The sequence below is a fragment of the Orbicella franksi genome, chromosome 8, assembly GCF_964199315.1.
Source record: "Orbicella franksi chromosome 8, jaOrbFran1.1, whole genome shotgun sequence".
Classification (NCBI taxonomy): domain Eukaryota; kingdom Metazoa; phylum Cnidaria; class Anthozoa; order Scleractinia; family Merulinidae; genus Orbicella; species Orbicella franksi.
In genome coordinates this window covers 3,403,453-3,464,400 of record NC_138152.1, presented here as the reverse complement: position 1 = coordinate 3,464,400, position 60,948 = coordinate 3,403,453, and the positions used below count along the sequence as shown (strand labels likewise).

General features: G+C 38.9%; 7 protein-coding genes across 11 annotated transcripts in view; 1 reads left to right on the top strand and 6 right to left on the bottom strand.

The window, feature by feature from the left end:
• The first annotated feature begins 3,972 nt into the window (after positions 1-3,972).
• On the top strand, positions 3,973-5,394 carry LOC145496054 (uncharacterized). The gene has a single exon (XM_081475671.1). It carries the CDS (start codon positions 4,700-4,702, stop codon positions 5,324-5,326), a length of 627 nt encoding a protein of 208 aa, XP_081331797.1. The 5' UTR covers positions 3,973-4,699; the 3' UTR covers positions 5,327-5,394.
• Positions 5,395-9,342: 3,948 nt separating this feature from the next.
• LOC145495998 (uncharacterized) lies at positions 9,343-18,073 on the bottom strand. The gene is made up of 10 exons (XM_081475601.1): positions 17,500-18,073; positions 15,968-16,127; positions 15,296-15,492; positions 14,969-15,088; positions 14,241-14,397; positions 13,488-13,569; positions 12,276-12,328; positions 11,348-11,614; positions 10,271-10,345; positions 9,343-9,961 (listed from the first exon to the last, which is right to left on the bottom strand). The coding sequence occupies exons 1-10, from the start codon at positions 17,983-17,985 to the stop codon at positions 9,831-9,833; spliced, it is 1,728 nt and encodes a 575-aa protein (XP_081331727.1). The 5' UTR covers positions 17,986-18,073; the 3' UTR covers positions 9,343-9,830.
• A 465-nt stretch (positions 18,074-18,538) lies between these two features.
• On the bottom strand, positions 18,539-22,444 carry LOC145496058 (uncharacterized). The gene is made up of 4 exons (XM_081475674.1): positions 21,409-22,444; positions 20,485-20,561; positions 19,514-19,679; positions 18,539-18,960 (listed from the first exon to the last, which is right to left on the bottom strand). Exons 1-4 carry the CDS (start codon positions 21,484-21,486, stop codon positions 18,736-18,738), a joined length of 546 nt encoding a protein of 181 aa, XP_081331800.1. The 5' UTR covers positions 21,487-22,444; the 3' UTR covers positions 18,539-18,735.
• A 20-nt stretch (positions 22,445-22,464) lies between these two features.
• LOC145496001 (uncharacterized) lies at positions 22,465-28,530 on the bottom strand. 2 transcript variants are annotated; one of them, XM_081475606.1, is made up of 7 exons: positions 27,331-28,530; positions 26,692-26,802; positions 25,663-25,773; positions 24,360-24,473; positions 23,439-23,549; positions 23,146-23,256; positions 22,465-22,953 (listed from the first exon to the last, which is right to left on the bottom strand). In XM_081475606.1, the coding sequence occupies exons 1-7, from the start codon at positions 28,160-28,162 to the stop codon at positions 22,844-22,846; spliced, it is 1,500 nt and encodes a 499-aa protein (XP_081331732.1). In that variant the 5' UTR covers positions 28,163-28,530; the 3' UTR covers positions 22,465-22,843. The 2 variants fall into 2 exon arrangements, with proteins under 2 accessions (XP_081331732.1, XP_081331731.1); XM_081475605.1 differs by having other exon boundaries at positions 23,146-23,549.
• Positions 28,531-31,959: 3,429 nt separating this feature from the next.
• LOC145496035 (geranylgeranyl pyrophosphate synthase-like) lies at positions 31,960-42,191 on the bottom strand. Of its 2 annotated transcripts, none has more exons than XM_081475651.1 (12): positions 41,878-42,191; positions 40,528-40,596; positions 40,324-40,409; positions 39,784-39,830; positions 37,814-37,930; positions 37,227-37,328; positions 36,402-36,462; positions 35,875-35,953; positions 35,585-35,687; positions 35,227-35,291; positions 33,899-33,948; positions 31,960-32,503 (listed from the first exon to the last, which is right to left on the bottom strand). In XM_081475651.1, exons 1-12 carry the CDS (start codon positions 41,902-41,904, stop codon positions 32,422-32,424), a joined length of 888 nt encoding a protein of 295 aa, XP_081331777.1. In that variant the 5' UTR covers positions 41,905-42,191; the 3' UTR covers positions 31,960-32,421. The 2 variants fall into 2 exon arrangements, with proteins under 2 accessions (XP_081331777.1, XP_081331776.1); XM_081475650.1 differs by having other exon boundaries at positions 41,945-42,191.
• A 2,671-nt stretch (positions 42,192-44,862) lies between these two features.
• Positions 44,863-56,693, bottom strand: LOC145496005 (urethanase-like). The gene is made up of 10 exons (XM_081475611.1): positions 56,505-56,693; positions 55,480-55,590; positions 52,803-52,932; positions 51,390-51,702; positions 50,575-50,775; positions 49,788-49,865; positions 49,207-49,372; positions 48,651-48,713; positions 48,082-48,369; positions 44,863-45,526 (listed from the first exon to the last, which is right to left on the bottom strand). The coding sequence occupies exons 1-10, from the start codon at positions 56,524-56,526 to the stop codon at positions 45,327-45,329; spliced, it is 1,572 nt and encodes a 523-aa protein (XP_081331737.1). The 5' UTR covers positions 56,527-56,693; the 3' UTR covers positions 44,863-45,326.
• Positions 56,694-58,985: 2,292 nt separating this feature from the next.
• The window catches only part of LOC145496007 (cytochrome P450 4V2-like), a 14,360-nt gene continuing 12,397 nt past the window's right edge, over positions 58,986-60,948 (bottom strand). For all 3 annotated transcript variants that reach the window (XM_081475614.1, XM_081475615.1, XM_081475613.1), the window contains one exon: positions 58,986-60,394. In XM_081475614.1, coding sequence (XP_081331740.1) covers positions 60,234-60,394 — 161 coding nt within the window. In that variant the 3' untranslated portion in view covers positions 58,986-60,233. The remainder of the gene's footprint in view (positions 60,395-60,948) is intronic.

Below are 60,948 nucleotides of genomic sequence, written 5' to 3'. Positions count from 1 at the left end.
TTATTAATGCAAGTCTTCAGTTGTTTGGTAACAATTTTACTTTGTACCCCTAAATAAGGTAGAACTAAGATTACATCCTTTTTAGGGACTGTGGTGGTTGGATTCTTCGGTTTGTGTTGCTGCCTGTTCAGAACATCATTAATGTTGTAATTGATAACACCCGCAGGGTATCCATTTTGTAACAACAACTTCCTCAGCTCATTCATACAAGAGCTCAGAAGAGAAGGTGACGAACAGATGCGGAGACAACGAAAAGTGAGAGTTCGGTTGAGGTTTACTTTGTATTTCCTAGGTGCGAAGGAGTCCCATTTTGTGTACAGGCCGGTAAAGGTCTTCTTTCGGAAAATAGATGCTGGGAAAGTATGACCGTGGCGTTTGATGAGAATGTCCAGGAAAGGGATTGTACTGTTATCTTCAAATTTAACGGTGAATTTAATATTTGCGTGACAGTTATTGAAGTAGTGTAGAAACTGAGTTGCTGTGTTTTTACTGTCGAACAAGGTGAAAGTATCGTCAACACCTTCACACCTAGGAAATACAAAGTAAACCTCATCCGAACTCTCACTTTTCGTTGTTTCCACATCTGTTCGTCACCTTCTCTTTTGCGCTCTTGTTTGAATGAACTGAGGAAGTTGTTGTTACAAAATGGATACCCTGTGGGTATTGTTTATATGCAAATTTTTCTCAGCTTTTGTCATTGTAATTGATAATTAGTTACTTATTTTAAATTGAAATTTAGTTGTTACTTCTATTCCTAACGGTCACTTCTAAAGATGTGTGTTGAAACATACGAAAATGAATTTTTTTTTTTAACATGCGTGTTATTGCCATGTTTATCACCGCAGTTTGCGTGTTATTTCTTATCAAGCTACGATGTCCAAAGAAAAAGAGTATTTATGTACAGCTGTATTTAGTTACCGATGTTCTCCCTAAAGCTGTTTGGCCAAGCAGTGCATGCACTTGCGTTGACTTGTGCTCACTTTGGTCTAGATCAAATTTGAACGCAAGTTGATGCAAGTTTTTAAAGTTTGGCCACCCAGTCCAAATCAACAGAAGTTGAATGACGTCCATTTGTTGTGGTAGCAATCAATTAGCGAATGCCGAAATACAGGATATTGGCCGCGCGGGACTAAGCCCGCAGAGGAAACATACTGGGAAACTTGCGTATCCGTTTGGCCGCCCAATGCAAGTCTCTACACAAATTCAACTTTCGTTTATTTACAGCGTCTAGAGCAGGCGTGGATAAGCGCTATATAAATATTTATTGTTATTGTTATTATTATTATTATTATTATTATTATTATTATTATTATTATTATATTATTTACCTATCAATGGAACGCCAGATAACGTTACTGAGCTTTACTGACGTAGCAAGGGCGCTACGTTATGCCAACAAACAAGCTTTGAAACGTTGCTATTGTTTTTGTTATGTTTAGACGTCTTTTCTGCGTTACTAGATTGTACGTATCAGTGGCCAAACGTATTGTTTTTTGTCTTTATCAGCACGGGAATTTCATATGAAAGCAAGCGGAAATGGTAACAAATTCCAACATTAGTCAGGTCTCACTTTTGCATGCGTAAAATGAAGTGTTCAATCGAGAGGCGAATCACTTTAATTTACTCGAGTTTAGACTCATTTACGCAATTTTCCGGATCTCCTATAAATTATGTTGCGCTGCGTTGTCAGAAAAGTAAGACTAAGCCTATTTCTACTCGTAAATTTCACTGCCGATCTGAGGGAATTTAACACTGTTAGAAGAGCCGTTTTCAACTGATTGTCAAAAGAAGGCTGTACTAGTTTATTGCGGATTTTGTTCACTATGTCCTCTGATGGGATAATTGAAAATCACTAAGCACTCATGATGACTGGCCCTAAGGGAAACAGTAAGTTTGGTTTCCTCGAGTGCCTCAATTTTCCTTGAGGCGAAGCCGAGAGGAACTTTAATTTGAGGTCGAGGTTACACCTCACAACCAAGAACTACCGTGTTATGCCTTGTTATACCTCCCAACTCAGAAATTGAAAACAGAGAAAAACTGCAAAAAGAATATTTGCTTGACGCCAGCTGGCGCAACAAATTTGTCGCGGTTTAAAGGCGCAAGACTCGATAAGTGCGACTCAAAAGTTCAAGTCGTTGTTTTTTTTCTCTAGGGAGCGAGTGAGTTTTGTTTACTTTAGGGAGTTACTCGCCACGTGACACGTTCTCCTCTAATAGATGGGAGGTATTACAATCAGATGTAAAGAAACAACAACAACAACAATAGCAATATCGACTTGATTATTTGCGATTCTCCTCGCTTGCCCTTGGTTCCATGTATAATTTTCAAGCTTGTAGTTGTTCATACTGTTTTAAACTTTCTTTTGGTTTGATTCTAATGAAAGGAAAAGGGGTTTTTTTTTAGGTTTTTTTAGGTGGTTTGTTGTTGGTAAAGATTCACATAGACCTGAGTAATCCCATTGGTAATTGTACAAAATCTGACAAAATTCTTTGAAGGGACTTGTGATGTACAGGTGTCCCAACCAGAGGAAGCAACGTTACTCCAAGTCGCTAAGATTTTCGTGAAACGGAGACAGGATTTAAGTCTGACTGGACTGAAGTCGCTAGGTTATACATATAGGTTAAGTATGCATACAAGCCCATCAGGCTGGAGCTTATCCCGGTTTCTGTAATTAAGTCTTACTTACTTACTTTACTTACTGTAGCATGAAGCGATTACGACTATCTCTACCCCCCTCCTGGATGGGATGCTAGTCAATCGCAGGGCTACTCCCAACATTAAGTTCGCCGGTACCCATTTATACACCTGGTTGGAGAAAGGCACTGTGAGAGTGAAGTGTCTCGCACAAGAACACAACACAATGTCCCCGGCCAGGGCTCGAGCCTAGACTGGACCGCTCGATCCTGAGACGAGCGCACTAAACATGAGGCCACCGTGCCTCTAGTATACATATACATATCACTTCTAACTTTTGTCGTAGATACCTGTCAGGAAGTCTTGCAGAGCAATTCGGCTGCTATTGACGGAGCCTACCCACTTACGTCATCTTCAATTTTGGTAAGATCTGTATATTAGTAATGATATAGTAATAATGTGTCAGTACAGACCTTTCTTCGTGGTTAAATGGAAACAGAAAGGAAACAGAACGACAACGGGATATCATGAGTATACGGAACTTGAGCCGCTCCCAAGTTAATGTGGCGTGGCTGTATCTTATGTAATTTCCAGTCGCTTGAATAAAGTATTTCTGACGTTTTACGCTGCATGAATGAACCGATGACGTCGATTTTAGTCCCTGAAAACTGGCAAATAATTTATTTCATTCGCACCATTAACAATTTTCTCAAATCTGATTACGCTCTTGTTATCATTTTTCATACACTCTTTATTTTATTTATTTATTTAATTATTTGTTTATTTATTTATTTTTTATGTAAAAATATACTTTATAAGAACATCGAGGTTAAAATTTGCCAAATTTTGGGAATGTTTTTAGAATAAACCCTCGGCTGAAATAATGAAAAGCATATAATTTTCTGTGTTGAAAATTTGTAAATACAATACAATTATATGTTTTTAACTAAACCGTATAAAATTGTTCCGTTCTCTAAACGGCAAAAAGTAGCCAAAAAGCAAATAAAACAACATTCAGAGCCGTATATTCGGTGCTAAAAACATTTCCCTAAGAAGTTATGTGCGTCACATTAGGCTTTAATTGCTGCAGGCTGGCTCCACAATTACTTTAACACCATCCAGACACCAAATACATTCGAAAACAGAAATGTCATACACTATAATCTAAGAATATTTACAAAAATATTTTCAGCCTAAAATCATCCTCGGCCGGAAAAACAATATTCTTGTAAAAAGTAAAGAGTGTATGAATAGTAATAGGAGCTTATGCAGTTGCATTTGTTCAGAAATATCTACACCGAAGAAAGAAATAATTTTATATTTCCCATTTTTGGGGGGTCGGGGGAGGGGTTTGAAAGCGAAACAGTTTGTGATAGAATGTATGCACTTTCTGTTACATATTGCTCTAGTTCATTTGATGAGGTTACCTCTGCCGGAAAGGGAGTTGAAAGGAGTTCATTTGTTATCGAAGCCATCCAGAAATGTATATGAGCCTGTTTGGTGAAATATCTATATTACAACGATTAGGAAATTGATTATTGCTGTAAAATTTAGACTGTAAACCTTTAGGGTCTACACGAGTGTGGTAAATTCTAAAAAAGCTGGGCGCAGGTTTCCTGATTATGACATACACTGGCATGAAAACCTCATTAACATGGACACATCTTAAGAGTCACGAAAGTATCCGTAACGGTGAACATTCAATATTAATTTCTCCAATTTAAATTTGTAAGTAGAAAAAAAAAGTATGAGATAGTGACCTCTACAACCGACTGTTACCATGAGGCGATCTTCTCGGATGGTTGGACTAAAGAGCCGTATATTGAGAATTTTAAGTTACCTTTTTTTCTTCCCATGAAAAAAAAAAAAAAAATCCAAAATAGTGAAAACCTCACGATAACAGTCAGTATAGGAGTAGAAAATAGCATAAAGAATGAGCATGCACGGATTAAGCCCAAAGACATCCGACATTTCGCTTCTCGAATATATGTCCATAAAAAAATGTGGAGTTCGACTGTCTATTAAACTGGCTTCCTCAATTAATCTTTATTAGGCATATTGCGATATGACGTCAATTGGCCGAAGTTGGACACTGATCGCTCGGTTTTCAAACAATGATGACAAAAATTGGATGAAGGATACTGGACACTGGTGGTATGACAAGAACGACGCTTCTGGGGACACGAGTGATCCGTCGATCAACGCTGACATGATATCGCCAGCATTCTGGGTGGTTGGCGGAAGCAAATTCAAGATCACTCGCAGTGACGACCCACGACATACACCTTTGCTGCGGACCACGGGTAACTGTCTCGGTGGACAGACGTTCCGCTCCAAAGTTACAAGCTATGGCGACTTCAGAAATGGCGTAGTCTGGGCCTCAAACCAGTGCTTGGGGACTTGCACTGTACAATATGGCGGACAATATCGATCAACTGCCGGCTTTCAACAGGCCACATGTAGTGGAAGCATTCAAGGCTCCCATGCAATCGGTTTCTGGTGTGACTGGGGTTGGGACGGTTCACTGCTTATGATTGGCGGAGGTGGAAAAAGACGCTCACGTGCCGACCACGGGATTGGGGTAACTGAAGCTAACGAAGCTTCCTTTGTACATAGTGATGAATTTGATTTCGGTGATCAAGGAGTAGGTACTCCAATTCGAGACTACTCTTTGAACCTGTGGATCCGTTGATTGGCAATGATCGGCAGATCCTCCATCACATCAGTTATATGACATCCACAGAACGATACCTTTTTATAAAGGCTGACTTTAATTTTGGCTATATGCTGTTTAGTTAACATTGCTTTTCAAGATGTAGATATAGTTTACCTTGAGAAGACTTACAAGAACCGAAGAGCGATTTGATTGTCGTGAAGCGTGTAACCAACTTACATGTAGAACAAACACCTCCCAACAGATGTTAACAACTGCCGATGCAGCCATAAATGGCTTCCTCACGACATAAAATGAACTGACGGACGGATCTCAAACAAAAAGATTTAAGACGGAATCCACCAGAAGTTCGAGTAACGAGTGGTAAAAAACCTACTACCAAGATTGTTTACATCGTATTGCAAAATTCTGTACGACTGTTTCAAATATCTTCTCAAAAAAAAAAATTCATTTCTAGCAGCACCAAACGTCAAAAACGAACGTATGAAACATTTGAAAGTACTGATGAAATGAAACTGATGATGAAATTTTGGCTGTGTTTGCACAAGTTCTCTGAACTTTGAAATTATTTCACGCAATTATTTATGCGTTTACCTTTACGAAAATGTAAAATGACTGTAAAATACTGAAATTATTCTTGTATCAGATTTTTGTCCACTAAAACCTTAAATTGCTCGATTTTCCATCGGATTTCGTCTTAATTTACTAATAATAGACGGATAGAGAACAATGACGGTCAACAAAAATTTGCAAGAGTCCTACAACCAATACCATCGCGGCTAAACTAACCAATCAGATTACAGGATAAATGTTATCGGGTTTTAAATTCAATAGGGTAAAATCGATGCTTAAAATAGAGCAGAAACACATTTATTTAACTTGTATTCAGGGGCAGTGAATTGAAACTGCGATCTGGACACATTTAGTAGTTCATCATCGTTAGCAGCATTTCCATGGTGACAAAATTATGGAAATTAGGTTCCTTCTGGGAAATTCATGTAAAATTATTCGCTGCCATACAGTAAGTCTGCCCAAATAGTTTCTTGTATTTTGGAGTAGTTATCGGCAATTTATGCTAAGTAGGTTTTCATCAGGTTCTTAATTTTTGTGAAGGAGATGTAGTTGTTGATTAGCAGAAAGATAAATAAACTTGGGTTTGGTCCTTAAATATGCAGTGTATTCACAACTGTATTATGATAAGCCGAACACAACTATTTACAGAATGTATATGTAGTGTCTCTATAACAAGAGTTTATAATTAACTGTAACTAACATGTAAGAACCAGTTTGATCTTACTTGGCTAAACAGGTTCTTACATTTTGCTGGGGGTTTAAAAATGACAAATTTCTGCCAGCAGGAGCTAGCAGGTTCTTAAGAGCCACCGCCTGTAAATATGGAGAATCCGACGACAGGTCGAAAAATTCGGATTTTCTTTTATTGCGTCAAAAAGACCTTTTTGGTGAAGTATTTTCAGAAATATGCTTTCAAAGTTCCAGCGACTTCACATTTTTGTGAAATCTAGGAACGTTCGAAATACCGTTCAATCAACCAAGATGGCCGATGGAACTTATGCAAAATTGCACATTTTCAACAGGCCAATACAGAAAGAAGGGAACTTGCCTGGATTTCATATTTACACAGTTTATAATTTACACTTTAATCATTCCTCTGAGCTAAAAGTCATCTTGAAGTAAATATGTTTTGTCTACTTCTTGGCCGTATGAAAAATACAACTATCGCAATTTACTTTACATATAAAATTTCAACTGATTTTAGAGGGTCATAACTCTTCTAGTATACAAATCTCTCAACAAATAAAAGGTTCTAAAGGAAGAGCTATGCTAAAGGTATACCATATCTAAATAGCTAGTTTGGCCCGTGAAAATTAAGCGCGCTAGACGAAAAACTATTGAGGGTATTTTGACCAATTGCGCCTTTTTTGGACTAGCGAGCAAGAACTTCGATTTCGCAGTCATCTTTAGGAATGATCAAAGTGTAAATTACAAACTGTGTGAATATGAAATCCAGGTAAGTTCCCTTTCTTTCTGTACTGGCCTGTTGAAAATGTGCAATTTTGCATAAATTCCGTCGACCATCTTGGTTGATTGAACGGTATTTCGAACTTTCCTAGATCTCACAAAAATGTGAAGTCGCTGGAACTTTAAGAGTATATTTCTGAAAATACTTCACCAAAAGGGTCTTTTTGACGCAATAAAAGAAAATCCGAATTTTCCAACTTCAATGTCATCGAAGTCTCCATATTTACAGGCAGTGGCTCTTAAACCACTACGTCCTTGCTCGGGGGTTCTTACTGTATTTGTCGTCCATACAGAGAGAAATGAAACGACAACAACAACAAACGAACGAATGCACAAACAAAAACCCACAGCAAGGGATGCAAAGCACTTTAGGCTTCACGAAAGAAGCCATGTCAGTGCAATATTCCAAAGTTTGAATTATCGTTATAAGTTTCGATAAAAAATCCTATGAATTTTCGTGTTTTAGTAGTTGTGCGAGAATCTAGTGGTGGATTAGAAAGACCATAGTAATTTTAAGTAATAACCAACACGGCAATGACAACGAGAACGTCACTAAACAAAGGGCTTTACAACCAGTTAGAGTTCTCCACGTGCGATGTAAATCTTGGTTTATTTCTTTTCCGTTTTTCTTTTTTGTCTGAAAAACAACGACTTGAAATCACCAAACTATGCATAGCCCTGGAGAACGTAAACAACGAAGGATAATTTTCTCAATCTGCCAAAGATTTAACCCTGTCTGACATATCTATATTTCATATGGTGCTGTCAGCAACAGCCAAATGAATGACTCTGATTCGTTGTTTAAACATAAGTAAATTTTTCAGTCGACGGTTTAGTCGACGTCGCCGCCAAGGTTGCTTAGACTTCTAAATAAAACGTGCCTCTGGTCCATCAGCTGAAGTAATATTTCGCTCAGCGTCTTTAGGATATCCCTCGTGATTCCAAATGCTGCGTTTTCCTCGGCATGACACGTAGGTTTTGTATCTATATCTGTCACTTGTTATAGGGAGCGATAAGGAACATAAAATAGGCACTGTTTTCGAAGTTTCCTGTGATTTCCTTTTTTTGTTCTGTCGATGTCTATTACTCGCTTTCTCTTTGTGCAGACTTGCAACCTAAAGTATAGCTGAAAGATATGAATAACAAATGAACGCAATGAAAATGACTACAAATAAACACCTTTAACACTGAAATGCATTTTTGTACAAAGACAGTAGAAACAATGATGGATGGGAACGAAGTCTGTATTATCACTTTGGCTCGGAAGGTTGTGATGATGGCTAGCTTACTATCGCTTAGAGGCGACTCGCCATGTTTTTGCTCAGTGGCCCGCCCTTCGGAGGATATAAAATATACCAACCTTCAAGATATATTAGGAATCCTTGTTCAGTATAACTAAAGTCAGAGGTGAACTCAAGGAAAAGGTGCTCTGCAGAGCTTTCGACCATGTGTCCTGGCAGATAGCCATCGAATGTTCCTAGAGGTGTTGAAGAGGTCGAGCTTCCTTCATAGACATACAAAAAATCCCAGCCTTTCTCCAGTGAGAAAGTTGTGAAAATGAGTTTGACTCGGTGCGATGAACTTACAAGCCAAGTGCACAGATTGTAGTTATCGTAGTAGTTAGGATAATTCGGGGTGTTTAGTGTTCCTTGTTCCATGTCCGCGGTTCCATTGCAGGTAAAATTGATGGCTTGAATACGAGGGCGTTCAGCTAAGAGATAGATAAAATAACAATATTATTTAAAAGAAGCAAACATTATGCATGCAGTCATTTCATGATTTTAACCAAATTATTTCAAGTTTTCGTAATTTTCACTGGGGTATTTTTATAGGTAATCACATGATCTTAGAGGAGCTCAGTCACGGTGGTTTGAGTTGTTTTGGCCACGTACAAAATCTCCTTTAAATGGAAGGAAGTCTGAAAATATTAGTTTACTAAGATGGAACCATCAAGTAACAAGGATTGTCAAGGATGGCGAAGATTGACACGGATTGCAAACGACGAATTTGAAAAATTTAGACTACACTTTTCAAGAGGTGCAAACCGTGACTGTGCTCCTTTAAGTGCAATCTGGAAAAAAAATCTGCATGAGTAAAAGTTTCAGACTAACAAGATTGTACAAGTCCGTAGGGCAAATTTTATTGGTGGTTTTTAAAAAATCCCTCAGCCTGCCAATTTCAAAGTTGCTTCCATGTATAACCTTGGTACATGCCGTTGTTTCCATGAAGACTGTAGTCGGAATAAACAAGTAATATAAATTTATGGCATTTGTGAATAATTTTGCTGCTGCAAGGTTAACAGTAACCTTTCATCAAAGCGAGGCCTAGTCATATACCATTTGCTGCTGCCCCGACTACCAGCCAGGGACGGAATGGCAAACCATACAACTGGATGTCATCTTGATCAAAACAACAACAAAAAAACAAAAACAAAGACAATAAAAAATAAAATAAAATAAAAACAAACAAACACAACTAAAAACTAACCGGGGGTATAAATAATCTCGCAGTGTTTTCCTTCCCAGCCTTTTGGACAAATGCAGGTGTAGTTTTCGTGATTCCCAACACAAGAGGCACCGTTCTCACATGGTCCGCTGTGACACTTGCTGAGATCTGAAGAAAAAAAAAAAGAAACAATAAAGAGAAAAGAACTAGGAAAAAAAATCAAATGTGACAATGTGTCCTCAGCATTCACTTGAAACAATGCGTCCTCAGCATTCATTTGAAATATTGTTCCTACTACCAATGTGCCTGCATAATCATAACGCTATTAATTGTTTTCTCTCATTTCATTTGCCTTCTCCATCCCTCCCGACGATACCTTCCTTTTTTCGTCAAAATCTTTTGTTTAAAAACGGGTTTAGCTATTTTCCATCCGAAGAGGTAGCATTAGAAAACAAATAAACATAGAAATACTCTTACTCTTGTCTCGCCATTTAGCCTGTAATTTCCATGTCTGTGCTTCCACACGGTAAAGGTGAACACCCACAGCTGAAGCTAAGAGTCATTAAAATAACGACATTGAATAAGGCAAAAAATGCTCAAAGCTTCTTCACTTGAGAACAAAAATCAGTTGTGGCTGTTTTGCTAACGATTTAGGGCATGCATCAAAGAATTCTTGAAGACTCTAACGCATTCTAGAGGCTGCATTTGATGTCAAAAGCTTCTAACAGGAGTGACAGCAGCAAACAGAGGGCATTTATTTTAGATGACCCCTTACCCTCGATGTAATTTACTGCATTGCCTTTTGAGCCTCGGATAAACCCTATTCAGAGAGAGCCCTTCTGATCTTCAGGAAATGCGAATACTGAGCTTCTCACCGTGTAGGTCTTGCTGTATTAATAGCGTGTCGAAAATATTTCCTTTTAGGTCTACAAGGCCCGTAGGTTCATTTAGTAATAACATTATTATTACCCAACAGCGTCACCCTTAGTTCTGCCATTTAGGATGCCTAAATTTTACAAAAACGTTAAGAGAACAGAAAAACTGGGTACAACTAATCATAACTGAAAACAAAGTTTAAAAAGAAAAAAAAAATTAGAAGCAAGGGAAAAAATGCCTGTAAAACAAATACAGTTCCCACGGGAACGTCCATTTCCTTTAGAAAAAGATCATAACCTGTCATCCCAAGTTGCTCCAAGTTAAATTCTAGTTTACGTCGATAGATGTGGAGCTCACTTCATCAACGCGTTTATTAAAAACACCTCGCCAACCCCACCCCTGCTTGCCTGTGAACAGGCTCTCTAGCTGAAGATGGGGCGAAGAGAAAGCGGAAAGAAAGAGAACTTCACTCTCAGACAGTTCCGTCTCGGCCCTTCCAGCCGCGGTCAGACCCTTCTATCCGTAGCCTGTTCGCAGCCTACACCCCTGCCAATCTGAATAGCCTTGAAGGCATAGTGTCTATAGATGGTCGCATAGTGTTTATGGATAGAAGGATTCCATAAGGTTAGCATGTTTAGATGAAAATCGATTAACCCGAAACTACTAAATTCCATATACCTCCCCACATGTTTCCATCGTTATCAGTCAAGTGATACACAGAAATGGGGGCATCTGTGAAATCATGACCTGTCTCAGGAACAAAGGCAATCTCCGTGGCTAAGGTTGTGGTTTGCAAATCCCTTATTGCTAGCCAAGACTCCTTCCCAATGGACACGCATTTCGTAATGTTGCAGCGTACGTAGGCTATTCTAGTTCTTGCCACGCCATAAATCACGTCCCTTGTCCCGTCATAACCAAGAATGCTGACGATGCGCTTGTCCATGGCTGTTATAATAACAACAATAATAATAATAATAATAATAATAATAATAATGACTTTATTACCGTGTCAATTACATCTAGCACTGGAGGATCCCCACTGCTAATAGGGAAAACCTAACTAGAACTATCTAAAAATAATGTACAGTAAAGTTCTGTAAGAAAAATTAAATCATGATTTGCAAAGATGGCAGCAACTGCTTGAGATTTATCGCCGATCTTTCTTTATTTGTTAGTTTGCTCCATAGTCTTGGGCCTAGATATCGAATTGAATGTTTTCCATACGTAACAGTGTTAGAAAAAAAAGTGAAACGTGGAAGATATGTATAATGAGCGCTTGCGTGAAATTTCAAATTCAGCTTGAAGGAACGTTCAATGAGTACTGAAGTGACGATGCCAGAGCCGTAGCTAGTAACAGGCAAACCGAGGCACTTGCTTCAGTCATTTATTTTTTGGTTTTTGTCGTCTATAGTCATCATAAACACCCGAAATACTTAGGAAGAGGATTTAACCATGGACATTGCTTTAGTCATAGTTTTTTCATGAACATTGCTTAAGTCAAAGAACTTTTAACCGGACGAATCTTGTGTTCCTCCCAGGGTTGGTATCGGTTGCTTAATTTTTCGTGTTTTTTATGTTGCTTCTGGCGCTTAAATATTTTGCTTACCTATCCACATTTCATCTTCTACGTATTTTCTAATGTAGCAAGCTGGATTGCTTCTGTAAGGCACAAAATAATCATACAAATAAGAGAAATATATAAAAAAATAACTAAATAAAATAATAATTCGAACACTTCGATGCAGTATACATCATCTTTGGATCATTGACTTTACAACGATTTTTGAATTGAATTATTTATTATATATTTGTATTTAACAATTTTTCAAAACACCTCTATGAATTAAAATTGTTAAAGAGTCAATAATTGCATCATGTATTCATGTTCAAGCACGCGATTCTATGATAGCTCAGTAGGCGGGACGTAGTATTGCAATGCTTTTCTATTGTCTAGGGGATTGAACTAAAATCTATCAAAAACCAAGACAGGGTTATGAGACAGGGTACATCTTGTTGACTAGCAATACATCGATGAACTTCATGCATAAGCCGAGATTTCTGACAAGGTAAGTGTGTAGGTTTTAAGTTAATTTCGGCCAGTTAACATGGAACGAAGATGTCAGAAACGGAAATAATTTTCAGTTCAACCGTAGAGATCCAACGTACTGCGAAGCTTCGATCCCTAAAATCAGTTGTTCCACACTGAAATTGGCGGCTTTGCGAATCGAACGGAAAACAGCTGCAGCTGTCACTTGGTCTGCGAAAGATTTAATATGGATATCTTCCGAGATTTCTTTCACGATCGGACGTTAGCGACCGAATGTGTTTGCCGTTCGGCGATCACATGTAAGTGAGCTCCAACAGCCGGGGTCCAACGCCACCTCATTCCATTCCGTTCCGTTTCCATTCGATTCGATTCGTTTTGTTCGCTTTTGATTCCTTACGTTACGTGACGTGACGTTCTGCTTCAAATTTATCCTCCAGAAAGCGACATTTTCGTTTTTGGCATTGATCACCGTAAGAGTGGCTCCGTTGTGTTCACTCAAATTTCACGTTAACGCTCCAAAAATGCACGTCCAGACTTGAAATAAATAAGCAAGGGGAGGGGGAGTTTAGTACCTGAGTGAATATTTCCCCGTTCCTTAGGGCTCAGTTAGTTAAGGAATAACTTGCATATTATTCCTCGCGAACCAAAAAAGTTACCAATCGTGCGCAAAACGATACCAAGTGGTCATGTTAAAGGGATGGGAACATATAAAATGGTGTCGCAGCTATGATGTTAAAATTGCGAAGGTTGGTCGCCAGACAAATCGTTTACCTTACTACATCGCTGTTGCATAAGAAGAGTCTTCGGTTTTCAACGTCTAACAAGATACTTCGCTGATAAACTGCAGGTTTATCTGCAAATATAAACAACAGCGTTCAGGAAGGAACAGTCCATTTATTTCATAACAAGAAGACGGAGACAACGACAAAAGCAGAGAGAGAGAGAGAGAGAGAGAGAGACAAGGCCTGTAATAGTGACAGTGGCACCCCTATCCCTTGGTTAAGTTACTCGTAGGCTCCCAATTGTTAAAGCAAGGGAAGAGGCAAATGGGGCAAGTGGCAGCAAAAGAGTCATATTCAGAATCAGAGACAGATACTGAAGTCGAGGAAGAGGCACTAGGGGTGGACCATTTCATCATTTTGAGGGGAGGGGGAGTGGGGGTAGGTGAGTTTAAAAAAATACCTTGCAGTACCACAAATGTCATGCGCACGACCACTGCCGAAAAGAAATTTCAAGCACGTTCAATGAGCCGACTGAAAAGCATGGCTACATGCAAACACACGCCCCGAGAAAAATGAAAACATTCCTAGTGCATCAAAGGGTTGAAAACAATTATGCCTTTACCAATCAGAAAAAAAGTATCATGCATAACAGAGGGGAAAAAATCCTAGTGCATCAAAGGGTTAAAATAAAGCATGCCTATACCAAATCAACTCCCCCCCCCCCCCCCTTTCCCCTTCCGCCTTCAAAAGTCAGGTTGGGCGTTCAATGGCCACTAAATAATATAAAATCCAATGCATTTACCAGTATTTTCCGCAGCAGATTTTTCTCCATAAAGCTCTACGCGCATGCACACAGAGGACAACATTTCTACAGGTTGAAACTGAACGAGTCGTGCCTTCACTGGAATGGCCAGGTGATGCTTTGTTATAATATCCTCGACTACGTTGCCGAGGAACTCCTAGAGATAAAACAGTCTTTTTCAGCAGTGCCATTTCATTTTAATTTGATTTTAAGTATTTAAAATTGCCTTGAAAAAGCATGACAAACGGGATCACGATATATGTTGTATGTTGTGAACGGACTTCCAGTTGGGGCCAGTGCTAGCTAGCCGAGTGTGGTCCAGGGCAAGCGGTCTGGTGACGAGGGGATTCCAATTTCGCGTTAAACGGTTCGCTTCGCTCGCCGAATTGTTTTTTTTGTTTTTTGTTTTTTTGTTTTGTTTTTTCGCCCTCGCTGGAAGCCTGTTTGTAGGCTAGTATTCAGTTCAGGAGTAATTTGCTGCATGGTATATAATGTAGCAATTTGTTTCGTCACTAGTTTATGTCTTGTACTTCTACATGAATAATTGCATAATTATCATAATTACACAATTTCCATAATTACCTTGTCAGACTCATATATCAGCAACATTTCTTGTTTGTTCGTTTGTTTGTTTGTTTGTTTGTTTGTTTGTTTCCTTGTGTGCAATTCATTCCCTGGATTACTCTAATAAAAGGAATAGGAGATTCACGGTGAAATGAAAATATCACCTTGTTAACTCCATTTTGCTGATAAATGTTCCAACTCGCTCCATCCTCAGAATGACCCAACTTGTACTTCGTCACGCTTTCAAAGATGCCCTCATCCGTGTTGCGTGACTGAGACGCGATCTGTTAAGGTTAATAAAAAGTAATAAATATATCGTGTTGAAACTGAATTATTTAGAAAAAAAACAGAAAAGAAAAAAACAGCGTGACTTTCCAACTTAAAAACAAACAAACAAAATCGAAACTAGCTACAAACAAGTCAACAACAAAAATAATGATCTACGATCAAAAACTATGAAATAAGTCCTTTTCAATTGGCGTCACGCTTACCGCTGTAATGATATGCATCTCATTAAGATCAACCTGAAGAAACAGAGGTTCCTTGTTGAAGGTTGCCGAGCACCAAGCGTTGTTAAAGTTTAGGCGACCATTGCTAGCACTCGCCTTCACTGAATCAGAAGTGGACGAGGCCGACATTTGGGCATCGGAAACGAGTTCTTTTTCCACTCCAAGAGGAGGAAATTCGTCTGAATTAAGAAAGAAATAGGGTTTCACTATATAGAACTTAGGTGTCTAGAGTTTGCAGTTTACATTACTCGCACATGCAGGGAAATGAATCTCTTGACCTTGCTTCTTACTACTTTTCGTACCTACGTGTACTTTGTTGGGATGTTACAAAACTACCAAAAGAGAAGGGGATGTAATCGCCGTTACTATCAGGGTTAAGCTTCTTCACTTTCATGGACGTTTGGCGCCTCTTCGTTTTTAAACGAGTTCAGCATGGTTTTGGCAGCAAAGGGTATATTTTTGGATGTTAATCAAAAATTAAAAACTGACAATCAATTTAAGATGAAAGAAAAAAGACTTTCGTTGAAGTTACTTTCCCGGCATAAATAGAAAATGTTTCTAGGACTTGTTAGACTAAACCAAAAAAAAAAAAACAATTGAAACGAATTATACAGAAACTAGGGGTTAGATTCCAAACAAAACCTAGAACAAGACCTTGGGTCTGTGCTGCTGAAAGAAGACAGCCGTAAACCTCGATTCGAAGGGTACTTTCTTTATACCAAGATCTGGGCTGTATTCGAAGAAAGCGTGTGGCCGTGAGGGATTGGTAGACAGTCGGAACCGCAGAATCTCCACTCTTTACGTTGATAATAGCCTGCAAATAAAGAGATTTAAAAAAAAATAATAATAATAAATTTTAAGTCGTAGACAAGGATTTGTTAGTTTTAGTGGTATGTGACTGGTGGGTCATTCATTTATTCCGTTCTGAATCAGTCATTCAGTTAATCATTCATTCAGTCAGTCAGTCAGTCTGTCTGTCAGTCTGTCGGTCAGCCAGTCAGTCAGTCAATTCATTCATTCATTCATTCATTCATTCATTCATTCATTCATTCATTTAGTCAGTCAGTCAGTCAGTCAGTCAGACAGTCAGACAGTCAGCCAATCCATTCATTCATTCGGTCAGTCAGTCAGTCAGTCGGTCAGTCAGTCAGCCAATCCATTCATTCATTCATTCATTCGTTCGTTCGCTCGTTCGTTCGTTCGTTCATTCAGTCGGTCGGTCGGTTAGTCAGTCAGTTAGTCAGACAGTCAGTCAGTCAATCAGTCAGATAGTAATTCAGTTATTCAGTCAGTCAATTAATCATTCAGAGAGTTAGTCATTTACCAAGTCAGTAAGCAGGTGCGGGTGTTGATGGTAATCGGTGATAGTGGGTTAGGGGTTGGTCAGTAAGGCAAAAAGTCATTCCGCCCGTTTGTCAGCTTGGCAGTTGATCATTTGGTCGATCGGTCGATCAGCTAGTTAGTCGTTCGATTGTTCGTCCGTGCACTCCTTCTTTCATTCGTTCATTGTCGGTTGACGATCCATCGCACTCAGTCGGCAAGTCAGATAGCCAATTAAGCACTCCTAAGTTGGTAGTTTTGATTATAGAACGTAATCAATACTTTTCAGGCGACCTGAATACTCATAAATGCATCTTCAGTTTTAGCTCATTTAAGGTCATTCCCCAGTATTGCATTGCGCATCCCTACACGCGTGATTAGAGCGCGCATTAAAAAAGGGCGGCTTTTTGTTTACAGCTGGACCTCGCCATGGAGGTAAATCGTCATTTTCTCGCAAACGAGTATGGTGACCTATCATTTTTTTCTGTTGTTTTGAATTGAGTAATAAATTTCTCTGTGTAAAATAAATATGGACCAATTCTCAGTGTAGGACAAAAAGCAATCGTCGGAAACGTGAATTTAGCAAGCGATCGTGACTACAATCATGATGCTATTATAAGGATTTATATGGGTATAAACAAGGTGCTGTTGCTCCTAAACGAACATGAGGACCCCTCATTTTTATTTCAAAATTTAAGTTCCTATAATATAAACAATCAATAGGCAAAGTTTCACAAAATCTCAGTGCAGGTTCTATTTCAGTGGAATGACCTTAAATACTCAAAAGTGTGTAACCTCCAGCTTTAAATACTAACATACAAAAAAAAAAGAAACCACTTAATTAATGTAGAATAATCGTTCCAGACCTTTGGAAGCAATGCCTTTTCCTTCCTCCACACATCTCCGTTCGTACTTGTCAACGCATCGAATGTCCTGACATGCTCTGTGGAGTTTGGTTTTCCTTGTACTACGATCTGACATAAAACAAAGCAATAACACATCATTGCATACATTGTCGAAGCTTCATTATATTCTGTCTTCAAAAGAGTAACGAACAAAGTCAGTGTTTTTTGTTCCATTTGAAACGGTGGCTCTTGTTGAAAGGACAGCATGACTATTTGATATTTTCCTTCAAACAATGTTTTTGAACAAACCATTTTCAGCTGCATAGGAGTCTTGAAAGCGATCTGTAGAAACTGCCCACTGTCAATAGATGCAGATCCACCAACTGGAGACCAGTACCCGGCCCCACCAAACCTTGCTTGGTGAGGACTGTGACCGAGTGAGAAATGAGTTTCTTTGTAAAATGAGGATGAAAGAAATTGGCTTTCCTTGATACCACCACTCCTCATTCCCAACGGTTGTACACAAGATGAATCTATTATGCAAGATAAATAAATTAATTTTTGTAAACACCTATATATAGGAATCTCAAGTACACCTTCTTCCTTAAACCATCTTTCTGTGTTTCTCGAAGATTTGATGACATAATGTCGGGTTTGAAATTCTGGGGCCCAGGGGCCCGTTTCTCGAAAGCCCCGGAAACTTTTCGAACCCGGAAAGCCATAGCAAAATCGCGAACCTTACGATGGTTACAGACCTGTTTTATTCACTTTTTCTTAATATGAACAGAGGTTCCCTTCATACAAGAAGTTTCAGACGTATACACTTCTCCGTTTCTAGAAACAGATGAAATAAAAATAGCTTCACGGGCCCGAAAGGTTTCCGGGGCTTTCGAGAAACGGGCCCCTGGATTCTAACAGTCCCAATAAATTTTGATTTAGTTTTGTTGAGTGCGACCTCAAGTGAGCACATGATTACAAATATAATTTGTTTTTATCGTTTACTGCATTTCGTTGTTTTCACACGGGTGTAATTTCGACGAGAGTGTGTATTACATGTCTCTTTGTTGGAGGAAATCTTAAAATACCCTCCAGCTCCTATCTTTACGAGCTCTGGAAATTCGCTGGAAACCGAAAATATTATTTTTAGAAATAAGTCACCCAAGGGTATCTTTGAGCAAAATATGAGCAGTTTGCCGAATGGATCGCTCAACAGCGTTTCTCTATACTAAAAGTTGGCCATTCGTAAATCTGTTTCTCTTACAAACCTAAAACATAGAAATAAAATGACGTATAAATGTCCTCTGTGATTTTCTCGACCCTTTCTCCAGTGTTAGGGTCTGTGTAACTGTCTTGATCTCCGCTGTATGACAATGTTGCTATCACGTGACCAACATGCAGGCGACCAGCCTCGGTGAGTCTATCGGGGTCAATAGACAGATCATATTGACCTGAGAATACATCTTGTAGTCGAAGTCTGTTAAACTGAAAAGCAAAGGCAGAGTTATGCACTTACGACCGTCCACGCATTACTTGGCATCTTATAGCACTTTTTTAAGTGGATAGAAAAGGGATCGAGAAATCGACAAACAAGACCAAGATGAGATTGTTATCGGTCTATTCAGACCGTGCGTCTTTGAACTTCTTGGACTAATGACAATAAACTTTGGGAAATAAATGCTGGGAAATAGATCTTATCAAATAAAGAGCCTCTTCTTTTTCATTTGTGGGTTCTCACCAGCATAAAGAAACAAGGTATAAACAATAAAGAAACAAGGATGGTTAAGGATGGAGAAGATTTTCACGGGTTACAAACGACGAACTTGAAAAATTTAGGCTTAGCTTTTCAAGATGCGCAAACCGTTCATCAATATTTGACACACATAGGTTACCTGGTGGGTAGCCGGGAATGAATGAACGACTTAATTGTCTAGGGGACTTAGCTAAAGCACTATCTAGCGACACCGCATAGATAACAATGCTAACAGTATGACCTTGCACATTTTAAAAATAACAGAGTTTTCCAGAATTGTATTACCTCTATGTTGTTTTCTTGCAGAACGTCTGGGCTTTTTGATTCTGGAGTAGCAATAAACGAACTTAATTCTCCTTTAAATGACACCTCGCTAAGAAGAGTTACTTGAGTTGCATCGGATGACGAACTGCAGTCGTGTGTCAAATTCAAGTGGAGTTTTGTTTTGTTTCTAAGGGAAATGGAGAAAGAATAAAATAAAACAAAATAACGGACTGAACAAGTGATTCTTGAAAGGCGAATGATACAAGAAAAATAAAATTATCTGACAACAACAGTCCTCGTGATAGGTCGAGTATTCGTCATTTTGTTTCTTGCAAATAAAATGTATCCTTTACACTGTTTTTCATACCCATTTTGACACAGCATTTATTTTCTATTTCAATTCTTCACAAGGTTTGAGCAAATAAACTTAAATATTATCATTTTCCATATCTATTTTGCTTCCCGTAAAAAACCTTTTGTTTCTTTATAATTGGTTTCTGCAACATCGCACGCAATAATAAAACCAGGTAGTAATAGATGTCTCCTTATCTCTGAACCCAGGCTCCTGACTAGTCTAAAAGAAAGCGGTGAAGGAACTTGCTCTCGTGATTGTGTACTTTCTTGTTTTAAATACAGCTTCAAGATTTTTTCCCCTTCTTTTCTAAGGATAACTTATTTAGGGTTCTATTTTCGTTTCCGGCACAGTCAGGCTGAACACTTGTTTAGTGGTTTCCATGTGATTGCTACCATCAGTGAAATTTTCTTGCAACGGTCGTAATTTGTTTCGTATTGTATATGGAAACCAGCTTTAACTTTGACTTCAGGTGGAATAATCGATAATGCATCATAACATGATGGATCGATTAAAAAAGAAAAACAAATGCAGCGTAGAAACAAACAAATACTTTAAGCATAACAATAGCTGGAAGAAAATTAGAAGAAAACAAACTTGAGAAGTGCTAAAATAAAAAGGAAGTTATAACTCAACTTACCCTTGGAACAATGGCTCGGTATCATCTACCCTGAGTTGCAATTTTAATTTTGGTCCCCTGTAATCAAAGCCAAAAGCCTGTAAAAAGAAAGAAAATATCGGTTGTAAACAAAAAAGGGTGTTAAACTAAACATCTGGTTACCTTAGGATGACCTCAGACATCAAAGCCATGAATAGTTAATTAACATCTTGTTTCCTGTTTTTGTAAAAAAAAATTCAGCAATTTCTGACGGTTTCTGATGAAATGGACTTATTGCTTTAATACCAGTAAAAAACAAAACCATAACAGACTGACGTTTGAAAGGTAGTTATTTGTAATTCCAAAAATTATCAAAGATCTCTCGTAATGTTAGTTCCACAAATGTTGTATTTGGTCTATTTGAAGCATGTGTATCTTTATCCCTGGTTGACAGTTGCTCTTGTGACTTAGAATATAACCTATAGTATCAAAAAGCAGGGTTTCTAAATGCGGTTTGTCCAAGAAATAGCTGAGAACTGTTCAAATGTTTAACTGCCAGCCGAGAACTAACGTTTTTTCTTTTTCTTTTTTTTTTTTAACTGAAAGGCAAGATCTGAGATCTGCAAAATGTACCCGGATAACTACGAAATCACCGAAAACTCCACTGATAACTGAGAAACCAGCACCTCAATCGAGACCCTCGTAAAAAAGGAGAAAAAAAGAAGCAGTACATCGACTTCATTGGCTGAAATTATTAACTCTATATACGCACCAAAACGAATGTTTAAGAATTGTTATCGATAATGAGATACACGAGACAAATATAAAATCCTTATTCATATTTCGTACTTCCTAAATTACACCTAAGGAATAATAAGAACTACTATGTTCGATAGACATTCACTAAAAGAAATGCAGCATTACACATTTTAATGTTTATTTACTTAAAAAAGGGTTCATACTCACCTTTAAAAACCCTAGACTCAAAATTACAATCTGCATTAGAGGGACACGTCTTTCCATGATGCTAGACACGCACTGCATTCCAAGAGTGTTTCAAAATTTATCCTTCGAAGAGAACACTGAACAAAATACAACAGGAAGTTTTGCCATGCAGGATGTTTTGTTACGCAATATGCTATGCGGTGTTGTTTTCCCTTAATCTTTATTTTGATCTAACAGAGATTCCAGTCGACAATCACACCACCTTGAGGCCGTTTCATGAATGTGCATGGTAGCGGGGGGTTATAAATTTAATTTTATTTAATGTCAACAATTTATTGAACAAAGAACGCTCTAGAAACATGTCCATCTGCCAATAATAACAACCAATAACATTATGGTGAGGAAGTCTGAAGTTAAGTTTAAAGGTCTAGACGAAGGTGATTAGGAAAGCAAATCTAATTCTTAGCATTAAGCATTTGACCTCAGCCGATATTGCTTTGCCTTAAATCACAAAGTAGCTAAGGATTAATTTAGACGCTATGACGCTTTCGAACGATATCCTCACCAAACGTTAACTTTATTGTCCCTTCGTTTCCATTTCTTTGAAAAAAAAAACAACAAAAAAACAAAAACAATGAAATATTTATCATTACTTAAGAATCATGTGCGGTCGCTTTTATATTGGTAAACAGATGATAATCGGTCTTGGATTCGCAATGGCACCCAGCAAAACGAGTTACTACAAAAATGTTTCGCTATTACATAATTTTATAAATGGTAACAATGACTTTTCCCCACTAGAGAAAGTTAACGTTAATTAACGTGCATAATCTTTTAAAATGTTTTCAGTTCTACTCCTTACGGCAATAACAAGTTGACAAGGCAAATTTATTATTATTATTATTTTTTTTTTTTTTTTTGGCTGTACGGTATGTACAACAAACTAAGGGCATTCACAGACTACAAAGTCAGTTGTCAAAACATTTAAAAAATATAAAGTTATCGTGAGCAAATAGTTTTCCTTTTTCTAAAGGAAATCGACTTGAGTTTTCGATAACAAACGTCTCTCGACAAGATTGTTTTTTTTTTTTCATGTTCGTTGACGACTGCCGAAAATTAGCTACATCGTATGCAATTTTTTTTTTGCCAGCGGTATCAGCGCCTAATTAAATCATGGCCTCTGACATAATTGGCGAACGAAATCTACCAAAATCTCGCAAAAGAAAAATAAATAAATAAATAAATATAGTCATTGATTTTTTTGACTTGAAGTCTGAGGAAAATTTTCAAAAAGCCACCAACTCTGTTCTCTGCCGTGGCATTTAGCATGTCATGTCCTGATAAGGGAGAACAGCTTTACTCATCTGGCGGGTGTGTGTGATCTTACAGTGAAGACAAAGGGCACACAAATTTTCACACTTCCAGAGTCTGGCGCGACAAAACGCAAACCACGCATTTAACATTTGTTGCAGCTTTTTGCACAGTTTTCGTTCATAAAATCTGGATTTTTTGTACACTCTCCGTCTTTGGCCCAACTTTCACAGTGTTTTTTCTTATCCTTGCAACCTGTGAGAAAGATCAAGTATAGAAATGTACTATAACGGTTAGCGACAAAGAAGCTGCAAGAAAAACAAATACACAAACAAACAAACAAATAAACAAACAATTACTATGATAAAAAAAAAACAAACGACCAAACAAACAAACAAACAAACAAACAAACAAACGAACATAATGAGGTATGCAGGCAATACGTACACTTCGAGCAACTTTTCCAGCAATTTTCTTCCATAAATGTTTTATTCTTCTTGCATTCACCATATTTCGCCCAAAGTGGGCATTTGTTTGGATGTTTATCGACGCATGGAGCTGCATATGAGCAGAAAAGAGAAAAAAAAAAGGAATTTCAATCAAAGTGTACTGTAACTGTTGGCCTACTGCCATAAGAAGAAAATAGAGGAGATGAAGTAGCAGAAGCAGGAGCAGGAGCAGAAGCAGAAACAATAGCAAGAGCAGGAGTAGGTCGATATGGAAATATATTTCCAGCTTACCACAAAATGAACAGCTTTTCCAGCAGTTCATCAACATAAAGGGATGGGTCCTAAAACACTGACCATTAGCTGCCCATTCCACGCAACCTGAATGCTTGTTTTCACATTTTGCTGAAATGAAAGTTAAAGAAACGTGAGCATGAATTATCTCCTGGATGCGATGCTAGTTCCAAGCAGGTTAACGCCAATGATTTTCACCGATTTTCCAAACCAATCGCCAGAACCCATTTATATTACCAGATGGAGAGAGGCACAGTTAGGGTTGCTATTGGTGTCTTACCAGAATGCAAGAAGCAATGACGCCTCTCTCTCTTTAGTCAATGAAACTACGTAAAATTTTCTTCGCAATCGGACGACCGTATCGCTTTCAATATCAGAGAGGCAACTCATATCTTTTAGTATGAATTGCTAACACAGCACGTGGACTAGCTCTAGTAACATCGTGCATTGTTAATCAGCTAATCTATAACTATAATATATCTTTGTTTTTTTCTCGTAAGAGATTGGACATGATCAATCTAAGTTAACAGTTGACTGTGAATGATCGAAACTGCGTCGTACATGCACGACTGAGCTCGAAGTTAGAACTCACACGGAAACGGTAAAGAGAGGAGAAGCTATGCATTCTAAAAAAACACTCATTCAAAAAGTTCAAAGTTCAGATGTAAGGTAATTCGAATCGAAGAAACAAAAATCAAAAAGCACAATCAGTCTGCTTATCTCTCCTTCCTTTAAGACACTAATAGACTGAAGACAGACAGACAGATAGACAGTCAGTCAGACAGTCAGTCGGTTGTTGAGACAGTCAGTAAGTCAGTCAGTGAGTCAGTCAGCCACTAGGTCAATCGTGGACACAATCAGTCAGTTCGTCAGTAATCGGTATCAGTTTATCGGTCGGTCGGTTGGTCAAAACTCTCTCACCACAACTCGAACAGCTCTTCCAGCACTGCTTCTCCATAAAATTTCTGTTTGAAGAACACTGGCCATCCTTTGCCCACCTGATGCATTTTTCAGGAAATTTGTTTTGGCAAGGAGCTTTCGATAAAAAAAAAAAAAAACACAATAAAATTAATCAAACGTTCCTTTTAAGAATTTGAGAAATGCAAATACTAGGTAATTTAAATCGTAAGCTTATACAATTTACAGCGGAATCCAGATTATCCGACCGGCAAAGCGGTAACTAAACTCTTATTAAATTTTCAAATTCGCTTAAGCGAATTGTTAACGTAGTATGAAGCGACATGTAGTATTTCTTCCCCGCCCCACCTCCCGCTTGATGGGATACTACTCTGTCACAGTGTAATCACCCCCTTCTCCCACCCACAACGGAATCCACCGTAGGAAAAAAGATGGCGGCTGCACATTTTGCCACAATGCCTTGCGAACCTAACACAGCCTAAAAGGCACAAAGAAAGCCAAATTTTTACAGCATTTGACCCTGTTCCAAGGACATTAAGTAGCCTAGGTTTGGAGATTTTGTAACGTTTCTGTACGATTTTATGAATGTTGCTAAAGTTTTAGTGCACTAAGAACTATGGGTAAATATACCAGCCGCCATCTTTTTTTCCTACGGAGGATTACATTCGCCGGTAGCCACTTATATATCAGGGGAGAAGGCCGCTCTGTGAGAATAAAATGATCTGCGTAACACGAAGAAAGGAACTCAGCACGAGGACCAATTAGTTTCAAGGGAATCGGTTGATCCAAGTAAGTGCATTTTACTTGTTCTAGACTGCAACACGCACAACACTGTCTGCTCCACACCATATTCTCGGACTTAAGGTGGCTGAACACAGTTTTCGCGCGCGCTTGTGCATAAAACAAGCATGCCGTCAATAGATCATTTTTTTTACTCAACACCATCACTATCTGCTTTCTCTCCTTAGTACTCTCTTGGTTTTGCAAGTGTTTATTAAAATTCGATATCTTTGTATAAAGTTTTAGTCTGAAAATGCTATACCATAATATCTAAATGTAACAGCAGAAAGTTTCTTGTATTATGTCCTCTTCATGCATAAGAATTAACCCTAACCCATAAGAATCATGCAATTGCTCGGATTAATCCTTCTTCTTTATGTACTGACATTATCAGTGGATAATGATTTCAAACAACTTTTCCTTCTTTTATAATGTACCACTATGTACTACTGAAATCAAAGATTAGAGGTAAAAATATGAGGTGATTAATTATTAACCGTTCATTTATCTCTATGACTAGACTAACCGCATCTCGAGCAGCTTCTCCAGCATTTCTGTTCCATAAATTGCCAGTTTTTTCTACACTCGCCATGTTTGGCCCATTCTGCGCACTGGGTTTCTTCATTTTCACACTTTGCTGCACAAAACATCAAAACATATCAAAAGAAACAAAATGTTAACAGGGCAGGGCAAGGCAATCAAGGCAAAACATCGAAGTAAAGAACACAGAATTGAACTAAATTGTTTGCCTCGAATCAATGGAAAATTGCAAGGCGCAACGCGTGTGCGTTTTTTTTTTTTTTTTTTTTGCGTCCTTTAAACTCGGGTGATGTAGCAGCTCTCGTAAGCTCTCACATGAATGGCTTGGTACCCTTTGAGAAGACAATGGAAGAAACAACAGAAACAATGTCTCTCACCCCAAAACAATATCAGTTGCTAATAATAAAGAGAATTACAAGCTCACGAGAGCTGATACACTTTAAAATACACTGTAAAACTCGAGTCCTTCCACAACGGGTGTCTCAGGAATAAATCTGATGTATCTAACCACACAAGATCTCGAATTGTTGCTATGGAAATCAAACGAAGCCAAATCCGAAGCCTAGGCCACGTACCTAGCACGAATCAGGGTTCCGTTTCTCGAAGGTCCCGAAAAGTTCTCACACCCGGAAAGCCATAGCGAAATCTCAAACCCTATGATTACAGAGCTGTTTTATTCACATGTTCTTAACATCAACAGAGGTTCCCTTCATACAAGAAGTTTTAGGCATAAAGAAGTTTCGGTTTTTAGATAATGCCTTTGTGAACCCGAAAAGTATCCGGGGCTTTCGAGAAACGGGCCCCGGGCTCGTATACACTACTGGGAAAAGGGAAACCTCCTTGTCGGTCTAAAACTACCTGGTGCCGAACTGTCATGGCTGAGCTCAGAGAGATAAAACCCAGACGAGGCACAACATATTGCCCAAAATAGGGATAAATGGAGACGGATTGTGGATACCTTGTCTCACAGAGGACGAAGAGGATTAAGGTAAGGTAAGTTTAGTTGCGTTCCTACCACAGTTGGTGCAGCTCCGACGACAGTTGGCAGTCATAAAGGGCTTGTTCTTCGAGCATTCTCCTTTACTGGCCCAATCTATACAGTGCTTGAATCTATTAATGCAAGGACCTAAAATGTACGAAAATAGAGGGTTAAAAAAATATATCAGAATTTTATAGGATATAGAACGCGATATAATCGTAACTACATGTAACTGTCTCGTGTGGTAAAATGCTGGCCATTGCTGTTTACTGGTCAACTTAAATAATTGAATATACAAACCATCAACCCCATTTTCAAAGTTGTAAGAATTGTGAAGTAACCTTTTCAAACGAAAGAAATTGAAGATATTCTTCATATCAACCATTGTAAGGGTTATTTTAAGTGTTTGCCCTTTTGCCTTGCTGAAACACAACATGTAGCCGCCGCGGGCTGTTATTGCAACCCCTTCATACTCAATGATGGCTAAATGATCAGATCAAGGGGGTCAGATTTTCTTTGTTCCACGCTCGTACAGTGATGAACATTCCATCTTTTTTTTTAATCCGATAAATTATTTGCAATTAATAGTTAAACTATGACCCAAAATTCTGTAGCTAGGTTGCAATTAATAGTTTATCATCACTGAAAGGGGAAGTTATTTTGAAATAGGCTTACCTTGCTGCCCTGCGGCAACGTGACCGCTCATTACTGTTCCACTCGACACAGGAATGATTCCGGGTAGTTGCGCGGCACCCAAGGAAATCCCAGGGATAGGCTTAGCACCGGAGGTTTGACTACCTCCTATCAATAGCGGAAACGCCGGATTTAAAATGATCTGCCCATTGGGAGTTAGAACAATGCCAGGGGCAATAGTGATGTTATATCGACCGGGCTTCACCGGAGGTTTTGAGGTGGTACAGGGTCCCAAAGTGGGATTACATGAGACATTGGTCGAAGACGTCACAGCGATTGTAGGGGTAGGGTTCGGGGAAGTCGTGACGGTGGTACCTGAAGATGTCGTCGCCTCACTTGCAGGCATACCTGTGGTTGATTCTCCGCTTGTTGAACTTGCGCTAGGTGATGTTGTAGCTGAAGGAGGCACAGAAGTAATGGGCGCTGGAGTTGTCTTGGAAGCATCGACGCCATTAGATACAGGTTTCTTGGCTGGAGATGCCACTGCCTTTGCTTGAGCTTGAGTGGGAGAATTCAATTCTACAACTTTTCGTTTTGCGTTGTCCACTCTAGACAAGAGATTCTTCAAAACTTCAGCAAAGGTGCTATCTCTCTTGAAACCTGTCTGCTCATCAGATTGATGCTTGGTAGCATTCAGATGAATTTTGCTTTGAGCTCTCTCGTGTCGTTCTTTGGTCAGCAAATGTCTTGTAGAAGAGTTTTTCCTAGATGAGCAATTACTGCCGACATTGCATTTATTGTAATTGTTTCCAGCTACCAGGTGAAGCGTTGTTGCCAAAACAAATATGACTATTTTTGGATAGCCTCTGGGCATTTTTCAAGAAAATGACCGACCTTTCTGTATTTGTTGCTTTAATAGAAGAAGAAGTATCTTTCTCAACCGATAATTTCTACCTTAACACCTCACATTTCACACAGTCCAAAACGATCTACACTAGCGATTGTTACTAATTGATGATCCATAAGCAGTTTACAAACCGTGGCTTCCGCTGCCAATATGATGCGTCCGTTAAAGTTGAGCTGGTACAGCGAAGGATCTGAAACGTGTGAAATAAGTCCAAAAACAAATAAAAATGTTCCACACCACTGTTTTGCTAAGCAAGAAGATCAACAAGAAACTAAAAATAGTCAAGCAGGTTGATTTTTCTCATAAATGTTAATCGAGTGAGCGTGTGAAACATAGGACTGGCCACCCGCTGGTAGGTTGCACCAGACTTCTCAAAAAGTCCTTAATATATCACATGAGAAACAGGTCAATAATTGTCTTTCCGTCGCAGTGAATGGTCAACTTAACAATCAATAACCCTGCTATATTCACTGGTTTAAAAAGTGTGGCAGATATAGTCAGCTCTCTCCTAGCCAGCCACCAGGGCAAAAGTCTTTCATATATCACATAAAATAAGGTCAATAGCTGCCTATCAGGCGATGCGAATGGTTGACTTAAACAATGAATAACCCCAAAGTATATCACTGGTTTGAAATTGAACCAGCTGAAATTATCTTTTTCTCAGCCAGTTATAAACACCGGGAGTCATCAACAATTACAACATTATCCTCGAGATTACTGGAGAAAAATGCTCATAATACACCAATTAATCTAACAAAATAAACAGCAATTTTCGAAGAGTTAAAATGATTACTGATAAAAATAACAGTGTGAGCCACTGAGGAAACGAAACTTTTAAAGGGTGGATCTGATTTTCGTAATGACTAAATTTTAGTATCAATCCCTTCGATCCCTTAATAGAAACACCAGAAAAGGCCGCTAACATGTCTATCAAAAACATCGCGTACATTAATATTTGACGCTTTCCTGCCATTTTATTTTGTTATTTTCTGTCTGTTTTACGCAAGCCTCGTATCGTCCATTCTCCGGTTAATTTTGCATTCAAAAGAGCGTGCTTGTTCTAACTTTTTTTTGCAAATAGGGATACATTTCACTGGAATTGTCACACGTACGATTTGTCAATTTTGACCTGCTGTTTTTAATTACATGTAGTTTCAGTAGTCAACTAAAATCATCGCTTTCGAAAGAAACGTTTTTCAGCAAACTAACTTATATGTATATAGCATATGCATAGCTTTATGCATAGCTTTCTTTGCAAACTGAAGAAATACACAACACGTAGACAATAGTCTCAAACAAGACTGGCTATTTGGAACCCACGTCAACGGAGTTTTTTCAACCCATTTAAGGCATTAGCAGGAACGCTCGATGGCTTGGACTCGGTTTTTCAAAAGATGAATTCCAAAAACTGGAGAGCGTTGCCCGTCCGTTTAGCAATTCCCAGTTGGTTGGTACCGTCAGCAGTGTGATTTAACTGTGGCCTGTCGTTGCTTAATCATCTATTCTACGATAGAACGATTTGAGTAATGTTACTTCAGCACTGACTTTGAAACACTGAGCTGCACAAAAAGAGAGATTTGAGCATGTTTTCCTCGACGTTGATAGTTTGGAGCCTATTTTGCTTATGCAAGTAGTATAAGGAGCGACGTGAGAGAGAAAAGAACCTGAAGAAGATAATATTACTTCTGGACGTTTTGTTTTTGTTTGTTTGTCTGTTCTGTTGCAATACCTGCAAAGTAGCGTTATTTCAGGTCCTGATTGTAATGAGCTAAGTGTATTTTGGACCACGTTCATAAAGTGTTGGCTTAGTTACTTACTATATCAAGCGCCTGAAAAGCTGAGTCAGAACAAACTGTGAAAAGAGTTGAATGTCTTGAAATTGTTCATTGTACGAGTTAATTTATTTCGGAGGCAGCGTGGCCCTGGACTTGATATCCGGAGGTCGCGAGTTCAAGTCCCGCTCTGACCACAAGCTAAGCTGGAGTTGTTTCACGGTAGACCCTTGTTCAAATCTTCGGTCATGCTTGTAAATACAACTGGTCTGCCTCCCGCCAGTTGGGATTTGTAAGCCTATTATGCTTAGTTGATATGTTTGTTTATCCAGTTCAAGAGATATTCTTGCGAACTAGCTTGGTGTAGCTAAGCGCATTGACCATTATAAACAACATTTGAACATTTGATAATTTATTCAAAGAAAAACAAAATCAGTAATGTATATATTCAGTATTAGGATTGGCGTATTGAAAGTTTTTCCATTGAGAATAAAAAAGAAATAAAATTCAGAGTAACCATTGAGAAAAAAAAATAAGCGACTATTTCTTTTCTTCCTAGCTAGTAGGGTGACAACTAAGTCGAACCTAACAGACCTGAGAGTCAAGCAGGCAGGCAGACTACGTGCGGATATGACATGCGCTAAATGCTGCCACCAAGTAGCTGCCTGCAAGTTCATTTGAGTTCTGTTTAGTTAACCTTATGTCATAGTTTCAGTGAATTTACATAAGCTCCATGCACGTTTTTCCATAGCTTCGTCAAGCAAAACATCGCGTATTGCGTTTACGGTAAGTCATTAAATTATCATTTGTGATTAGGTTAATCCAAAAATTCTGTTTGGTCACGATGTAAATGTACAGCAAAAAGGAAAGAATCTGTTTCACCTTGAGAAGTTTAATATCAAACCTAGTTTTATGAAGGTTTGATTTTGACAATTCAGTAGCTTTGTTTATAAGAACTTCAATGGAACTGTTTCCAGCAAGACAGCTAAACATCATGCCGTCTGAAATTTTACTCTGTAGCTAAAGGTAATGGCAGATTAGTGGGTAATTTCTCTAGACTCATTTGATAACAAGAACCAATTTGATGCAATAGCATTGCCAGCATTGATCAGATTAATAATGGTAATAGGATTGAATGGAATCCAATTCGGTCTGTAATCATAGGAGTGATTAACAAAATCGGACGACCGCGAAGCGGGAGTCTGATTTGTTAATCACGAGTACGTATGATTACAGACTGCGGAATTGGACGGCACGATGTCCTGTTACCAATTAATCATAACCATTACAATTTACCACAAAAGTAAAAGTTTCGTTTGAAAAAGAACTTTAAATTGTCATTTTTAAATATCATGATTAAAAACATGGAGACTAGCTTGCAAAAAGGCTGTTAAGTTTCTTTCAAAACAGTCACCGGAGCAGTCACCTCCACAATCTTACAAAGTCAGTTTCTAGAATTGGTTAGTACAGTGATTGTAATCAATGTTGTGCTTGGTGGATTTAGTGGGGAGGACTTAAAATGATTGGCTCATGTCACTGTCCGATTACAGGCGACCGATTACAGCCAACTGTCTGATTACAACTGCAGAGCAAAATACAGCAGTTTGTGCACCAATCGCATTTGAGGAAATTTTAATTGTTATGATTAATCATAAATGCTTTGACATTGGAAGAAACCACTTCAAATTATATTAATATCAATGTTAAAAGCCATCTAAATAAGAAGACACTATTGAAGGTAAACACCTTTACTTAACTGAGACTTGAAACAACTATACCTCAGAAAGAATATATGAATTTTATAAGATGCCACAAAAAGTTTCCTAGTCAGGTAACCCTTCCCAACGCCTGACAGCCTTTTTGGTCACAGAAAGAGTTACAGAAAACGTTTTGTCACTTTACGAGAGATGTAAAATGTACCTCTCAGTGTTAATCGTGCAATCTTGATTTCAAGACACACTGACAATTTGAATGGTTCTTTAATAACCCCCCCCCCCCCCCTAATGTTATTGGTTTTCAGCCGTCTTGGAAACATTCCCTCCTCTGTAAGGTATCCTTGCATCCTGCATTTATCAATTGCGTGGCACCTCAGGTCTCATTTAGCGTTCTTTATTTTCTTGAAATAATGCCTACCCTAACTAAGTAGTAATCATTATTCATATTTCTTAAACTAATTAATAATTCACCAAGTTTAGATAAAGAAAATCATGACCGTGACAGTGTTTGGATATCTGATCTTAATTAGCATAGATTTTTTACGATTTTATCTCTCCGTTATCTCGTAAGTTTTGGTTTCTATTGAGAAGATATCAAACATTCAAGACAATGTTTGACCACATTTCCAAACACCTCAAAGTTCGTCAAAAATACACCGCTGGGCGTCGTATTTTCAACTCTCTTCTCGGTGGTCAAACACGGTCTTTGGTGTTTGATATATTACATAAAGCACAATAATTAAGAATACAATTTTGCTAGTTGTACGACTACAGCTGACAAATGAGGATTGCCACCTAGACCAGCGATCAGTTCTTGAGATCTGAAAAGGAAGTAAAAATATTACTGTCACAATGATCATAAACAAGTTTATTAATGTATAGGTTTCTAAATGTCATGATGAGGTCAACAAAGTCGCATTCTCAATAAAGTAGCCCTTATTGGTTATAAAACAGAAAAAGCGTCGCGTGGTCGCGCGCGGCCGTAACAGTCCTGACAGTAGGCCGATTCCCATTTAATAAAACTCTAACCTTACTCCGAGGCTTGGAGCTAATCAGAATGGCATTGAAAGATGAACTAGACAGTACCATCCCATGAAATTCACCCATTTAACTCTTGCGTGGAATACTTACCAAACTCAGTTTTTGTGCAAGAATCATACCCGAGTGGAACTCACTTCCTGTTGAAGTAATAGACCAACCGAGTGTAGGGGCGTTTAGGGCCAGTCTCGTTTCTTTTAAATCTCAAAAGCGATTTAGTTACATTTATTTAATTTTCTTTTCTCTTTGACATCTGTGGTGATGGGTAACTCCCTTTGCAGATGACGTATATAGATGTAGCGAGATGAATAATTAATTTCTTTTGTTTTGTTTCGTTCCCCTAAGCCTCCATGTCAAGTAAGAATTTTAATATCTCGAAATTGGCCTGTTCCTTTGATAGAACTGCATAACCTATTTTCAAGGACATTCCTACAATGGTAGTAGCCGTCAGCTCACAAATTCATTTTCAACCTTGAAATCTCAATTTTGATTGCTAATTTCCCTCTACATGTTTCTTTACGTCAGGTCTAAGGACATTGTAGCAAGTCAGGACAGCATCCTTCGTGGGTCATTAATTTACATGCTGTATGAGTCAAAAAACAAAAACAACAACAACAAAAAAAAAAAAACATGAACTCTGATTAGGTTCTGACAGGTCAATAGTCCAGTTTCGAGTTCGCCATGACCGCTGGTTAAAAGCACTGAGAACGCATTTGCACAGAGTTAGTCTCGACCTAAAGTAAAATATTCACAAATTCCAGCGAGAAGATGACCTGTATACAGCTCTGTATATTGTTTAATTTTCAAATTTGTGGCACCTTCCCGCCGGTATTTGTGAATATTTTTTTTAGGTCGAGGCTAACCCTGTGCAAATGCGTTTCAGTGCTTTTATTCAGCGGTCATGGCGAACTCGAAACTGGACTATTGTGCACTGACTAATCAAAGTAAGTTCAGGACACGCGAGGAAACCTCAAAACCATAAACCAAATTACCGTGGCTGTTTAACATAATTGGTTTTTCTTTGCTACACAATAACATTCCATAAATTACATTTCTGGTGTTCACGGTTTTCCGAGTTTCACAGTTAATTTCTTCACCTACATCTTGTATCTGATTGGCATTGCGTTCTAACTACAAACACATAATTCATGTAAACCACTCGATAAAAATATACTCACTTATCCTCTAATTCTTTGAGTACTACTTTCGTGTAAGCAAACGAGCCAATCTGCAAGACAAATGATAAATAATAATAAATCTCACAAGACAAGTAGTGGAACAAAGTGGAAAATTATAAAACATACGAAATTCTCTTCATCCAACTTAGAGTGGACGTATCGCGTTTTCTCAGCTGGGTGATCAATTATGCTTTAAGTAGGCAAACAATGGCCAATTCCCTCCATAAGATGCGTCTACACGGAAGCATGGTAGCTGTATTCATCATCTTGGACTCGATATACGTTTTGATGAATACAATGAGTCGATTCCCTGCAGTCCGTCTCATAGAGGGAATTGGACAATATAACAATTGACAGAATAAGCACAGATCATTAGTTATATGGTGGCGGAGTTGTTTCCAGTTGCAGGTGGTTCGTAGGTGGGTGCTTTAAAGATCTGACTCTGACTTTTCGAAGGCTGGATAACGTTAAGGATAAATTGTTACCCAATAGAAAAGTGGCTACCCAGGCCACTGGATCGTAACTTATCCAATGTTAGAGTTATCCAGCTTTTAAACAACCAGAGCGGTGGTGGTGACACAAGCACTAGTGTCCAGTCCGGGAAGAACCATACTAGCGACCTCCTGTTGGGTGTTAGCAATACAGTCAACTCTCGTTAGAGCGGGCACCCTAGAGACCGTCATTTGGTGTCCGTAATAGCGAGAGTCCGCAAGAGCGGGTGTGTTGAAAATGGCCCAATTTTTGGTTGCGAAATATCACATGTAGCGTATACTGCTATATTTTTTCTTAAGGCTTCCAGTTTCTTTTCAGTAAAAAAACCTACTTGGTACATATTCACACAATACAGGCCAAAATAGTACACAAACTAGTAAATATTCCAAGACCGCAGATCAGTGATAGAACAATTATATCATTCAATACATGTACTTCTAAGTTGTCCGTCGTATCAAGAATAACACAATAAACATTTTAGCTTGGGACCACATGAAGTGTCCACAATTCCGTAATGCAGAGACATCGAGATATCGATATCTGTTCGAGATACCGCTACGGCGATATTTCGCAAGAACGATATATCGGCGAGCTGTCGAAGGAAAGTTCCGATATCTCGTCGAATTATCGTTACAATGCGTGCGATATATCGCCAAGATATCGTCAAGATATCGCAAGAACAAAGTGCGATTTTCGACGATTATCGCTTGTATCAGTTTTGTACAATACTGTAGTTATGTCCCAAACAGATTGCTAGGAAGCGCTCGTTGAAGTCAGCTGATAATAATAAATTGTGAGTGACCAGTTTGTGATATCATTTTGAACTCTTAATTTACCTGTTCTAAATAATCTACAAAATACTTCTTGATATCTATATCGGTTGTTCTCTGTTTCAAAATGTCTAAAGAATGAAAAGTTAAGGTTTAATATAACTCGTTGCAAGTTACTTTCAGCTATTTTCCCTGTGCCTCGTACAAAATATACAGATAGATCCATACATGCATGCTATTATTTCATGAACTCCTGCAGTCCTGGGGCAGGTTACCTCTGCGGAAATTCATACAAATTCATACGGTGCAACATAGGCAGTAAGACGGAATTCTAAGACCAGGCGTGCGCAGATGCGACGCAGATACCGCCGAAATAACCATAAAACAACAACCAGTGCTTGTATGAAGGAACGATAAAGGATACTCAAAATCCGTGTGCTTTCAGAGTCACTGCGTATGCCATGGATAATTGGAAATGAAAACTTTCCTTCTGTTAGGTCTTCACAGAAACTCTTATTCTCTTTGTACTTTTTGGACAAGAGACAAAAAAGTATTAGGCTTTATGCAGTATTAAAGGTACATGTACCATTATTGTAAAGTTAACATGTAAAATGTAAAGTTAATCAGGTAATCAAAGGAAGAGGGGAAAATGAAGTTGGGTGTGTGATGAAGTGAGTTGAGACACAGAGTAAATAAAATAAGTTCGTTTCCCACCTCCTCTGAGAGTAAATTAGCGTAATCATCCCTTATTTGGAAATACAGCGAAAGTGTATCCAGTAAAGGAACAAAGTCGCTGAAACAAACAAATTAAAAAAAAAAACTCTTGTTGATAAATTTGTAAAAATAAAATAAAATAAAATAAAGTAAAACAGATGTTGAGCAATAAATCTTAAAAAAAAAACTATATAACCAGAGAAACGAAGTAATTATTTAATTAAAAAGGTATAGAAGGAAGTGCACTAAATGAACAACATACTAACAAAAACATCAAATACAACAGCAACAACAACAAAAAGTAAATAAACCTCTGCAGAACTGGAAAGGGTACGGTGTAAAAGACCAGCAGGTCAAGGGCTCTGTGTCGGTAGGAGGGGGAGAGGGGAGGCATTGGGGGGGGGGGGGGTAATGATAAACATTTCAAGTCTTCAAAGCAAGGAGTAAAAAAATCAGCAAATGTAAAAAAACTCTAGTTTAAAACGCAGGATTGGGCAAGTAAATTGTATGAAATGTAAAAAGATCACCTCTTGTTTTCACTGAACGTTTGCATCAGTTTCACAGCTAACCTGAAAAGGCCACCAGTCTCTACAACACATTTAGTCACTTGTTAATAAATCAATTGTTCTTGAAATCATTGTTTCTGTGCATGTTGCAAGTACATGTACTGGTCTCCTGGGCAAGAACCTTTCCCCACAAACAGTATACCCTTTCTACCTTGAAGGAAACATGGAATCACTCATTATGAAGTGTGATTAAGTGCCATAAATGGTGAGATGGTGAGACTCAATATCAAGCTGCGTAAAGTATCAAGCTCTGTCAGTGTTAAATTATTATTTAGTATTACTGGGGATGATCTTGACTCTCAAAGTGTGTCTCTTCCCCCACGCACACATATAAAGTTGTGCATTTAAACTGTTGGGGCATACTAACATTGCAATGGGTGACATTACACAAATAAACCCAGTAAGAAGCAAACCCTGGGCTTATTTAGTTAACTGAGCCCTTTGCAATAATTGAAAAGGGTTCTGTTAACCATTTAAGCCCAGTGACAATCACTATTACTTTACTGCTATGCTAAGTTTTTCAGGATGATTAACTAGCCCGTTATAGGCTACTACTTCACTATGGAAAGCTGTGGTATTTGGGTGGGGGGGGGGGGAGGGGGAGTAAGGCAGGGGGGATGTGGAGATAACCCACAATAGGCTAGCATCCCATGGGAAAAGTAACAACACCTGTTTCATGTTGTGGAAATGTTTTGGGAGGGGTTACATCAGTTTGCACCACATTGACATTCACCATTTAACAAAATTAATGAAACAGTTCCATGAACAAAAGTTGACATTGTTTACTTCTCTTAACCATTTCTCTGTATTCATCCTCAGTAGGGCATGTGTAACTGTCTCTCCAGTAGATATCCATTCCTTGACCTCTATGGAGCTCTAATAGTTCTTCTAAATAAAGATATTATGGCAGGCAATTGTTACTGCAAGATAAACTACCAAACAGAAATTGACTATACATGGAACAATCAATATGACTGACGATATAAGGGATTTTTGAAACTCTTTCTTTGGGGCAAAGAAGTCAACATGTGCTTTGTTTGTTTGTTTTGGTAGTCATTGTTGTTATTTTCATCTTGTTATTGTTGTTGTTGTTACCTTTCAGACAGTGTATGTATGATGTAATGCATCAAAAAAGTATGTTATCAATTTATTTAATCCACACAAAAAATACTATGGATATGATATTTATTAGTTTTACTATCAAGCACAAAATACACTCTTTGAAAATACTAAGTTAACATTAATGTGGTCTAAATGCTTCTCTGACATGAAGAGCAATTTTTCATACTGTGCATCTATCTGGCAATATTTGGACTAGTTACATCGTATTTATAACTGCATGTATAAATTACTACATTCCATCAGACATGTACCTGTAAAAATGTTAATACATTGTGGATGATTCAAGGATAACACCTTTTCCAGTGCTTTAAAATACATGTAGTTTGCACTATTGATGGTATGGGCGACTCCATAGATCTGATGAGCAACTGCAACAGAATTAATGTAAACAATAACTAAGATAAACAAATTAATAACAAGTACATGAATACACTTAAGGTCTGCAATAATTCTCACAAGGGCCACACATAATGACCCCCCCCCCCCCCCCCAACTAGACTCTGATATTATAAACCATCATAAATAACCCTCCCCCTGGGGGAGGAAGGAAAGCTAAGGAATGTTTCAAGCCCTCCTCTTGTAAGTGTCTCCTCTCTGCCCTCCATTCCAATCAAACCAACACAGGAAACAGATTCTGAAGAGTTTTTAGGAGACTTTAGGGCATTGTGCCACAGGCTTCCCAAGCTCAAAATATGACTCTGAATAGGTGGTGTATGGGACAGCTTGTGTATATAGAGAATTGGATGGGAAAGTCACTGATCATAAAAAAAATTGTGTAAAGAACTATCTCATTTGAAATAAAGTTTTGCTACCTCAAATGTGTCGCGTACTTGTGTCTTGTGCCGATTAGAAGCCATTCTGACGCCATTCAGTGAAGTTATTCAAAACCGTTGTCTCTCCTTCTTAAAGAAGGTAAAGGCAGACCACTCCAGCGATTGCTGGCCAGATGTCACTTAGTGGAGGTGGTGTGGCCGAGTGGTTAAGGGTGCTGGATATGAAATCTGGAGGTCCCTGGTTCAAATCCTCCAAACTACCGCTATCTGGATTTGTTCTTGGTAGCCCCGAGTTCAACTCCTCGGCCGCGTTGTGTAAATAGCCAACTGGTCAGCCTCCCACCAGTTGGGATTCTTAAAAGTTTATGTTATATTTGAAATATTTGTTTATTTATTTACAGTGTCCCCAATTAGCACATTAGTGCTAAATACATCAACACTTAAATAAAGTTATTATTATTATTATTATTATTTACAAATCGCTCTCTCCTCAAAAGGAAAAGTCCCGAATCGCAATAAAACCAACAGTTCCATGAAGCCCAGTAAATTTCTCTTCACATATGTGTGCTTCAGCAGTCGAAAGACTCGTGAAGAACGAAAAAGTTGGCTTAAAGTTTGCCCCTTCGACTTTCCTGATATGCTTGTGAGTGACCTCGCATCAACGCCCATTACGCCAGGTCAAAGTATCTGGTTTCATCCTCAACTCTGATTGATCCATTTGAACCAAGTCATGCGGTGACAACATGACCCTCGTGTTGTCAGTGCGAGGGTTGTGTTGTCACCCCGTGACTTGGTTCAAATGGACCAATCAGAGTTGAGGATGAAACCAGATACTTTGACTTTGCATAACGGCCATTGGCATGAGCATATCAGGAAAGCCGAAGAGGTGAACTTTAAGCCAATTTTTCATTCTTCACGAGTCTTTCGACCACCGAAGCTCATGTATGTGGAGTGAAATGTACTGGGTTTTATGCCACTGTCAGTTTTATTGCGATTCGGGACTTTTCCTTTTGAGGAGAGAGCAATTTGTGGAGTGACATCTGGCCAGTGATCAATGGAGTGGTCTGCCTTTACCTTCTTTAAGAAGGAGAGACAGCGGTTTCGAATAACTTCACTGAACGGCATCAGGACAGCTTCAAAATCGGCACAAGAGACAAGCATGCGACACATTTAGGGTAGAAACACTGTATTTCCAATTAGATAGTTATTTACACAATTTTGTTACAATCGGTAACTTTCCCATACAATTCTCTAAATACACAAGCTGTCCCAAACACTACGTATGCAGAGTCAAATTTTGAGCTTAGGAAGCCTGTGATTGTACAGGTACTTTAAGATCCATCCAATTAACACATCATGTCACTGAACAATATAATTTTATGACTTGTGTGGTTCATTTACAGTATTTGCAGAAACTGGCTTAGTTTGCTTGTTCTTTCCAACATTACCTGGAATTCCTCTTCTTAACTTTGAATTATCTTCAATGTCATCAATTCTGAAAAGAAACAAATTAAACAAGCTACTGAAATATTAATAATAATAATAATAATAATAATAAAAAGATATTAAAGATAAAAAAAAGCAACAGCACCAAAACTGTTAATAAAAAACACTCAATTTATCATTACAGGCCCACTATCATCCTGCATGCGTGTTTTTCACTTGTGTGTTGCTAACTCGATTTAAAAACAAGAAAGGATTTGTGTTGTTCAATATATTATTGCATTAATCTGTGTAATTACAATGTATCTTCCAATATGCCTTGGACATACCTGTATTTGCCATTTGGCACCAGAGATGAAAAAAAGTATTATAATTGTTAATGACTGTACATTGGAAACTAAATTAATGTTCTTATTGTACAAGTAACTAATAAGACTGAAGTCAATCTATTTTTACTTATTACCCTCTAAAATGAGTATTTCATCATTGTTTAATAAATTTATTCAATATTTATTTTTTTTAATTTTATGATTAAGAGCACTTACAATAAGCTAGAATTGTGTAACATCTTTACCACTTCAGCAATCACCTTAAGTTTATCTTCTGGTATCCTCAACCAGAAATTAAATGCCTGTAAACAAGGAAGACTTAGGTTTATTAAAACAATTTAAGTTAAAAATTTACAATTTAAGGATGATGTAATCCAATAATAATGATATCAAATAAAATTCAGGCTCTTAGCATCTGACCTGGATAAGCTTCTCTCTGACTTGCTTTCCTGGTACTTGTAAAATATAACTATAAGGTTCCAGAAGTATCTAATTCAAGAAGGGAACAAAGGAAAGAAAACAGTTACAAATTGTTTGGGCGAGGTTAGTTCTAAAACAAACCGTTGTTGGTGAATGACATTTCCACAACTGAGTGCATTAGTCATTACTTGACTCTGACTTTTGCTCAGGTTCTCGAAAGATCAGTCGCCAATAAAACGTCAGTGCTTTTCAGAAAGTGCTCACACCCAAATGATTATGTACTATACAAACTACTGATATTGCTGGTTTCAACCCATTTACCAAGTCTACAAAATGTTTGCCTATGGTAGGCCCTTAACCCTGTATCTGCTAATTGCACATTAAAAGTAAGTGTAAATATATCTGACTGTATTCACAACACCATGCCTGCAAAGAGCTCAAAGACAGTCCCTTGGCAAATTAATTAATTAACTAATTATGGTAACCTTGAGATGAATTGGCATCCCATCCAAAGAGGGGAAATAGAAATACCCCTAGTCACTTCATGCTACAGAAACTGGGAATAAAACGAGCCCTGATGGGTCAGTAGGCTTGAAGACAGACTTGGTTCACCAAATCTGGACTGAAAAAGTAAACAGCACATTGAGCAAAATGAAGCTTTAATCTTGGCTCCTGTGGTACTGTTACCTTATTCCTGTTCCATTGGAGAGGTTACTAGCAGCCCCTCCCCCCCCCCCCCCCCTTCATTATTCCCCATCCACCTTCCAACTCCAGTATCACTAACTGACACCAACGATGATATAAATTTGCCACTAACCAGTTACATGTATCAAACTGGGTGGAAAAAGACAGCGTGATTTAGTGAAGTATCTATCCTAAGAACACACTGTTAATACCCATGGGCACTGGGCTTGAACACAGATGGTTCGGCGTGGAGTTCGACCTGGGTTACAATATCGTCATATCATTACATGTAAACTTTGGATTCAGTTATATAGGTATACAGTAATCTGTGTACCTGAAGTCGCCTTTTCAGTGCAACAAATCTGCTCAGTCCCCAATGCACTTTGGAAAATGTGCTAACCCTTATGACTAATTACAAGGTTTGATCGATGAAGTTTCGACCGGCGATGTAGCTACATGTATTGTCACTAACAGCGGGGTGTCCGCAAGGCAAGAGTTGACATATCAAGCTAAGTATTGGATTTACAACGAGTACCAACCCAGTAGCCATTTATTTTGGTTACTGAGGTCTTTCTATATACGAAATGCATATAAAACTTAAAATAACGCTTAAGTACAGTGAAGATATGTTAAAACAACATATATGGGTACAAAATAAACCAATACCTTGGCGAGCGATGTTCTCAACCACATGGATTCAACTTAATTCGAATAACGTGGATAAATACACTACCTTCTCCTGCACTGGGCAAGCATCTAATGAAGGCGACAATTTTATACCACAAGACATTTCAACAACACGGGTTACCTCGACAAATTAAATATTTAAAATGACTTTTTACCGTGTCCTCTCCGCCATCCTGCAATTTACTAGTGCCAGATCCTCGCCATGCTAAGATACCAGAGAAGAAACTGGGTACTAGTCGACTCATGAGTTTCAGGTAGAAGCGACAATCTTGGTCAAAATAAATGGCACATCATGATGCCAAAACGACGCGTTTTTGCTCCTTCGCGCCTTCATCACTGCTTTTTTTTTTTGGGGGGGGGGGGGGGGAATGAGGGATAATTGTTCCATTTTATTCTGTCCAAGATTGGAGCTGTGAGGTGGTAGGCCACAAAGCGGCATTGTGTAGGTTGCGAGGCGACCGAGCGAGCGACGAAGCCGTCAACTGAATAAACATGACGAAGGACTTTCCTGAAAGTCTAGAGAGAATGTAACGCTTTTGTTTCAAAAAGCGCCCGATCAAAGTTACTCCAACCCTTCGCGGGGCACGTCCACTGCCTCTGGAGGATTTTGTTTACGGGGGCAAGTCACCTGCACCAATTTTTTTTTCTTTTTTTTTTTTGGGGGGGGGGAGGGGAATTGGAGGGAGAAATATCCTACTGCCGCAATCTTAATCTTGACACTCACCACAATCTGAATGCCTGGAACAGGCTTCAAGTTCAAACAAATATTTTTTAGTTTTCCTTTCCTGTCAAAATTATACTCGGGAGAAACATGACCAAGTATCAGACAAATCCAACCGCTGTTGCCTAAAATGGGACTACATTGCTTTTTTTGGTTTGAGTCTTAGGGAAATATCAATTTTATTGATTCATTAACCTTGTAACAAAATTCATTCTAGCATGCAGTCGAGGTCTGAGTGACCGTCCAGTACCAAATATGGGGCTGAAGGTCTTATTCAACAAGGGGGTCTGGGGGTTTCCACCTCCCAGAAAAAAAAAAAAAAAAAAAAAAAAATTAGCAAAATCGAAGCATTTTTGGTGCGTTTCCCACGATTCTCAGCCGATAAGTTTTATGTATCGATTGGACTTGAATGATAATGCGTCGCTTACTTTGCCAAAAAGGGAAACCTGCCTTATATGTGCACATCTGTGTCCACAATCGTCATTTATACCTGTTAGTTGTGATAGCACTCCTATATTTCGAGGCTTTTAAAACACAGTATGCGCTTGCTTAAATGCGAACGAATCAAGCAGGATGGCTGTTCATAGCAAATGGCTTTTTCTATCACTTTTACGCCATGGTTATCCATAAGGGCGAAATGCTGAAGAATTGAGGCCGTTGGAGTAGAAAAATAATTTGCGCTATCTACAACAGAATAGAAAGTGAGTAGTGCAGCCAATGAGCGAACGGCATTCGTGATACAACGCAAGTGGATTTATGCTAATTAAGGTTACAGTATACCTTCAGGGGTGTCTCGCGCGCAAGCGATGTAGCGCGTGTAGTTTAAGCTGTAGATACCTAAACCCCGATATCAAATTAAAGCTTATGGAGCTGGCTATCAAACTATACCAAGAATTTTGAAAGAAAATGAATTGTCGAATTTTTCACGACCACTAAATGCGAGCGCCCGAATCACCTTTCGAAAGCTACAAGTCAAAGCGAATTTCGTTTTTCGCCAATTTAATTTTTTCCTCGGTTTCAGGGCCCAAAGCGCTTAAAAAACGTGTCTGCGTTTTGGCATATTCAATTGCAGTAAAAAGTTACAGAACATTTTCGAAATAGGATTTAAAAAATGTGGAGTGATTGTACAAAAATCGCTCTCGAAGAAAAAGTATTTCGAAATTAACAATTCCCAGACACGCTTTTGTAGTTTATGTGTTAAACTAACCACTGTCCAAATTTAAGAGCAATTGAACAAATTCCCTTTGAGTTATAACTCTTTAAAGTGTCTGCTTCAAGTGAAAAAATTTATTCGAGAAAACAGCGCTAAGAAAAATTTTCTGCTTCGCAAACAAACTCCGCCCACAAACGCCTTCAACTGGGTTCTCAGATAACTAAGCCAATCAGGGCAGGGAAAGTTTACTACCGTTAACCTCCTGGTGAAATTTACGCGCGAATCTCTAAAAAACTCTTGTGTTTCGCAATGCGCTCAAGGAACCGAAGGCAGAGAGATAATTTTTCTGTAGCTCAGTTTTTCTTGAAGCCGGTCTGGCAAAATGGGGAAGACTGAAAACGGATACGAACGCTAGAGTGGCTGAGCGAAGGAAACAAACACAAGAAAGCGCGGAGAGCAACTGTGTGTGGGCAACTGTGCATGGATAATATTTCAAATGGTCTCAATGAGTCCGACGATTCGTCGATATCGGACTCATCAGGAGAGTCTCTGTCAGCATCCCTGTTATTGCTGTCAAGTTCCGAAATGTTTACAGAACCTTTCTTTTCTCTTACCACGAATATTTGCCCGCCTTATACGATAACTATAGCTTCATCCGCGTGGCGAACTTTCGCTTCTTCACTCGTTGATGTATTTTCATTCGTTCTTCGCTGTTTTCGCTTTTTCGAACTGGTCCATGGTTTAAACGTGGTCTATGTTTACTTACAACATAATAGAGACACGCCTAATACCAAAAATGCTGGGTAGTCAGAACAACAATGCTGATCAACTGAGCAGTCAATTCGTGACATCCATATAGGTAATTCCCGCGAAAATCGTCTCGGTTGATTGCATACGCGCCATAGGGCTGTCAATCAAGAGGTAAACTTTTACTTCCGGTGAAAACGTAAAACCGCCATTTCTCCGCCAATATTTAGCCTTTTTCAATTTTTTTTCCAGAAATTAGAGATTATTCTTCGACCACTATTTTGACTCAAAAATCCAAATTTGAAGAAAATTGCCGACCCGAAGGTATACTGTAACCTTAACAATTAAATTATGAGGTCGAGATTTCTATGAGGTGATAGTTGATGAGGGCGAAGGCCGAAATCAACTATCACCCCATAGAAATCGAGAGCGAATAATCTAATTGTTTTAGTAGAATTCTAACTGAGTAGCCTGGCAGTGAGCATTTGTTAAGGAGCTGGCAGCCTCCTTTGCATTTTTGAGGTGTATGTTAAGAGCAATTTTAGATAAAGTTTTGAGTGTCTAGACTTATACTAAAACAAAAAGATTCTTTCTCGATTTCTCGATTTATGTCGTGTTGTGTAGAACAAGTTATTTATGAGGGACGGAAAGGGGAGTATTAAAGAACAGCATTACACGCAAAATTATAAGACTCATCCAAAACATTTCTTGCTTGTCCGATAATTTATCGCGAGGAAAATCGTCTTTGTATTAAATTTATTACAACGCTGAGAATTGCGTCTTTTTGCGAAACAAAGTAGGTCAATGCTATGAGGAAGTTAAATCTCGAATTCTTTCATAGGCGTACGCTGCATTCAGCACCGTGGCCTCATCAAATTTCTTTCCCACCATCATCATTCCCACTGGTAAACCATTGCTAAGACCCACACTGATTGACAGGGCTGGGTGACCTGTGACAGTCGTAGATGACGTGTTGACGCTATTGTTGAATGCTCTTTCGTTATATTCTGCAAGAGGAAAGAAACCACATAAGCGAAGTGGACGACACTGATACTGGTGAACGAACGAACGAACGAACGAACGAACGAACGAACGAACGAACGACAACTACAACAAAATAGGAAAGTTTAGGAAGTGACTACACGGATTTAGAGCTGTCCCTAAGATGCTCCAATTTCTCAAAAAGGTCGCTCAAAAGTTGCTCCAAAATCTTCACGTTGATTTTCATATTTTCTACAAAAAGTTGTTGATTAGCCCACCAGAGAGCCTTGTTTTACTGCTCCTTGACTCCTGAACATTCAATAGCCTGCTAAGACGATTAGCAACCTTTTTCATTACTTCCGTTCATTATTTAATCCAACAAACAATCAATATTATGAATTTTTAATTTTGTTTATGCTTAGTCTCGCACCCGCTGTGGCTGCTATATCAAGAGGCGGTCACTCGAGCAAGAGTACTTTATCAACCCACCGCTAACCACTTGAATCTCCTAAAACTTAGAAATGCTCAGAAAACTATGCCGTATATGACGGTTGTGACCAAAAGGAAAAGCGAAAAAAGTACTTCATAAGTGCTTCATATACCAGTTTGGTCTGTTATAATTTTGCAGTTTTGTCTTAGAACATAAGAAGTTGCCCCAAATTAAAAAAGTTGCACGAAATTGGAAAAGTTGAAAAGTTCCTCAAAAGTTGCTGAGCATGCATCTTGACAGCCCCACACGGATTCAACGTTCGATACATCAAAATTATTACAGGACACCACGTAGGGGCCAAACCACCCCCCTAATGTTTCATGGAGGCTATATTTGCTTGGTTTATATATTTCTGAACCAAGTTTGGCAGATGAGCTTTCTTTGTTCTCCAGTTTATTTTAATTTGGAAGTTGTGACAAAATGTCAGATTATGACGTCATAATTGATGACGTCACCAAAACGTGCTATAATTTTTTGTAAAATCTGATGTAAAGATTATGTCATTGGAAAGGCCTTGACGTGAGGAGTAAAATGCCGGAAACCGTTGTTTGCTATGATGATTATTTTTTGAGATATGGTAAATTAAATATTTTTGTTGTTGTCCCCCCCGGAATTTGCTTAACCATACTGTGCTTCTTAAGTCAGTCTCTCTGGTTTATTTTTTTCAGTTTTATTCTAGGAAGGCTAATAATCTAGAAAAATAGAAAGCTTGATGTTGTGAAAAATCGCATGGTTTTAGAAATTTGATTTTCGGCTTTGCTAGGATGGTATTAACAGTAAAAAACGGGTGACGTCACAGGTTATGACGTAACAAAACTAATTTTAACGCAATAACACTAGAGGGATAATCTTTATTCCGATTTTCTTCTTTATTTTGCTTTAGTCATCTGGCACATCACATGTGCAACATAGCTGCATTTGCTGGAACAAAATTACGGCTCTAATTTGGGGATTTTTCTCAAGGGGGGGACCCCATATTTTGCAGAGTTATTTGTCATATTTAAAAATGCCATATTTCATTCAATTTTTGTGATATGGACAAAATTTTTTCAGGTTTCAACTCCCCTTGATGTGCTCTTTCGAACACATTGCAAAAAATATGCATATTAAACTTTCAAAAGTGGCAAAAAACATGACGTCATCACTGTGACGTCACAACTTTGACATTTAGTGACATTTTTCACGTAAATATAATTGGCAATAGGTCTCCTGCTCATCTGCCAAGTTTGGTGTAGAAAGAGTCAATACTTTTTAAGTTATGCGAAATAATGTGAAAAAATACCCAAGAACTGACGAAACATTTGGGGGGTGGTTTGGCCCCTACGTGACCCTTGGTTTAGTTGGTCTTCTATCAAATTTCTTATCGGAATAAACAGTAAAATAAGTTTGAAAGTTTGCACTATTTGACACACAGCCTCGGATCCGGAGCCACGTAGAAAATGATCATTATCAAACATGAAATATTTAATGGCAGAAAGAAAGTACAAGCCATTTTCCGAACTATTTTTCGGGGAACATTTTGATGTACCAACTTTATGTTTACGCTTCTAAATCTGATGCAGCGTCTTCGTCCTAAACTATGTTTTAACGTTTTGGTGTTATTTTTGGAAACTGAAATTGCAACTCCAAGTGAACAATATTATGAAAAAATTGTTTAAAACTGTAACTCACACCTGACAAAGATACATATTAAACTGATTGCTGAAATCTGAGATTTGCAAAATGTCTTGACAGCTGAAATCTGATAACTAATAACGGAGATTTCCACACCATCATTGAGGCCCTCGTCCCTCAACAATAATCAAATAATATTATTAAAGGGCATGAAAATCCTCCAAACAACACTAAGTTTTGGTAAAATAAAAACAACGAAAAAAAACAAGCTCAACAACACTTTGAATACATGATTACCATAGAAATATCTGGTCACGTGATCAAACAGTTCACATGCTAAAATGCTCTCTGATTGAAACCGGCACGGGAACTATAAACCTCTCCCGGGCCATCCCAAATCTTATTACGAAAGAAATCATGTTACGATGACAAAAATTGTACGCTTCGAAATTCACGATTATTTATTTTTCCACTGACCTTCCATTGAAAGATTTGCTGGAGGTAATAGCTGAGCTTTCCTCGGAACGGTTGGCATTAACAGAATATCACACTCCTGTAATGCCCTGTCGTACGCTAAGGACAGCTCCCTAGCCAAATTCTGTGATTTACTGTAGAAATGTCCGTTGTATTCTGATAGAAGATAGCGTCCAAGCAAGAGGGTTTGTTTGCACGTAATCGGTAAATCATTCATGTGTGTCTTCAGTCCACGTGCAAATGCTTGCTGCAAAACAGTGTCGTAATACATCTTGGCAGAAGTTCCAAAACCTGGTAGTATTATAAAGGGGAGCGTCCATTAAGTTTTTACACGATCAGGCGACACAGCCAGTGTTTATTCCAGTTATCTTAGGATGAACTGATTATAAGTATTGAAGCAGCTAAATGACCGTTGCGCATTTAATCGTGCAGTACTCTCCTCCTGCCCACTCCCTGTCCCATCTCCCCTAACCCGCACCTCCCCGTCGGAGTCCATCAAAAGAGCAAATTCAAAGGGCGTGATGCTTCCAGTATTCCCTTTGAATCTTGCAGGAGCCATTTTGACTTCTTACCTCCTCCTTCCAACATCATTCTAGTGCTTCCCTCAATGGAAATACCCGAAATTATCTTCAACCCTGAAAAATGGTAAAGTGTGTTTATTAACATTAGCTAGTCAAGAGGCCAACATTTTTTGTGAAGCCAGCCAACCAACCAACCGACCAACCAGCCTTCCGGCATGTTACAGGGTAATGCACAATTTAAACTGTTCATGGTTAAAAAAATTAAAAAAAAAAAAAAAACAGAAGATACTTTCCAATTGAATATCAGATGCGACTTGTTAATCTTTACCATAACATCCTTAGCAGAAAGGAAACACATTTTATCAGCAACTGTTGTACAAAAAGCACAGGAAGTATGAGAGCCGCTTATACCTTGAGTAAGAGAAGAAGCTGAAAATAGGTTTCGAATGGACTACATCTAACAACTTTGTTTTGCTCTTTTCGAGACTTGAAGTAATATATGTTTGATTGCCAGCCACTAGGAATAGAAATGGGCAAAATAGAACCATTTTTATGACAGGATTCAAGTGCATGGTCGAAAGACGGGATTCCGCTGAACACATCTCACCGTCTAGATGCATTGGTATGGATACCTCCTGGACTTTGGCACCAAGGCGTGTTTGTATAGAGCTGGCAGCTTGTCTAACGAGCTCCTCAACGTCAGATTCTCCACCAGTGTGTTCAAAGCCTTCCTTTACCAGGCCAATCTTCATTCCGGATACATTTCCCGTCAACTGAAATATACCAAAAAAACCCAGAGGTGATTGGTGTAAATTAACGTTTCCACTTAGCTTTCTTCGCCCATAAATTAACCCTTTCCAAAACTAAAACCCAGCACCAAAGAAACGAGCAGACAAACAGAACATAACAGTAATATTAATGAGGGAAAAGGTCCCTCTAGCTCCAAAATAGGCTCGCTGATATAAGAATCATCGCGTGAATCTCCAAGCTTTATAATTATTCCATATAGCACCCCTCTTCGAAACCATGGCGCAGCAATCACGACGGTTTTTGATATCCGCAGGATGCAAATATCGCCACATATATAAACGTAAAACTACCCGTAAAATAAATATCTCTGTTTCTGTTTCTATCGTTACAAATATATCTGTGTGTATACGGTATTTATAAACTTATATGCCTTTGTACCTGTTCAGTGTATGACAAAGTAGGCTGCAAGTCACTAGGTTGTCTCGGGTCCATTCCATCATCAAACCCAGCTATGACCTAAAGGCAATTACCAAATAAATGATACTTGCGAAGACATTTTTTGTGTTAATGGAATATTTTCACACAGAACTTCTCTCAGATTCGAGATGCATGCGCACTGCTTTGAGTAAAATGGCGGGAGAAAGTCACCGCTGCCTAATGCTTGTTCTTTTTGTTGCCCTGCGACTGTTCCTATCTCCTCTCTTCTTATTCTTTTTCCGGCTTCTCCCTCTCGGTCTAGTAATCCCTCCCTCGTCCCCGTCCTCATCTTCCCCCTCCTGCTCCTCCATGTCTTCTTCACGCCCTCGCCCTACGTTATCATATTATGATTCGAATTGATACGATAGGCAGTTTTGTGTTAATACTGGATGAAGCAGTGGTGAGAGCGCTTGTCTCCCACCGATGTAGCCTGGTTAGGATTCCGGCCTGGTGTCATATGTGGGTTGAGTTTGTTGTTGGCTCTCGCCTTGCTCCGATGGTTTATCCCCTCGTTCTCTGGTTTTCCTCACTCCACAAAAACCAACCTCAGATTCCAATTCGACCAGGATAGAGGAGCCGTATGAAAACCAGGAAAGGCTGATGTGGCTTCCTCTCTAATTTTAACAGTGTTGTATCTATGGAACTGATATGGAAGGCATTCCATGTTTAAACCTCCCTGAAACCCAACACCATGTCTGAAAACTTGTAGAAATTGACGTAAGTGTAAGATACAATAGTACCAACTTACCTCTAACAATAATGCTGTGTCATACACAGTCCTGGCCATTGGTCCAACGTGATCAATGGTCAGTTCAAGTGGCATAATTCCAGTGTATGGAACTAGGCCGTGCGTAGGTTTTAAACCCACAATACCACAGTAATGTGCTGGTGCTCTTATGGAGCATCCTTGATCTCCACCTAAAGCCATATCCACTTGACCTCCTGCGACCTAAGGTAAAACAGTTACGCTAACCACTAAATATTTGCATTTCTTTTCATAGACAAGTTCCCAGGTTGTTCTCAAAAGTCTGGGAAGGACAACCGGCACCAGTGAGCAAAATGGCAAAATGAATAACTAAAAATTCAACAAAAACTGATTCGCTATCATACTTTTTTGAGTGATTCCATTTCGACAGCATTCGTGCTGTTGTTTTAACAGGGGCAATTTGTTTTGTGAAATATTTTTAGCGATGGTACATCCATTAGCCTTTACATCCTTCAGACTCTACGCCACATTTCTGGGAGGTTTGTATAATTTAACTTATATGGTTTGATTGCATTGTATACAGGTTAGAGGTAACTAATTATAACTTGGCGAACCATACAAGGAAGACTAGGAATGCCAAATTCGATCGGTTCCGTGGCGTCAAGCGAGAAGTGGTTTTCTCAAGGCGTAAGATGTCAGTTTGGGTGTGTAGCTAGAGGCACCCCACACACTCCCAGCCCTCGAACCATGACCACCTGACCCGGGACCCAGCATGCTAACCAATAGGCTGGCACAGGATGAGGTGAGAAAGGACGGTTTTGCAACGTGACGCTGTGATGCAAGCTGTCACTTCCTACCAGAGCCGCTGACCCTGAGGACGAGCCACCTGCCATCCTTGTCTGGTCATAAGGATTGAGCACGGGACCCGTAGCTGAAGTAAAACTTGCTCCATCGAAGCACAGATTCTCACACACAGCTTTGCCTAGTATACGACCTCCGGCTTCCAGTATCCGGGATACTACAGTTGCATCAACATCCGGGACAAAGCCCTCGAGAATCCTGGAACCGTTCATCATAGGGACTCCAGCCACACAAACATTATCTTTGATGGCCAGTGTTTTGCCATGGAGTTTTCCGTTTGTTGCTACCTTAATATCGCTGCGCCAGTACCTTTAAATTATAAAATATCAAAGGGCAGAGTAAAATTATTTGTCGTCTTCTCACTATGATTAGGTAGAGTTTTATACAATTTCTAAAATACGTGCTACTGACAGCTTATACACTGAATGCACTTTCACCCAACAGAAGATCAATGTAATTATCTCTCCTGCTTTCACTGGCCATGGTTTCTTCTTCGTTTGTTTTGCTGACAGCAGCAGGTTCAGAGATGTTTCAGAGTTACAAATATCACTTTGAGTTACAATAGCACACATGTGACTACGATATCCAACGAAAAGGATAAATAATATGCAGAAGGATAAAAAAAAAAATAGTTAACCGTAAACCTAGAATGGTAGGAATGATCTGTCACGGCAGCTGTCAAACCTTGGGTAGAAACTCTCTATGTTTGCTTTTTCAGCTATTTGGTGTGGAATACAGTATACAGTATAGATCTTGACCATTATCAGTTTTTTTGTCTCAAATAGGGTTAAGGTTTCAGAGAGCGCGTCATATCCACACTCGATCGTCAACTTTGGACAGCCTCCATGCCCCTGACATAGCGATGTCCCTTATACTCTTCCCCGGCATGATAGATGCAAATATCATCAGTGAACAAAGTCTAATAACTTATTTGTCTCTACATTAGCAATTGTTATCGAGAAGGCAAGGGAAATCGAACCAATAATGTAAAACAACGTCAAGTCATTGTTTTCTACATGTTGCATAACCTGCATTTATAATCCATCAAATATTTTCGCTCGCGCGCGATTGGTCTAAACGCTTCACGTGACTGAATATTCCCCAGCTAAAACTGGGGAATATCCGAGTGATGTTCCTCAATTTTCAACATCGCGCGTGTTGCGAAAAATATTTGTAGGATAATAAACGTAACAGCCTCCATTTGCGCGAAACTATTCTAAAGTATTTGTCCTTGGACAATATCTGTTCCTCAAAGCTCACAGTTTGAGAGAAAACTGTTCGCTTTGCGAGAAACTGTTCGCTTCTCAGAACAGATAATGTCCGCGGACAAATATGCGAGCATATTTCCGCGCAAAATGGAGGCTATTGTTTATATATGTCACTATGCATAATCACAAAATCAAGCGTACCATGCATTGTATGGATTTTCCGCCGCTGAAGGCCTGTATCCTGGCGTCCTAGGGTACTTTACAGGAATTTTCAGATCTGGAAGCTCGTATAGTCTCTGGTATGTATCCGCCAAGGTGTTGGCAATGGCCTCTTTTGGTGTGTGAAGAGAAAAAAAAATAAAGAGGTTAAGTTGGTAGCCTTTTATAAAACAGTTGGTCATAGCAGTGCAAAGGAAATATTCGAAATATTGGGCAAAGCCAGGAGCCATAATCGGGGACGGAGACCGTAAGCGCGCGCCATTTCTAGTATTGGGGTTGTACCCATGATATGGGACAATAATTCTATTTTTAGAACAAATTGCGCCATCGCCTGAGGCACACGCGCGTACATGCTGCGAGGATTTTTGCGGATGTCGCGCGGGGGAAATGGCGTCCGAAATTCCCGAAATTTTGTCATGTTTTTGGCCCACAACTCAACGCGTTTACATCTGTTGGAATTTTGCTGAAGTATTTTCGTCGTAAGCTACTCTAGTTTGAGTGAAGTATCGAATTTAGGTATGTTCCGCTTTAAGCTTAGATATGATATCGCTGACCAAGTTGTGTTCCGACGGATGCTTCTTTTACATGAGCTGCACATCACTCCACTCTAAGTTTCACATATCTTGAAGATTAACAACTCTTCCAAACCACAGCAAAAAACTAGTTGGGTATATTTGGATATAGCAGCGTTTCAGGACTCCAAAGTTTCCCTCCTCTTGCCACAGGCTTGCGAGGATTTCGCCAGAGTCTATCTCGACCGAAAAGTAAAACAAAAAAAAAATAATTGCAAGTTTGAGTTTCGCCTGAATTGTAAGCAACGCTTGATGTTTTATCAAGGCCCAATAAGCGACAAGAAAGTTTATGTCTGTAGATGCTGCTCAGTTTTGTTTGTGTAAAAATAATTGTCTGTTGTCGATGAATAAGAGCGCCCGCCGATGCGTGTTTTGTACAGTCAGTAAAACATGACAAATTGGACTTCCCCACTTTTGTGAAAACGTACATCGAACTCATATAATATCTCTAGTTTTTAAATATGTTTAAGGTTGATAAATATTTGAGAACATATTAAAAGCTTAGCTGAAAATATGTGAATACAGCAGAAATAATCAGCAAAATTACGACGACGCTTTCTTTAATCAACTCGAATAACGATTTTGATTTTTTTTTGGTTGAGTTATCAAAACTCCTTGTTTCTTTTATTTTCGCCGCGTAAAATTTCACTATGTTAAAGAAACACACATGATATTAGTAGCCTTTTGGCGTTCGTGAAAACTGTTGCAGCATCTCGGCACAAAAGACCACGAAATAAATCTTTGTCAAGGTTTGTTGACAATTGAAAATACCGACTCGGACTTGAAAGAGCGCGCGCTGCACTATGCAAATGAGTTACTGAATGTACGCGTCAGACTTTCCTTTCAAACACTTTTGCAAACTCGCCAAACAAACAGAAACCATAAGAAACTATCAAAAACAGGGTTTGGTGATGATTAAGCATTTTTTGGGAAACTCACAAATCAACTCGATACCAGAGTAAAGAGTTTTCTTACATAACTTTTCTTCACAGAACAAACGAAAACTTACGCGTACAACTAGCGCGAGCAGATATTATTCATTCACAGCGCGAAAAAAAAAAAATAAATAAAAACTCACCTTTTCCATTAGCTCAGAACATAAAACTACATATAAGAGTCCTGGTTCTTATTCCCTGCCTTATTCCCTGCCATCGCTGCGAAAAATCTGCAAGAGAATCTCGCAGCTCTCACCATTTGATCACTCAACGTGACAACATCCACGCGAGAGCCCCCGACACGTGCGCGGATCCGCGCGGATATATGACGTAAGGATGGCGCAATTTGTTCTAAAAATAGAAAAATTGTCCCATATCATAGGTGCGCGCGGATCCCAAGGCTTACGGTCTCCGTCCCCGATTATGGCTCCTGGCAAAGCACGATATGAGCAGAGAAATGTTTTGGTATTACTGATCGTTGACCTAGCTGGTGCAAGTTCGTATATCTACCTCCTGTTATCGTATGTTGCGGCAATTGGTTAGTTCGAATTCATTATCTCTCCAGTTGACAGTTTTTCACTTTTTCACTTTTTCATGCGTCTGTCCTGTTATTGGTCATGAATTTCGTCATGATCTTTCTCGTTCGTTGAAGCATCGCATAAATTATAAATTCATGTGTCTGTTCGCTTATTGACAATGAAAACTAGCCAATGAGCGCTCGAGAATTTCTGCAGTTATCGTGAAAAAAGGTTTTCCGGCCCATGGACGCCGGTTAAAAGAGTGTGCGCAATTTTCTGATCATGCTAATTTGAAGAAGAAAAAAAGTAGTGAGGTGCTTCTTTGCTCGTGTTCAGTAAGTTAGACACAAGATGAGAAAAGTTTGTCAAGAAAAACGTCTGAATAACAAACGATACTTTTTACTGGTTTGCTAGGGAAAGTGCGAACTATGTACTTCTTATTTGCCTTCTAACAAACAGTTTCAAAGTATTTTTAAAATAAGCTCTTAACTAGATAAGCGCCCTAACTGTGATCATTCACTGCTAGGAAGAAAAGGATAACAAAATCAGGAAGCTAATCTTGTGCGAAATGGCATTCATGTATCTAATGTAGAGTGGTATTGCGGCAAAAGGTACAATTCACATTTTCGGTTACCATGGTATTCGTGCACCTCCTTCTCGTCCAGATCTAGACCCAGATTCTTCGCTATTTCATTCAATCGATTGACGCTGGGCGAACGGACTGCGGGCTCTTTGTATATCTTCCCTGCAGAAACAAAACATTTATTCCCAAACAGAATGTCTCGAGTTGTCTACAGGACACGAAAGGATAAGTTTCTTTAGGCTGCAGTTGCGGGAAATTTAGCATTGTTTTGCTATGCTATTTCCTGGTGTACAAGCCAAATATTTTGTACAACTACCCTGATTCATTAAATGTATTCGCCCATGGCATTCACTGCAAAACTGATCCCGCCGCTAATGAGTGCGTTAACCAGTACATAATAGCTAAATTAACCCTTCCTTCCAACATGTTTTCTTTTAGAGGCAACTTCTCAGTATATATTGCCTTTGAACACTATGATTGACAAGCACCTTGAACATGCTATTTATAATATTGAGGTTACTCCTGTACGGTTCACTGAAGCGTGCAAATGAAAGATTATTCATGAAAGAATGTATTCACCCGGTGGATACTGAATTATATATAACAAGACCGTGTGATAATAAAATTATTCTGAGTTCAATTGCTACTAACTCTACTGAAACATTTACTTTTATAAACCCAAACTTAATTTCGACGGTTAGATCTGCTATTTGTAGACAACATTTATATAGCAATGAGCGTAAATTTCAGAAATATGCAATGTAGAGGGTTACAGAGTACTGTTTTGACACCGATCGCCTTGCATCCACAGTTCTTTGTTATCTTCAGAGCCATAGATATCATGGTCATAATATAGAAGATGACTTTTTAGTGTCACTTTGAAGCGGTTATCAAGCAAGATGTGCTTAAAATAAAATAATTGCCCACATACAGACATATTAAAGTTGAAGTTCGACATAATTTATACCATACGTGTAAATGCCCTTAAGAAGTACTAGACCACAACAGAAGAAAGAAACATATTTTGGCTCTATTGCGTTATATATAGCTGTATTTATGACACTAGGAGGGCTTACCGGACTGCTCTTGTGTCGCCATAGGATCCTCTCGAGCACCACAAATCCACTGTACTCATCGGGAATCCGGTATTTACATGTAACGCCACCGTCACGCATGTACGCATCCCCGGTTGTAATGTTTCACGCCATCACTTGAAAACTAAGCGAGGGTCGTGCTTAGGGAAAATTACGAAACACTTCAGTGATTTACATTGTAGAAATTTATGGTCGGCCATTCGTTTCAAAATTACGACAGGATGTTCACATACGTTACGGGCTTTGAGCCCATATACACGACCATTTAGATCGCGTATATATACGCATTAACTATTTTTTGAATGGCCACATATTTGCGTAAACACAAGCGCGGGGATTATGCGAAATAAATACCAAAATATACGCCTCTTACAAGGAAACATGTATATGCGTCAGAGAGTGACATCCGCGAAAAAGCGGGTCCCGCAGATTGCGTTGTATATGCCAGAACGGAAAGTGCCTTTCGTCAGAGTGGCTGGCATATTCATGTGATGAAGGGTCCTAAAGGGGTAAAATGGGAACTGGGATTAAATTAGCCTGTTTTTGCTCTGGGATTTGGGTCGCTGGGACTGGGCAGGTATGCTTTGCAGCTTGCAGCTTGCAGCTTGCAGTTTGCAGCTTGCAAGTTCAAAAATCGACTTTTAAGTCCGAGTGGGTCTACTTAGCACTTCGGTTAGCCTAAATTAGCTTAGATTGCTAGCGGTTAGCCCTTATACTGGGGTTTATACGACTTTAACTCAAATAAACAAGATGTTCAGGTTTCAACATGCAACCTACAAAATATACCTGCCGGCTGTGACTGAGATTTGGTTACTGGAATGAGAAAAAATGTCAAAAATAGAAATGGAATAAATATTTGGGAAACGTCAGGAAATGTTTTAGGCACCTTGTCCAATGTCAAGTGTGAGCATGTTTATCCAGCATGTGCAGTACTTGTCATTCAGTATTTCCCGGTTTCAAAATGAGATCAAATGTGGAGACACTCGATCTCAACCCTTCATGTTAGAAATCAGCATCCCGTAACACATTTAACATTGTGAGAATATACAATGATGTCTGGCACATCAGTTCAAGAAACAGTGAAAAGAGTCGGTTCGTTGTGTTAATTTTAGTAGTGGGATATCTGTAAACTAGCCCTATGGCTAAGCATATTGCCACTTTAAATATAGTATCCCATCCCATCCCATCCCATTCTATCCTTTCCTATCTTTCCTATTCTTTCCTATCCTTTCCTATCCTATTCTAAGTGGGCAGCAGCAGACTACACGCACATCCAATTTCATATTACAAACTCTGCCGCCAACATCACATAGTTTCCATGCCTCGCATCAAAATTTCAAAGCCAACTTCAAAGGAGATAACTTGAAACCAGCACTTGAACCTGAAATGAGCGCGTGGGCTAATTAACTGGGGATGCATGGTAAATACGTCAGACAACGAAATGCAAGACAATCACTTTGCCTCTGAACTTATTTAAATCAGAGGGTTCCAGAGAGTCCCTACTTGCACGTTTTAGTAGTCTAAAAGCATCCTATCGTCTTCGGAACATTTTTGCAAATCCTCGTAAATTTTTGGGCTCTTGTTGGGTCGTATTTAGATGCCGTAGTTTTGCGGATGCGAAGAGAAAAGAGAGCTGTATAACACTGGGCTTTGCCCTGAATTGTGCTTGTGGGAATGGGATTTGAACACTGCAGAGAAGTGGGATTTGGAAAAAAAATTTTGGCTTGGAACAGGCTCCTGCTTGCAAACGGTATTAGAAACTTGATCGTTCGTCTTGAAGTTGCTATGGATTCTGTCCATCGTTTAGTTGATTCATTGGACAGAGGTGCCCAAGCGAATGCTGAGAGAATACTGCCTCTTGAATTACTGGTGAGACAACTTCAATGTTTATTACATAAATGGGAAATGATTGGAGTAAGAGCGGTTTCATGCACCTCACTCCATTATGGCTTTGCCAACTGGAACAGCTTCTAATGCAATTTTGAAACGAATGGCAAACCATAGAAATTAAAGCATATCGAGCCGGCCAGTGTAAAACGCGCACCACAGTCGACCGGGATAAAATGCAGACTGAGAATAAAATGCTGAATACATACTACAGACGTTTTAAGTATATATCGTTTTTTTTTTTGGGTTTGTTTGTTTGTTTGTTTTTGCATTATCGAGTACTAACGTTAACCTTAAACAGTATTATTTAGGTTAATCTGAGTGAAAGTCTGCACTCCAGTTAGCATGAATTGTCTGAATAATTAATAGGCTAACCTGAATATCACTATGGTCAGCATAGACCAAGACTTCGGTTAGCCTCAATGATGGATATTGTAAATAATATATTTTTAGCATTCTAATTATTTTAAGCTGAGGGCCCCAAGTTTATCAGTAACTTAAGTTACTGTCACGGGTCACCCTCATTAAATAAAGTCTTTCACTTCACTTCACTTCACTTCACGGTCTGCATTTCACCTACACCCAACCCGCAGTCTGGAGTCTGCGTTTTACACTGACCTGGCTGAGGTCCACATTGGTACAACAAGCGAGCAGCCGTGCCTGACAAGTAATGCCTGCAAATGGCACCAGAAAGGAGTTTAACGGTAGAAAATACCACCTTACCCCACCATAAGAATCACACCTAATTATTGTCCGAGATAACAGTTTTCTATTTAACAAATGGTAAACGCCATAGCGTGTACTATTGTGTTATGGATGTACGCGGGAGGTTGCTAATCACGAAAGAAGCGTAAGAGTCGCACGAGGCGATAGCCTCGTGCGACTCTAGCTTCTTGAGTGCTTAGCAAACCTCCCAAGTGCATCCATAACTCAATAGTGCACGCTATGGCGTTTACCATTTGTTTTATAACATAACATTGAGACATTGGAACAACAGAAGTCTTTTTATTGAGCTACATCACAAAAAAATGTTCGTGTAGTCTTACATGACAAGAGAAAACAAGCGCGCGAAAATTCATTCATGACAACCGACTGCACACCAGTAACTCGATAAAGTCCCATCTTCACACAACTGTGAAGACAGTTTCGCATTTCTGGGGGAAGGACGTCGGCCATTACTTTGGAAACAATGTCTGTCAAAAGATTTGCTTTGTAAACATTGGCACACACGTCAGCATTGTACACCCATGGGCAAATAGTAGACGCTAAATTAACCAATCAGAGCGCGCGCTTTGCTTTAGTTATGTTATAATTCCTTTTCAACTGAGACGACAATACCTAATAGCTCTTGTGTGATTTTCGTTAAGGCTTCAATTTTAATACGAAGAGACCACACTTTTTAAATTTATTTTTCTATTTTTATTTATCATTATTTTATTTTTTGAATGGGGTTTAAAGATGAAATTTTACACTTTCTCTAAATAAAATTACATTGAACCTAAATTATGTTAAGACTGACCTACACGGAACCACTAGTGTACATTTGATAAATTAAAAATGGCTACTTTGTAAATCTACAATCTTGTTTTTGTCTTGTTCGTAAGCATACTTGTCTAAATTTGATTGACTAATCCTTTCTTTTATTGAAGAAATTTTCAATTTGAAAGTAACGTTGTAAATCAAGAATTGAATCACGTATCGTGAACTAAGTATTACATCTGTTCACTATGAACAAAATTAATGAGCCTAGCTTTCCATGGTGGCCATCTGCTCCGTTGTTCAGGCATTTCTATTTATCTCCATTATTCCGTATCATCACTACTTCTACTGCCGTTTGGCCAAAGAAACGTAAATTCCATCTCTTGGTCTCGTGATCAGTTCTGCGCATGGGCGAATATCATCAAAGGTGTGCGTGGACTCGATGCTAAAATTGCGTAAGACGTGAGCTAAGACAAGTTTCTCTTCAAGAAATGCAAACCGCTGACCTAGAAGAACAAGTGAAAAGACGGGAACAACTTATCACGATTATCAGTCGAGTAAGGCTACACGGAGCTTTGGTGACGCAGTTTTGCCCTAAAAATTACGGTGTTGCCACGAGCAACTTTCCTCGTTTCCAATGGTAACAATATCGTCGCCTACAATTTCGCGCGCTTTGCTGCTTATGACGTGAAAGGCCGACAAGTTGCCTCTGGAATCGGAGCCAGTCGCCCGTGACAACAGCACCTTTGAGTTAAAACCTGGTCAACAAACTTCCGTCGCGCCTTAATCAACTGATAACCGTAGTAACACAAAACACTTCAGCAACAACTAAGACGAAACGAAGAAGCAAAGAAACAAACATCCAAAAGGAAGAACAGTTGTCAAACATGGAAGCAGATTACTTTTCTTTTTTCAGAATTCTCAGCTCAGTCTTTCTATTTTTCATGATCGATATGTCACTTCCCGCACTTCAAACCAGCTATACTACTTGTTGAAGACTCAGACCCTACCCTGAACAAAGGTGTAGAAAGATTCTCTCGAAGAAGTCAGATCTCAGACA

What these genes read in the sequence shown, in the direction of transcription:
- LOC145496001 (XM_081475605.1), bottom strand. Translation starts at nt 28,162, where the DNA reads ATGCCCAGAGGCTATCCAAAAATAGTCATATTTGTTTTGGCAACAACG. An exon ending in TCGGAGCTGCACCAACTGTG is followed by an intron (nt 25,774 to 26,691) that starts GTAGGAACGCAA and finishes TGTTTTGTGCAG; the next exon opens with CAAAGTGTGAAAATGAAGAA. An exon ending in GAGAAGCTGCTCGAGATGCG is followed by an intron (nt 24,474 to 25,662) that starts GTTAGTCTAGTC and finishes TTTTATCGAAAG; the next exon opens with CTCCTTGCCAAAACAAATTT.
- LOC145496005 (XM_081475611.1), bottom strand. Translation starts at nt 56,526, where the DNA reads ATGGCGACACAAGAGCAGTCCG. An exon ending in ACACAGCATTATTGTTAGAG is followed by an intron (nt 49,866 to 50,574) that starts GTAAGTTGGTAC and finishes AATTGCCTTTAG; the next exon opens with GTCATAGCTGGGTTTGATGA. An exon ending in AATGATGTTGGAAGGAGGAG is followed by an intron (nt 48,370 to 48,650) that starts GTAAGAAGTCAA and finishes TAATACTACCAG; the next exon opens with GTTTTGGAACTTCTGCCAAG.
- LOC145496035 (XM_081475650.1), bottom strand. Translation starts at nt 42,001, where the DNA reads ATGTCTTGTGGTATAAAATTGTCGCCTTCATTAGATGCTTGCCCAGTG. An exon ending in ATGTATTAACATTTTTACAG is followed by an intron (nt 37,329 to 37,813) that starts GTACATGTCTGA and finishes ATCTTTATTTAG; the next exon opens with AAGAACTATTAGAGCTCCAT. An exon ending in ACGTTCAGTGAAAACAAGAG is followed by an intron (nt 35,954 to 36,401) that starts GTGATCTTTTTA and finishes TGTTTGTTTCAG; the next exon opens with CGACTTTGTTCCTTTACTGG.
- LOC145496054 (XM_081475671.1), top strand. Translation starts at nt 4,700, where the DNA reads ATGACGTCAATTGGCCGAAGTTGGACACTGATCGCTCGGTTTTCAAAC.
- LOC145496058 (XM_081475674.1), bottom strand. Translation starts at nt 21,486, where the DNA reads ATGCAGTGCGTGTCTAGCATCATGGAAAGACGTGTCCCTCTAATGCAG. An exon ending in TGAGTCTAGGGTTTTTAAAG is followed by an intron (nt 20,562 to 21,408) that starts GTGAGTATGAAC and finishes TTCTTTTTACAG; the next exon opens with GCTTTTGGCTTTGATTACAG. An exon ending in ACCGAGCCATTGTTCCAAGG is followed by an intron (nt 19,680 to 20,484) that starts GTAAGTTGAGTT and finishes CATTTCCCTTAG; the next exon opens with AAACAAAACAAAACTCCACT.
- LOC145495998 (XM_081475601.1), bottom strand. Translation starts at nt 17,985, where the DNA reads ATGAGGAGTGGTGGTATCAAGGAAAGCCAATTTCTTTCATCCTCATTT. An exon ending in AGCAAAATGGAGTTAACAAG is followed by an intron (nt 14,398 to 14,968) that starts GTGATATTTTCA and finishes TTTTATCTCTAG; the next exon opens with GAGTTCCTCGGCAACGTAGT. An exon ending in CGATGGAAACATGTGGGGAG is followed by an intron (nt 10,346 to 11,347) that starts GTATATGGAATT and finishes AATGACTCTTAG; the next exon opens with CTTCAGCTGTGGGTGTTCAC.